This window comes from Salvia splendens, chromosome 9 (assembly GCF_004379255.2).
Source record: "Salvia splendens isolate huo1 chromosome 9, SspV2, whole genome shotgun sequence".
Classification (NCBI taxonomy): Eukaryota; Viridiplantae; Streptophyta; class Magnoliopsida; order Lamiales; family Lamiaceae; genus Salvia; species Salvia splendens.
Window position 1 is genome coordinate 16,995,430 of NC_056040.1, and position 50,616 is coordinate 17,046,045.

The 50,616-nt window shown below is 37.6% G+C and overlaps 8 protein-coding genes across 12 annotated transcripts; 4 read left to right on the forward strand and 4 right to left on the reverse strand.

Moving 5' to 3' along the window:
- Positions 1-13,594: 13,594 nt before the first annotated feature.
- LOC121748444 (protein DETOXIFICATION 45, chloroplastic-like) lies at positions 13,595-18,381 on the forward strand. Of its 2 annotated transcripts, XR_006039473.1 has the most exons (15): positions 13,595-13,753; positions 13,900-14,230; positions 14,495-14,667; positions 14,908-15,182; positions 15,265-15,400; positions 15,549-15,645; positions 15,736-15,836; positions 16,133-16,296; positions 16,384-16,455; positions 16,550-16,666; positions 16,741-16,836; positions 16,926-17,047; positions 17,173-17,230; positions 17,369-17,537; positions 17,648-18,381. XR_006039473.1 is itself a non-coding variant. In XM_042142810.1 (14 exons), exons 2-14 carry the CDS (start codon positions 13,938-13,940, stop codon positions 17,375-17,377), a joined length of 1,713 nt encoding a protein of 570 aa, XP_041998744.1. In that variant the 5' UTR covers positions 13,595-13,753; positions 13,900-13,937; the 3' UTR covers positions 17,378-18,381. The 2 variants fall into 2 exon arrangements, 1 of the variants encoding a protein (XP_041998744.1); XM_042142810.1 differs by having other exon boundaries at positions 17,369-18,381.
- A 78-nt stretch (positions 18,382-18,459) lies between these two features.
- On the reverse strand, positions 18,460-20,637 carry LOC121748445 (isocitrate dehydrogenase [NAD] regulatory subunit 1, mitochondrial-like). The gene is made up of 4 exons (XM_042142811.1): positions 20,057-20,637; positions 19,286-19,525; positions 19,078-19,156; positions 18,460-18,920 (listed from the first exon to the last, which is right to left on the reverse strand). The coding sequence occupies exons 1-4, from the start codon at positions 20,552-20,554 to the stop codon at positions 18,646-18,648; spliced, it is 1,092 nt and encodes a 363-aa protein (XP_041998745.1). The 5' UTR covers positions 20,555-20,637; the 3' UTR covers positions 18,460-18,645.
- A 5,232-nt stretch (positions 20,638-25,869) lies between these two features.
- Positions 25,870-28,429, reverse strand: LOC121748951 (SEC1 family transport protein SLY1-like). The gene is made up of 3 exons (XM_042143540.1): positions 28,272-28,429; positions 27,853-28,194; positions 25,870-27,540 (listed from the first exon to the last, which is right to left on the reverse strand). The coding sequence occupies exons 1-3, from the start codon at positions 28,300-28,302 to the stop codon at positions 26,042-26,044; spliced, it is 1,872 nt and encodes a 623-aa protein (XP_041999474.1). The 5' UTR covers positions 28,303-28,429; the 3' UTR covers positions 25,870-26,041.
- A 125-nt stretch (positions 28,430-28,554) lies between these two features.
- LOC121748952 lies at positions 28,555-30,932 on the forward strand. Of its 2 annotated transcripts, XM_042143542.1 has the most exons (6): positions 28,555-28,783; positions 28,832-28,912; positions 29,452-29,580; positions 30,110-30,172; positions 30,314-30,438; positions 30,566-30,932. In XM_042143542.1, exons 1-6 carry the CDS (start codon positions 28,685-28,687, stop codon positions 30,756-30,758), a joined length of 690 nt encoding a protein of 229 aa, XP_041999476.1. In that variant the 5' UTR covers positions 28,555-28,684; the 3' UTR covers positions 30,759-30,932. The 2 variants fall into 2 exon arrangements, with proteins under 2 accessions (XP_041999476.1, XP_041999475.1); XM_042143541.1 differs by having other exon boundaries at positions 28,558-28,912.
- On the reverse strand, positions 30,904-33,459 carry LOC121748950 (U-box domain-containing protein 15-like). The gene is made up of 4 exons (XM_042143538.1): positions 32,902-33,459; positions 32,709-32,825; positions 32,203-32,595; positions 30,904-32,118 (listed from the first exon to the last, which is right to left on the reverse strand). Exons 1-4 carry the CDS (start codon positions 33,235-33,237, stop codon positions 31,048-31,050), a joined length of 1,917 nt encoding a protein of 638 aa, XP_041999472.1. The 5' UTR covers positions 33,238-33,459; the 3' UTR covers positions 30,904-31,047.
- Positions 33,460-34,020: 561 nt separating this feature from the next.
- LOC121748953 (sorcin-like) lies at positions 34,021-36,733 on the reverse strand. Its single transcript, XM_042143543.1, has 10 exons — positions 36,491-36,733; positions 36,330-36,388; positions 36,217-36,257; positions 36,067-36,098; positions 35,616-35,644; positions 35,014-35,050; positions 34,852-34,908; positions 34,683-34,759; positions 34,329-34,402; positions 34,021-34,223 (listed from the first exon to the last, which is right to left on the reverse strand). The coding sequence occupies exons 1-10, from the start codon at positions 36,692-36,694 to the stop codon at positions 34,204-34,206; spliced, it is 630 nt and encodes a 209-aa protein (XP_041999477.1). The 5' UTR covers positions 36,695-36,733; the 3' UTR covers positions 34,021-34,203.
- Positions 36,734-37,330: 597 nt separating this feature from the next.
- LOC121747889 (ubiquitin domain-containing protein DSK2b-like) lies at positions 37,331-41,921 on the forward strand. Of its 2 annotated transcripts, none has more exons than XM_042142035.1 (8): positions 37,331-37,707; positions 38,454-39,221; positions 39,632-39,834; positions 39,914-40,027; positions 40,782-40,828; positions 41,108-41,136; positions 41,261-41,350; positions 41,439-41,921. In XM_042142035.1, the coding sequence occupies exons 1-8, from the start codon at positions 37,482-37,484 to the stop codon at positions 41,585-41,587; spliced, it is 1,626 nt and encodes a 541-aa protein (XP_041997969.1). In that variant the 5' UTR covers positions 37,331-37,481; the 3' UTR covers positions 41,588-41,921. The 2 variants fall into 2 exon arrangements, with proteins under 2 accessions (XP_041997969.1, XP_041997968.1); XM_042142034.1 differs by having other exon boundaries at positions 37,336-37,707; positions 39,629-39,834.
- Positions 41,922-42,164: 243 nt separating this feature from the next.
- LOC121747890 lies at positions 42,165-45,407 on the forward strand. Of its 2 annotated transcripts, none has more exons than XM_042142037.1 (4): positions 42,165-42,473; positions 43,312-44,036; positions 44,120-44,203; positions 44,467-44,776. In XM_042142037.1, the coding sequence occupies exons 2-4, from the start codon at positions 43,349-43,351 to the stop codon at positions 44,493-44,495; spliced, it is 801 nt and encodes a 266-aa protein (XP_041997971.1). In that variant the 5' UTR covers positions 42,165-42,473; positions 43,312-43,348; the 3' UTR covers positions 44,496-44,776. The 2 variants fall into 2 exon arrangements, with proteins under 2 accessions (XP_041997971.1, XP_041997970.1); XM_042142036.1 differs by lacking the exon at positions 44,467-44,776 and adding an exon at positions 44,994-45,407 and having other exon boundaries at positions 42,171-42,473.
- Positions 45,408-50,616: the final 5,209 nt, after the last annotated feature.

Here is a 50,616-nt window from a genome sequence, read left to right on the forward strand (position 1 = left end):
AGGTTGTAGCTTAGGCCCCCCTCCCCCACAAAAAACTATCTGGATTTATTGTAAATTAGGTTTTGTTGACTAGATGTTTGATAAGCTGTCATTATAGTTGATTAAATCATAATTAGAATTTAAAAATGATTCTTTGTTGGGTTCAAACTTCAAATTTAATGGATTAGTTAGTTGAGAAAAATGGTGGGATTATAAATTGATTAGATTAATATAATCATGTCAGAAATCTAAGGGTTACGTTGAGCTACTTGCAGAAAATGTCTCGCTTACAAAGAAGCAGTCGTTTTTGATCCAATCACGCCATTTTTAATAAGTGAATAAATATTAACATTGATTTAGGTAACAATATTTTTTTACAAAATTATTGATATACGCATAGCGTGGACCATTCGTAGCATAGATTTGTTTAATCCTCGAATTAAGGTATATTTAATGTATTTGAAATTTTGAAATGCTCAAACAGAAAGTTACATTCTACTATAAAAATACTTTTGGTGTAGTATGGTTTTGGTATTGACAAAATTGGATAGAACTATTCCACGATAAATGAAGTGATAAACATGGTTGGTTTTCAATGTACAAAGAAATTATATTTATTTGCTATTTTGAGACTCTTACATTCTTGAATTTTTAACTCTCTTCTTATCTGCTATTATGAAGAGATAAAAAATGTAATCCCTTCGTCGTAATTTCATTGGGAGTATTAATTTTTGTTGAATTTATTCTTGTAGATAAGAATTCAGTCATAGTTTATCATGTGCGAAATTTTTGAGAAATATATTGGCTGCTCAAAAAATAAAAAAATATATGGTGGAAAGCTATAGAAATCTTGAAAGTTAAATTAGGTCCAAAACTTAAAACGATATTTTATAGGCGACAAAATTCATTCTTCAAACCTACGTTGTTTTAGTTTTTTTTTTCTATACGATTGAATATTTTATAAACGTTATGTGTGTATAAAATGAGTAATACTTATTTTATTTTCGAAATATATGGAATCATTAAATTCGGGGAGCTCGCATTTCACTCAAATGATTTGTTTATTTGAATCTACCGTTAGATGTCATTAACTATATTCTCATGGTCAGACATCATGGGAATAGTACATGTCTCTTAATTTTATTTACATTAAGTATTATTCAAAGTTCCGAGTTGTTAATATAAATTCCAGTGTTTTTATGGCGATCCAAAGGGAATCGAGCTTCACACATAATTTAATTACTTTCAATAATTTTGTCGAACTGTCGATAAGAATGTATTATGTAAATTGTAATCTCAGTAGTTGGAATCGATTGATAAAACTGATTTGCAAGGCAGACAAACTTCACTTGTAAATGAAACACTTATATACACGATTTTTAAATTACTAGGTGAAATCATTTCTCAAGATGAATGTTGCATAAATATTAGTCTCAGAATCTCAAAATTATTAAGGATATACATTCGTATTTGGATCCTATTTTGTGTAATCTCAGAACTGATCTGAAAATTCAAATTTAAGAGAACATAAATATGAACTAATCAATAATATTCAAAATTTGAATCTACAAAGCCAAAACTTGGTTTTTATTATAACCTAACAGAAATTTTTCAGAACTTATAAATAAATAAAAAACAATGACAAGAAAATTTTATTTTTATTACTACATCCGTCACACAATAATAATCCACTTTTTGCCATGTTAGTCCTTCGCACATTAAGAGTCCACTTTCACCTTACTATAAATGATAAGTATGCCTCACTTTCCACTAACTCATCCCACTCATATTTCATTATAAAACTAATACTCCTTCTGGCCTTGAAAGTATGAACTATTTTCTTATTAGTCCATCCCTGAAATGTATGAACTTTTTAATTTTGAAATAGTTATACAACACATTATCCCTACACATTATTTTATTTACAACTTATACAATTACACTACACTACTAATAATGTGGAGCCCACCATCACCTAACACTACTTACTTGAGATGCTCAAGGTTTAGTGAACCAGCGGTTAACTGTGAAACCGGAACCACCGGTTACGGTTCCAAACCGGATTTGTGAAATTAAAATGGAACCAAAACCGTGACATTTTGAACCGCGGGCCGATTCAAGTTCAAAAAATCTGGAACCAAAACCGTGAAACCGAACTGAAACTGCTGGAAGATCGGTGGTTTTCAAACTGGAACCGTGACCGCGAAATACGTTCAAGGTTCGGTTCCAGTTAGAGATTTTTCTGGAACAGTAACCGGCGGTTCCTGAACCTTGAGCATGCCTAACTTACTCTACCAATTATACATTTAAACCCGTACCGAACCAAATGTTCATACTTTGAATGGAAGTAGTATATAAAAGTTGGACCCATACTGCATTAACTTTTTCAATTCACTTTCTTTTACATTTCTTAAAACTCACGTCAAGTCAAGCGTGGACTCCTATTGTGGGAAGATAGTATCATTTTTCTAAAACAAGTGCAGAAATAAATGTATCGCTTATAGTGGGATGAAGAGAGTATTAAATACACTGATACACATGCATGTCAGTTTTTTTTAATATAATAATAGATACATAAATAAATAATAAGGTCAAATTCATTATAAGAAATATTTCAATTTCTAAAATATGTTTTTAAATTTCTCAAAATATATTTATAATTTTATTTATCTATACAAATCTTAAATTAGAATTTAATCATGTTTGAGTTTAACAATCACAAAATTATCCTATAAATATGACTAATTTTCATGTTATGTATTAGATTGTTTATATGTTAATTTTATCCCGATTAGCCTTTAGGCTAGCCCGAAATCCTAATCTTTAGGGTTAGGGTTGAATATTTACAACCCGATAAAAATACAATCAGCTTAGCTTGCGCTCGATTAACACGTAACCAACCGGTTGGGCTAACCCGATTGACATCGTTACTTGGTGAGTTGTGGCTCTTCAACTTTACTGTGGATGTATGAGAAATGATATGCTACATACCTTATGTGAGCTCCTTATGTGAGCACCACTCCCGTTTGACGCACGTTTAACGTTGTTCGTTTCGATTTATATATTTAGTTTGATTCTAATACATTAAAAAATGTTATTGAAGTTTTTAATTTCACAAAGTTCATAAAAATCAAAGCTCGATTTAGTCGTTTATTAATTTATTTGAAATTATAGAGAAAACGAGCAAATCGAGCTTTGATTTTTATGAATTTTGTGATATTAAAAACTTCAATAACATTTTTCAATGTATTAGAATCAAACTAAATATATAAACCGAAACGAACAACGTTAAACATGCGTCAAACGGGAGTAGTGCTCACATAAGGTATGTAGCAAATCATTCACACGAGCCCCGATATTGCACTTAGACTAGGTCACTGGCGGAGGTCCTCTTTCCAGAGGGCTCCCGCCATGCATATTAGTTTTCTTGTTCCTTGTTTGATTGCTTGGTTTCTTTGGACGGAGAGGAACGGCTGCAAGCATGGCGGTCGTCCTTTTCTTCATTCACATGTTATTTGGCAGGTCACTCATCATCTGCATGTGCTAGTTCTGGCCGGCAGGATCACCTCGACTCATTGGAGGGGATGCTCGCCGTCGGTTGAATTCATGTCTCTCTCCCCCAGACAGCGTGTTCTGCGGTCGCTCATGGTCCTATGGCATCCCCCTGAGGCACCTTGAGTGAAGCTGAACACAGACGGTGCCTTCTCTACATCGATACTGGCGGCGGGGGATGGAGGATTGGTTCGTGGTTCTGATGGAGGCCTTCTGCGGGCTTTTTGTGCTCTGATAACTGCATCATCGAGCTTTGAAGCGGAGCTTTTGGCTCTGATTCGGGGTTTGGAGATGGCTATGGAGCTTTCTACTCACATTTGGATAGAGCTGGACTCAGAGGCTCTGGTTAGGTTGTTGTCATCTAGACACTTTGGCTCCGCGGATTTTAGACACCATATGGCTTTGATCCGGAGCATGACAGCTCAGCGGCATATTCGATTCTCACACATCTACAGAGAAGGAAACCGGACTGCTGATTTTCTGGCAGGTAGGGGGGTCCAGACCCCTACCCTTACATATTTTGATCCAATCTCTGCGCCTCGGTACCTGAAGGCGTTAGTTCGGATGGACCAGCTGGGATATCCTAACTTACGCTTCCGACGTAGAGATGTGGGTTGATCTAGCTCTTCTGGTGGTTGGCTTTGGTCTTTTTTCGTTTCCCCTTTAGTGTTTTTAGTCCTTTTTTTCCCACTTGATAGAATGGAGGATCCCGGCTTGTGGGACCTCTACTCTGCTTCTTCATGTTCTTGTTTAGATCTTTGTCACTTTTGGGCTAAGATCATGTTTTTGGAACATTACTTTTTGATTTTATTTACTGGTTGGGGGTCTGCCTAACCCCGCCCACAAAGGGCGGTTTTATTAAAAAAATGTATATGTTCCCTTTGTTGGTGGTTTTTTGGTTTAACAAGTGTTCCTTTTGAACTTGCTTTTTCTATTTGTGGTTTTTAGGTTGTACTTGGTGTGTTGGTTTTCAGATTTGCAAGCTCTAATATCCCAGTGGACATGTCTGGAGAAAATTTATGAAATTGCTGATCATCTGCTTAAATTCTTTGTGGAATTTCAATTGCACCTTAGTTATGCTTTTGTTAAGTCCAACACGCTTTCTAGCTTCATGGGATTAACTGAAGCTATGTTCAATAGCGATTTCAAGATTCAGCACAGTTTATCACTCGTTGCTTCATTATATAGTTGCATTTCGTGTATTAGGTATACACAAGTATACAACTTGTTGCTAAGCAACATCATCCTTTGGTGCAGCTCCTCTTTGCCTGCAATGAGCTTAATGATTGGAGACTTTGTGATTTTCATTTACGCTTTGTTGTTTGTGTATTTTTTTTTATAATAAGTTGTTGCAATTATTGCTTTATGTATCCAAAATTTAATTGAAAAAAAAAGAATTGGAATAAATTCAATGTGTATTGTTGTAATGTGAGGTTAATTCTTTTATATATGAATACTACTAGTAGTGATATTTTATGCTTCTCTTTTCATGAGAAAATGTGGTTTTTTCTACTTTTTTTTATGTGGAAAAGATGTTGTAAGAAATACTCCCTCCGTATTAAAAAAATCGAAACATTTCAAACGGCACGAGTTTTAATGCACAATTGGTAAAGTAAGTGTAACATCCCTGTCCAGAATCATATAATATTTTTTTACATATTTGAATATAAATTGTTAATGTGTAGATATTTTAAATGGGGTATGAAATATTTTATAATGTTGATAATGATTGAATATAGCTAAGCATATAGGTATATATATACAAACACATTACACATACAATATATATTTAAACTTATATATTAATTAAACTAATAACATATTTCACATTTATTTACGTATATATATTGTGTGTGTGTGTGTGTGTGTTTGGTGATTTAAAGATATTAGAACATAATGTGTAAAAATAAAAGGAATCGAAACTGTTATGGAAATAAGTTAAACATTTATATACCTTGCTTTGAAAATCAATAGCATGTATATCTAATAGAGAGGAAATGAGGGTGCTAAATAGAGAGGAAATGAGGGTGCTATAAAAATATTATTATTAATGAATGGATAATTTTAAACTATAGCATAATATTTTCCATGCAATGACATTATACTATATAGTGGTGCTACGGACACGTATTAAAATCAAGCAGTTAAAGTGTCAATCTTATAAATATTTTGGTAAAAAATAATAGAAGTTTTTCACACTAAGTAGGTTGACTTCTTACTCCAATTGATAGCCATATCTTGTGAATAAACTATATGTTGCAAATTGGAGAATCTGGAGGATAGATTAAAAATATCAGAAGAGAAAACGAGAGCAAAAATAAATCAGGAAGAGAGAGAGGAACATTATTTTGGATTAAAGATTGTAGATGAGCTTAAGGAATCAAGGAATTGGATTAGATCACCCTGTCATAATTAGGTAGGTATAAATCACACTTTTAATTTTACATATCTAATGTAATTGATTGCTATGTGTTAAATTGAAGTGAATATTTGAATTATATGATGTGAGCCTGAAATGGTTGCGTGTTACTTGATATTGATGGTGTAATATGATGTGTATATGTGATTGGTGCAATGGATATGTTTATCTATAGTATTAGAGTTATTGATGGAATATATGGATATGTAATTGGTGCAATGGATATATTTGATGTATAGTATTTGAATTATTCGAATCATGGAATTAAAGAGGATATGTGATTGTCTTGCTCTGGATCTGAGATATACAATGACAATAGACTTACGGGTCATATACAATGATAATAGACCTTGGGTCAAAGCAAAAAAGCAAAGAGGGACCTTCGTGGAAAGGTCAATATAAAGAGCAAAGAGGGGCCTTCGTGGAAAGGTCAAATAAATATAAGGGACCTACGGATCGTATACAATGAAAATCCCGGGCAGATACCAGGCTTGATTAGTCACATAATATTAAAAATGATCATAAAGGCATATGGATGTGAAATTGTTTATGATATTTATTGTTTCTAATTATATATATATATATATATATATATATATATATATATATATATAGAGTAGTGATCTATGGCAAATGCCCCTTAACCAAATAACTAGAGAACAAATCATAGCCACAAGATCAAGAAAATCAAGGGCTAGTATTAATTTTCGAATTTAAGAGGAAATTAGTTCCCTCAATCACAAATTTACTCCATAATAACAAGGCAGGGGTATAATGGTCATTGCATATCCAAAAATAGGATACGTCGGCAAATTAGAATTCATCTCCTCTTCTTCTCTTCTCCATCCTCATCACCGCCTTGTACCCGCCGTTGTCGCAGCGGCGGCAGGAGATTCAACCTCATTGTGCGATTCAACCTTTTCTTCTCTCTTCTGCAAAATTCGCGCGATTCAACCTTCTCGTCGATGTTGGCGTCGCCGTCGTCACGTTCTGCAGGAATCGGACGCTGAATTGGAGGAAAAAGGCGTCGCTGATGGTGGAATTGGATGCTAGAGATGAGCGAATCCAGGTTTTGGAAAGGATTGTGGAGAAATTAGAATCGGAAGATTTGGCGGAGTAGGAAATGCAGATGTGCTTTGATGAGAAGGAGATGGTGATTAGGGAGATCGGCGGTGGAAGGAGGTGGATGGTCACAGCCATTGCCACTGCTGCTGCTGTCATATTCTACTTCCATGCTCACAGAAATCATTGATTTTTGTTGATTAGAGTTTCAGTTTTGGATAATTGTTGCTAAATAATGCACTTAATTTGCTTCAATTTTGTGTTTGCTGCACTGGCATATATTTTTGATCACTACTATTATGAGAATTTGATTTCTTGAATCTTGATGGTGCTTGAGTTTGGAATTAGATCACTTCATATTTATGTGTTGTTCTTTGTGTTTTGTAAACAAGAGTGAAGTAAAATAAGAATAAGAGTGATGTAATTTGTAAACAAGAGTGAAATAAATCAGAATAACAGTGATGTGTTTTGTAAACAAGAGTGAAGTAAAATTAGAATAAGAGTGATGTGTTTTGTAAACAAAAGTGAAGTAAAATCACAATAAGAGTGACGTGTTTTGTAAACAAGAGTGAAGTAAATTAACAATAAGAGTGATGTGTTTTGTAAATAAGAGTGAAGTAAAAGAGTGATTTGTTTTGTAAACAATAGTGAAGTAAAATCGGAATAAGAGTGATGTGTTTTGTAAACAAGAGTGAAGTGTTTTCTGAACAAGAGTGAAGTGTTTTGTGAACAAGAGTGAAGTAAAATCAGAATAAGAGTGATGTGTTTTGTGAACAAGAGTGAAGTAAAATCAGAATAAGAGTGATGTGTTTTGTGAACAAGAGTGAAGTAAAATCAGAATAAGAGTGATGTGTTTTGTGAACAAGAGTGAAGTGTTTTCTGAACAAGAGTGAAGTGTTTTGTGAACAAGAGTGAAGTAAAATCAGAATAAGAGTGATGTGTTTTGTGAACAAGAGTGAAGTGTTTTCTGAACAAGAGTGAAGTGTTTTGTGAACAAGAGTGAAGTGTTTTCTGAACAAGAGTGAAGTGTTTTGTGAACAAGAGTGAAGTAAAATCAGAATAAGAGTGATGTGTTTTGTAAACAAGAGTGAAGTAAAATCATGCTAAGAGTGATGTGTTTTGTAAACAACAGTGAAGTAAAATCATGCTCAGAGTGATGTGTTTTGTAAATAACAATTATTAGTATTTCCTTCTTTACAATTAAAAAATAATAAACCAAGAAAGTCTACTAATTTAAGAGAATTGCAAAGTTCGGCCGATTGATTGCTAAACACTATTTTCCACAATTATAAATAATTTAAAAATGTTCGGCCTATTGATTGCTCAATAGACAAATAGTTGTGGATTTAATATTTAAAGGAGAAAATAAGACCAGAACTTCGAAACTTCAGGTTGAAAACTAGGCATGTGGAAATAAATGATTTGCCCCTTGTTTTAACTTCTTGCCTTAGCATGATTGCAACGGCAGAATTAGAAGCGGAAAGCCTACAGAAAAATCACTAATCCCAAACTATAATCCGCCATTAAATCAGAAAACGTTGAAGACAGTCAGAATCAAGTCCCCATCCACATTACTCACTCTCTCACTACCAGCTTCGAATTCATAAATCAGACGCTGCTGAGCTAGCTCATTTTCTTCCACATGTCCTTCGTAGCTGGTTTGGTGATCGGATTGGTTGTCGGCTTAGCCCAATCGCAAACGCGCCGCGCTGGATCCTCAGAGATTTCCCGCCGACGCTGATCCCGGTGAGTCCGACGTAGAGGTACAGCCACCGACGGACGATGCATACAGCGCCGGAGCCAAAGAAGTCGACGAGATCACCACCGACGGCGGAGGTGCAGCCACCGGAGCCGTCTAAGAAGGCGTCGGAGTGGGCGGAGCCTGCGGCAGCTCCGCCACAGAGACAGCTAGCGCGGCGCATGGATTTCACGATGATTATATGTTATTCATGAATTCACATTGATGTATTGAATTCCCAAAATGCCCTTGGACAAGTTTTTTTTCATAAAAATCTGAAAGTTTATTTAAGCCATAGGATTAATTTGGAGTATTAAGATGTGTGGCTGAGATTTGTTCTCTAGTTATACACTTAAGATTAGTTATATCTTGATTACTAACCTATATATATATATATAGTTTTAATCTATGAAAAGCTCATTCTTAATACAAAAATGCAGAATCAAGCATATAAAGGTCATTTTTAAGCCATCATAAACTTATTTTTACGTCATTGTAGTAATGATGACATAAAATGATCTTAACATGACCTCAAACCCGAATTTTATAATATTACCTAAAACTACTTTATACTGACCCTCTGTGTTTTTATTAAATTATTGATCATTAGATTGACAAATCTCATGGTCAGGATTTGGTCTCGATTTTGTATTGAAATCAATTTTTGTATTGATCATTTTCAGGGTTTAGGGTTTAGGGTTTAGGGATAATTAATAACTAATATCAATTTTATATGTTACAAATATCAAGACAAAGACATAAATTTATCAATCTTCTTGTGTTGATAAACCTATGTCTTTGTGTTGATATTTAAATTTACATGTTGTATTGATATATTTATATCTTTGTGTTGATAATCTTAATATACAGAATTGAAAGTTATTAGTTATTACTGTAAATTAGTTAGCACACTAACGCAACCATATATATATATATATATATATATATTAGTTAAAGAATATGCTTGATATTTTTGTGACGTGAAATTAAAGGTGAAATTTATATACACTAAGTTGTGGCTCATATAAACCACTAATATTTTTCAGGCAAAGATATCGCTGATGTTTTGGTTGATATGAGTTTTAGAAACTCCACGTGTTATCAGGGTTGGCGGCTGGCGCATTATAGCAACCTTCTTCTCCTCGTCATTTTGCATGTAGACCAATGCATAACATATAGAGTGGTGAGAGAGTCTTGGTACAATTCAAAATGTTTTGAAATATGAAACAGATAAATGTTGATTTCTGAGTTTATTTTATATGGGTGTTTTACCAATTTTATGTTGGAACATATATGCTAAAAAACATTTTTCGAGTTTATTATAGATTTGATAAATTGCTTGTATATTGTAAACTCTCCTTATTTAATGAGAATAATAAATGTTTTCTTCATGTTGTGTAATGCTGTGTATTTTACTTTAATGGGTATTGACCGTCTTTAATTATATGTATTTAATTATATAATTAGAACATCGGAAAGTAAAATCAGTCTAAGTCTTCTACATTGAAGGCTAGGTCGTGGAACAGGTCATCACAGTAGGTGGCCCAGCCGGAACCTTGTAGAAGTAAAATTTTTTCACAACCTAGATAGGCTTTGGCTAGCTATCGCGAAAGGTTGCAGTGTCCATCCGAAAGTCGTCCTTTACCTTGAGAATGACTAGTGACACTGGTGTGGTATAGCATTGAAATGATCTAAAGTATAGACACGTCTTTATTGCTATCTACTGAAAGACGATATATTGGAGATTTAATATTCCTTAATCTTTGTAATAATATATGACACACGTTATTTAATCATATGTTGCTTTGACTTATCAAATGGTGCGGGTTTTTCGCAACCCAATATTCTTGATATCTTGGATAGTAGTAATTAATAACTAGTATGGTGTGAGTTTTATTATTACATTGAATCGTGTGCCTGCGCGGTTTGACTATATCCCAAAGAGGTGTTCGAGAGAAGTTCTATTATTCGGAAACCCGACCGGTTTGAATTTAATCCAAGAATAATTAGAAAAGCAAAGTATATTATTTTAATAAATACATCTCGTACTAGACAAACTCTTGGAAATAAAATAGTATTAATTAATTTAAAGTCCATAGCAGACTACAAAATAATTAATGGATATAGAAAGTTTTAGACACGGGAAATAATATATTAAAGAGGTTAACCCGGATTGCTTGTAATCACGGATTGGATGGGCGGTCAGTATTTCTTCTATAGTGGCACAAGAAATATTCCATTGGCCTTATATTGAATCATGAGTTATAATTTAATTAGTAAAGAAGGTCCAATAGGGGAGGCCCAATTCAAGCCCCATAGATCTCTAACCTAGCCCATCACAAACTCTATAAATAGGGATGAAGAAGGTGTGACAAATACACACAACATAAGAAGTGAAACCCTAGCCTCCATACTTGGAATTTTCGGCCCTCTCTCTCTAATAGAGGAATTCGAAATTCCTCTTTTTATGTTCTTGGCATTCTTGTCTTCCCCTTCAAGATCCTTATTATTTCTAAGAGATTCATCCCACAATGAATTTAGATCTAGAGTTGGGTCATAGGTTAGAAGATCCTTGGTCTTGCAATCACAATCAAGCTTCCAGATCTACACGTGGAGAAGTAGCAAGCCACTTCGATTCTTTGGAGAATCATAATTGTAAGTATTCAACATCATAATTTAATTCTAAATTATGTGATTAATTGCGCAATAGCATGTCTCTATATGTTGTAGCATGAAATTGAATCGATCCACATAATCTCCTAAATAGATTCTTTTGTGGATTTATTTAATTTGCAATTTTCGATGTGCAAACCCCAACAATTGGTATTAGAGCGGAGAAATCAAACATTTCTTGAAATGGTTCGATCAATGATGTGTTATGCTCAGTTTCCAAAATTCCTTTGGGGCTTTGCGCTAGAAACAACGTGTTATACCTACAATAACTTACCTACAAAATCAGCACCTAAGACACCTCATGAGTTGTGGACTGGACGTAAGTCCAACCTAGAACATCTTAAGATATGGGGTTGTCCAGCGCATGTGCTAGTTAAAGATCCAAGTAAATTGGATCCTCGTACTGAGGTATGCTTATTTGTGGGATATGCCAAAGGAACAAAAGGCTATGAATTCTATAGTCCTCAAGACAACAAAGTGTTTGTGATCACAAATGCAAAGTTCTTAGAAGAGAAATATATAAAGAATCAGAAACCCCGAAGTATAATCACTCTTGATGAAATGAGAGATGATAACGTTCCAATTACACAAGAGAAAACTCCACAAGAAAATATTGCACCAAGTGTTACGACTTCTACTTCTGTGATTGTAGAGTCTCGTCGTAGTGGGAGGGTTTCAAAAGAACCTAAAAGGTGGATTGGACTGGGAGAGTCCTCAGACTCAGTTTCCGGCCATCCAGAACTTGATCCCTGGAACTACAAAGAAGCAATAAATAATTTGGATGGTCTCAACTGGATTGAGGCGATGGATTCCGAACTACAATCAACGGAGGATAAAGACGTTTATGACCTTGAGAACCTACCCGAAGGCTGCATTGCCATTGGAAGCAAGTGGGTATTCAAACGTAAACGAGGTCCTGATGGGAAGGTGAAATTGTGTAAAGCTAGATTAGTGGTAAAGGGTTATACCCAAAGAGAGGGTATCGATTATGGGCATCGATTATGATGAGACCTTCTCACCTGTTGCTATGCTTAAATCAATTCGAATCCTACTATCCATCGCAACCTACATGGATTGGGAAGTATGACAAATGAATGTCAAGAGGGGCCTTCGTGGAAAGGTCAATACAAAGAGGGGTCTTCGTAGAAATGTCAAATAAATAAAAGGGACCTACGGGTCGTATACAATGGAAAATCCTGGGCAGATACCAGGCTTGACCCGTCACATAATAAAAAAAACATAGAGGCATATGCATATGAATATGAAATTATTTATGATTAATGTTGGTTTTTGAATTTATGTGATATGTGTGGTTCACGTATTTGACGCATAGCTTCATTGTTTCAAATTTTGGTTTTGGATATATAAGAATATACGTCATAGGAGTTGGGGTGCGACAGTAAGTGAGAAAAATTGGTAAAGTAAGAGAGAAGAAAAGAAAAATGAGTAAAGTAAGAGAGGGGAAGAGAAAAAGTAAGAGAGAGGGAGAGAAAAAGTAGTGAAAGTTGAGTTAGAGCATCCGCAATGGTGCGGATGTCCTAGTGGACTTCCCAAAAACACTTCCTCCCACGTCATAAGGACTTTCCACTGCACTGCCACGTCATAAGGACATCCCGACGGACGTCCACAAGAATAAAAATTCACAAATATGTAGTTTACGGAATTAAAATTTCGACACGAATACGGGGAAAATGCAACGCTTTTATTTAAATAGTAAAAAAATACATAATTATTTAAAAAAATACATAGTTAAAAAAAATAAAAAAATCGGGACGTCCGTCGTGGCACAGCAATGGCGGACGTCCCGACGGACATCGTCGGAAAGCCGTGGATCAGCGGACGTCCGCATCCGTCCCTCCCATGCCTAATTGCAGACGTCCCACGCGGACATCCGGCACGCCGGTCGGACGTTCCACGGGAAATCCGCTATTGCGGATGCTCTTAGTGGATTGTGAGCTACATGTTCTAAAATAGAAATATTCTAAAGTTTCTATTTTTAAGAAAAAAAGTTTAAAATTGAAATAGTTGCTATTTTAAAAAAACTGAGGGAGTAAATTAAAAGGATAGTACTACGGATAGTAAGAAAAAAAAAAGGTATTGAGAAAAATCAAGATAGAATTTTTGCATTCTAATCGAAAGCAAATGGCGGTGATATGGACAAAAATGGCTCGTATTCGATAGACGATAGCCCATCAAAACTATAATTGTCGGCGTGGTTTCGATTCGATATACTACCTCGGACTCAATCGAATAATTTAAGCCACCTCAAAAATTTCTTGGCTTGCTAAAAAACATTTATTTTCTTGACACTGCAGTTACCGATAGCAAAGGTGAGAGAAGAACCGCCTTTTATTGTTTCATTATCTTTCCATTTGTCACCTCCCTTTGATTTTGGAAATATCGCAAACTCGGGATACATATGGGATTAGTTGTTTCTCATGTCGTCTCTCACTCCGCCGTTTTCCCTTTTTGTCAGAATCGATTGCATTGTGAGAGGAGTGTAGAGGCCCGGATATGGCGGCCGCGCAGCTCGCTGCTGGCACTGCGTTTTCTTGCGGCTTACCGAAGGAAACCAACAAATTGTATTCTTTGGCGGTAAGCTCGAAAGGGTTTCGGTGTTGGGTGGGAAAAAGAAGAAGCTTTGGGTCAAAATTGTTGCTGCCATCTCCAATTGTTCGACGAAGGGAGATTTTCCCAAGACTGAATTGTCAGTTGAGGCCGGATTGCAATGTGGAGTCTGATGACGTGGAGGAGACTGTTGCTCTTAAACAAGAATCCCACTCCCTAGACTCAAATGGAGGGCCTAGGTATGACTATCTTTTTGTTTAATGCTTCATGCTTGTTTGGAAAAAGATGAGCTTTTTGCAATGTGTTTGATGCTTTTGAGCTAAAATTGTGATGGAGAGGAGAATTAGTGTTTTTTATGCCATAGGAGTGCTTTCTTGATGATCTTTGTTTGCTGCTGTGTTATGTGTGTTTCTTGTAGTTCAGATGGCATGTCTGATGTATGCGTTGGTGAGGTAGCTTCTGGTGCTAAATAGTCAGTTTATATAGATTCTTTTTGTTTGCAGTGACTTGAATGGGGCTGTCTCTTCTCAAATAAGTGAGAAGAGAGAAGCTCCTACTGATAACGCTGCAAGCAATGTTAGGCGCGAGCTTGTGATGTTGTCGTTACCAGCAATTGGTGGGCAGGCGATTGATCCAATTGTGCAACTGTTGGAGACTGCCTATATTGGCCGTTTGGGTAAGATGGACTAGTTTTCTTTTGGAATTGGTTTCTTTGCACCTTACTCCGTTGCTAGTTATTGCTATAGTTGCTCGAATTTTTCTTCATGTAACGAAGAGAAGTTTAACAAATTACTTTTGGAAAAACAGATTTCTTCTTTCCCTTTTCTTTCCTATTTGTCAAACTGTTAATGCCTTTACTCTTTTAAGGATATGATGAAAATTATCGTTTTTCCCCTCACACATAGCTTGTCTTCAGGTGCTGTGGAGTTGGGTTCTGCTGGAGTCTCCATCTCACTCTTCAACATAATCTCGAAGCTTTTCAATATTCCCCTCCTCAGTGTTTCTACTTCTTTCGTGGCTGAAGACATTGCAAAGAATGCAGGCAAACCCTCTACCAATAATGCAGTAGAAAAGCTGCAGCTATCTTCAGTGTCAACTGCTCTGTTTTTAGCTGTTGGCATTGGTATCTTTGAAGCTACGGCACTTGTTTTGGGATCTGGACCTCTTCTCAGTTTGATGGGCATATCACCGGTAGGCTTCTTTTTCTGTTTGCCTTATTGTGAACCATTTCCGTTCATGGCAGCTCCAAAGTTGCTCTTTATTGTCGCTGCAGGCTTCTTCAATGCGTGCTCATGCACAGCGGTTTCTTATCCTGAGGGCCCTAGGTGCTCCTGCCTTTGTTGTTTCTTTGGCCCTTCAAGGCATTTTTCGCGGCTTCAAGGATACAACGACACCTGTATATTGTTTAGGTAAGTTTTCGGTTTTATTAATTTTGTTGAATTTCTGACCAAGCAATTCAATGACCCGTTTATGTTATCTAATTCACGTCTGATATATCATACTTAGACACGGTTATGTTTTTTTTCCTGAAAAACGATGCAACTTTGGCCTGTGCAGGATTTGGAAATTTTACAGCTATACTCCTCTTTCCTCTGTTTATGTATTATTTTCAGTTAGGTGTCAATGGAGCTGCAATTTCCACCGTTATCTCTCAGTATGCTTCTCCCTGGATTTCATTAAACTTAGATAGTAGGTTCTACTTTTTCTCAATTGTTCTGTTTTAATGACCCATTCATTGTGGCAGATACATTGTCACCTTCTCGATGGTATGGTGTCTTAACAAGAGGGCGGTATTATTGCCTCCAAAGCTTGGCGAACTGCAGTTTGGTAATTATCTGAAATCGGGTAAGCTTGTTTTTCTTCTGCTACTCTTACTTTCATGTTTCTTATTGACATAGGGTGTTCGGTTTGCAAGATTGTATCCGGGATTAAATTTGTAGTGTGTTTGGTTCATGAGATTCAACCCCACAACTCAATCCTAGATGGATAATCATGGGATAATTAGTCATAGCTAACCCCCTATGACTAAAATAATCTCACAACTCAATCCTAGATTGTATCTTGGTATTATTTTATTTGGAAATCGAACACCACCATAGTGTATTGGAGTTTATTGGTATCTGACAAGTTTAGGGGGCTAGGTGGTTTTCTAATTGGGAGGACTCTTGCTGTTCTTCTCACGATGACACTGGGTACATCCATGGCGGCTCGCCTGGGGCCCGTAGCTATGTCTGCCCATCAAATTTGCACCCAAGTTTGGCTTGCTGTATCACTACTTACTGATGCACTTGGAGCAGCAGCTCAGGTGATCCTCTCTTTCCATTTTCCTGCATTTTCTTTTCATGGGCTTATGTTGATTACTTCGTTAGTCACAAATTTTGGCTTTCGACAGGCCTTGGTCGCCAGTTACATATCCAAAAAAGATTATGCTAACGTGAAGGATGTCACTCAGTTCGTATTAAAGGTAGGTACTTACAGCTAATGTATTCTGCTGCATTCTATTCTGAATGAGGTTATTGTTTAATTTTGTTTTGTGACATTGGCTTTTTGTGTTCCAGATTGGTCTTGTTACTGGCATTTCCTTGGCTTTGATACTAGGTTTTTCTTTTAGTTCATTGGCTCCGATATTTACCAATGATGCTGAGGTCTTGAGGATCGTTAGAACTGGTGTCCTGGTGAGTATGCACTACGAGTTGGTTTTGTTTTATTACCGATAATATTCCTAACTTGGTTTCATGTAATGATGCAGTTTGTCTGTGCCAGCCAACCTGTAAATGCTCTAGCTTTTATACTTGATGGTCTCTACTATGGTGTCTCGGATTTCCGTTTCGCTGCAATCTCAATGGTAACTTTATAAGGTGTTCTGTTACATGATTGATCATCTTAGTAACAACATAAAGCATTGATTTGATATGATCAAATATTCAATCATAGATGGGGTCTGGTGCAATATCTTGTGTGGTTTTGCTATATGCTCCTAAGCTTGTTGGTCTTCCCGGTGTTTGGTTTGGTCTGACTCTCTTAATGGCACTAAGAACAGCAGCTGGATTCATCAGGTAAAGTAGACACTCATCTTGCGTCTTCTCTTGTCAATCGAACCAAGTATAACGGTACTACCTTTCTCTCCCATCGCAACACTCATTTTGTTGAATTTGATTCATTTGTATATCCTTCTTTTCAGATTGTCACAACGTAGTGGCCCGTGGTGGTTCCTCCACAGCGATCTTAACAAAGTCAAGGTAGGTTTTGGCTAGTGAATTTTCACTTGTGGTGGTGTAGCTTGATGAATCAGTATGCAAGTGTGGTTGGTTCAAAATTTTCAATGGAATGGCTGTGGCTGTTGGTTGCAAATTTTTGAAATTTTGTTCAACTTTCAGCTTGTTTGATGAGAATTCAAGAAGTGGAGGATGTTTGAGAAATCTGTAGCCCTTTGGAGCCATGGAAGAACAATCTGCAGGAGCTTTGTTTGGAGGGTGGTGCAACACTGAAATTTACAATTTATTAATCAAGTGGATGCAATTTAGGTTTTCTGCTTTCTTCTTAATGGTCAAAAGATCACACAGTGTCTCAGATTTAAAATCAACACAACTTGTCTAAGGGCATCGGCAACGCAGGCTTGCTCGCTCGTCCTGACATAGCCATGAGCTGCGTTGCAGGGGATAGCGGAATGGAACATTATCTCGTGGGGGAGAGGGAAAGCTAGCGGGCCGCTTGCCACAGCCAGCTAGAATGGAGTGTGCAGCCCACATGTGGACGTCCGAGTGAGCTTCATTTCAGTCTATTAATATTAGTAATTTTTAAATTTTTTTTATAAAATCGATTTTTCCTTTTTTTCTCCAACTTTCTCGCCCACAAATAAGATAATCCAATCCCATTCGAATGAGTCAACTTGAAAATGTTAAATTTTTTTTTGCATCTACAACACTTGAGGAAAGAATGGCGAATTAGTTGAGAAGAAGAAGGCAAACTGATTTGCCATGTCCATCTATGACGAAGATAGCTACAAGCTTTTTAAGTGTGTCAAGACTTGAGAGAAGTTCTCCATTCGAAATATTGGTCGGTGGCGAAGAAGAAGCCCAACCAAACACATCGTCGGAGACCAATACTCCACCAACAACGGGGAGGTGGCTCTACTTCGATTGGATAAAAGACGGTGAAACACAAATGGGAATAAATGAGAGCGATTCCGGTCAACACTTGAGATGGCACACGAAGGGGGGTTGTATAATGTGTTGTTGAAGTCTACACCAAAGTCACGCCCCCATAAGTTGGTTATGATTTTTAATTATGTAATTTTTTTGCCTTTAATGATGTAAATATTTTATTTTAATGATATTTGTATTATTAATTACAATTTAATTAGAACATACAATTTGGATGTTGAGATGAAGTGGTGTGTGATCAAGTTAGAGATGAGGGTTGTGATTTGTGGATAGAGCAACTACCAATTGTGGGCTACATTCACCAGTTAGCATCAAAGGAACACAAAAGCAAATGATAATTTCATTATTGGGATATCAAACAGCTCTACCAAATGCAAAATTTCTACTTTTGCCCTATCAATTGAGAAGATCCTCTTATCATTATTAGCCTTGGAACAATGAAACTCTAACTATGAAATATGTAAATCAAAATCACTATAAGAAATCTGGAGTCACTCCAGATTTGCAAGGACAGCATCCACAACTTCCTGGGTGGTACAGTTTCCTCCAAGATCTTTGGTTCGACATTTACCTTCTTCTATTACGCGCTTCACTGCAGTCTCCAATCGGTCCGCAAATGAAGGAAACTGCAGGTGTCTCAGCATCATAGCCGATGAAAGAAGTAGAGCCACCGGATTAGCCTTCTTTTGCACCAGTAATTTGTCATTACCCACATTACCTGCAGAAGCACCTTGCTCGAAAATCGCATGATCCGCACCCACATTCCCTGAAATCACAGCCAGATTTGTCATATGTTAAACAGCATGGAAAGACACAATGACTCCACTATAATAGCTGCATTCTCATCAGAAAAAAAGTGAATTCTCAGTGAATAAAGTCCTTCGTTGGGAAAAGAGTGTCTCGAGTTTATTTACGACACATACCTCCAGGCATGAAACCAGTACCACCTGCTATACCAGCAGCTGTATTTGCAACCAGATTCCCATAAAGGTTTGGAGTTACCTGAAAATGTAAATTTTCTCAGTAATGAGTTCAAGGCGGTATATGTTTTAAGGCCAACAGAGATAACTCACATGCACCTCATATTGAAAGGGAAGAGGAACATAACCTAATTACTTTACCCTCACTTACCATCACATCAAATTGCTCTGGCTTGGAAACAAGTTGCATTGAGCAGTTATCCACGATCATCTCATTGTAATGAATACTAGGATATTTGCTAGCAACTTCGCGACAAGATTCTAAAAATAGACCATCAGCAAGCTTCATGATATTAGCTTTGTGCACAGCTGTCACTTTCTTCCGGTTGTTGAGATAGGCATACTCGAAAGCATATTTTGCAATCCGTTCTGAACAGAACTTTGTTATCACCTAGTTACCAACAATTATGCTTGCTCTTGATCCAATTTTATAAAATACTACTGTAATAATGCACAAGGAAAATAAATATTTTGGAAAAATTCAAGAGGACAGATAAGATTAAGCTCTAAACAACATAATCCAAGCTCTGTGGTTAAATACTTTATTCAAGTCTCAAACCACAACTTCATATCTGGTATAGTTCACTTTCAATTCTCAAAAATCAACATCGATCCTAAGACTATATGATCAGTTAGATGACTGCCTTTTTACATTATTCTAATTCCTACCCTGAAACTCAGTCGTCTAGTACATATAAGAACATCCAGTTACTCAACCTTTTTCTCTTTGGAGAGTTGCATAATAATGATTAATATCGGGGCTAACTACACGATTCACAAACTAAAAAATTAGGTCCTCTAATTTCACAATTATTCCATGCATTCCGTTAGCTAAATGAACTTCCCCAAACTCTACACAATAATTCCACAGTGAAAAGGTGCACAGAGCCAACACACACAAAAATGCGAAGGACATAAATACCTTAAGGCTTTCAACCACACCGGGAATAACCTCATGCTCAAGACCGGCGTACTCGCCCTCAGTGTTCTCCCGGATCACGACAATATCTACATTATCGTGGCGCGTGGGGAGCCCGGGCAGATTAAAGCAGTGGACGAGCGAGGCATAGAGATCGAGCTCCTTCCTCAAAATCATATTCAGAGAGCTCACTCCTCCGCCCACGGGAGTCCTCAATCCTCCTTTCAGGCACACCTTATTCTTCTTAATCGATTCGAGCACCTCCGGAGGCACGTTCTTCATGTCGCCTCGCACGTCATACCTCTCGAAATAGACGGGAGCGTGCATCGCCTCCATGACCTGTTCGACCGCGTCGGTCACGAGCGGGCCGATGCCGTCTCCGGGGATCAGAGTGACGGGGCGGGGAGATCCGTCGCCGGGGCTGGGCATGTAGGTGATGGATCGCGTGGGGAATCGGGCGGAGAGGAGATTCCTGACGATCAGGAGCGTGCGGCGAGACATGGTGATCGATCGGAGATGGAGAGAGGAATTAGGGTGGGATGGTTAGTTTTTTTTCGGAAATGAGATGTGATTCAATTTCAGGTGGTGATGGAGTTTCATGGAAAAGTGAAGTATGAATAGCGGGTAAACGTAAAAGGAATAAAGCCATCCACAACGTTGTTCCTATACCGTTCCTTAAACTACTATTTGCGGGCTCCACTGTACTTTTTTACTCCATTCCTTAACTAAGGAACGGAACCTGCAATCCTCTGTTCCTTAACCGTTCCTTAAATTACTATTCATTCAATTTCATTTTTTATTTTTATTTCCAACCCAATTCAATTAAAACAAACACATTTTAATAAAAAACAAACACACTTTATTAAAAAACACACAACATTAAAACAAAGTTACAACTTAAACTTAAAAAAATAAAAAGCATACAATTAAAATCCTAAAAAAATAAAAGTACACAATTTTAATAATTTCATCCGCCAAAGTTTGCCCAAATGTGCTCAATTAGATCATGTTGGAGTTGGGTGTGTGCGCTAGAGTCGCGTGTCCTTGCACGAATAGATAACCGTTCTTGTATAGACGGATGCGCTCCACTTCGAGGCGGACTACTTGCGGTTGAGCTTCCGGGGGATTCAGGGTCGAACCAAATGAGTATGAAATATGAGTATTTATAGAGTAAATAAATTAAAAAAATAAATAAATAAATAACGGCAAAAAAAAACGGTAACAATACCGTTGCAAAATTTTTTTTTTTTATTAAATTCGAATTTTTTTTAAAAAAAATGAATTATTGCGTCACCGTGACGACGCCCACTCGCGGGGCAGCGAGTGGGCGTCACGCGTCGAATGGGAGGCCGCCACGTCTCCTCGGCGCGTGGCGGCACAGACCGTGCAGCGTCTCGTGCCGACGGCACCCGGGACGGCATGGGAACGGAACCGCGACGAAACGCAGCGCTGTAACGCGTTCCGCTACGGTTTCGTTCCGAATGAATGAAACGGGAATGCCCGCGTTGCGGGTGCTCTAACGCATCGAAACGCAGACTATTCTCGCTTTTTGCAATCTACCCCTGAAGTTTTCTATTATATTTGTTGGGCCCCTTTTGAATTTAAGGTAGTAAAGTTATTAGAGACATTTTAATTCTAATACTACTAGGTGGTGTTCGGTTTGCACGATAAAATAATACCAAGATATAATCTAGGATTGAGTTGTGAGATTATTTTAGTCATATGGGGTTAGCTATGACTAATTATCCCATAATTATCCATCTAGGATTGAATTGTGGAGTTGAATCTCATGAACTAACACACAACAAATTTAATCTCTGATACAATCTTGCAAACCAAACACCCTCTATTGTATTGGTCCAATCGATCATACTTAAAGGGCAATAGAAGGTATTCTATTATAAGTGGCGATGTTTGGTGCTTCACTATGTTTTAATAGAATTCTACCATTGATAAGTTCAATTGCATCTATAACTCAAATGATTTTTGATGCGAATCAAATTGAACATTTTTATTTCCCTAACTTTACATGATTTATATAGTTTGTTGCTTGCAAAAGTATGTTTTTTGGTGTAGGAATGAAGCCCGGATGGACTGCCCAGAAAGCTCTCAAAAGGAGGCACCCGATCGGGTGTATTTTTAAGCCTACTAATTCCACCCGGCCGGGTGCAATTTTTATTGCATGCGGAGTCCAGAGCATATCACCCGACCGGGTGAGTTGTGCACCAATAAATCACCCGGTCGGGTGTTTTCCGCGAGGCATCCAGAATCAGTTTGCCCGGTCGGGCGATTTTCTCTTCTAATTTCGCCCGGTCGGGCGTTTTGGAATTCAAATTGCAATTTGGCAGTTTCTTCTCGGCAGTTGAAGAATTAAAAAAATGAAGAGAAATTGGGGAGAAAGGGGACAACACGGTGCTGGACAGACGAAAAACAGAGAGAGGAAAAGAGAGAAAGAGAGGAGGAAGAAGAGAAGGAAGAAATTCCGGCCAATATTCCAACGATCCGACTCCGAATCCCAATTCCACTCAAAGAGAGCATGATTCTTACGGTTTTTATTGCAAATTCCACCATGTGTTTAGGCTAAACTCTCTATGTCGCTCCAAGTTGTAATCTAGGCTTTGTATGGATGTTTCTACACCATTGAATTCATGTGATTTGTTACCAACAATGTGCTTAATGTTTATACACTATGTTTTTGGCTAATAATGTAGTGTTGTTATTTCCTTTGCTATTGTCTCTTTAACATAGTTTAGGAATGATTGATTGTTGGTATGCTATTGAATTAGAATTGTTCAAAGGATGGTTTAATAGTGGATTAAGTGGGTGATTATAGTAGATATTTATTTCTCCCGCGCTTCCGCAGGAGTTTATATACATTGAAAATTGGTTCATAGGTTATGTGTTCAGCTAATTGTGAACTACTTATCGTGTACATGTTCAGTGTATGTGATTAGGTTGATGTTTTGATCCTTTCATATGTTTCCCTGTTAAAGGTGTAGAACAATACAAATCTAGTGAGCAACTTGGAGTGGCATATTTTCCCGTTTGAAAAGACTTTCTCTAGTTAATTTATAGCTATATTTTGTCACAAACTTTCAAAATCAAAAATCAAATCTGTACATGTTTTTGTTTGCTTTTAAGTTTAAATAATCTTTACCTTCCCTGTGGTTCGACACATTAAGTTACTACACACGAAGTTGTAATCTTGCAATGAAGTGGTAATATTTGGGTTAATTAATTGAACTTGAGTGCTATATTATCTTATTGTAACAAACCTAAAATTACACATCAATTTTCTAAATCAATTTTCAACAATATGTAAAAGTATTTGGCTATTAGAAACAAGAATCACATCTTAGAGCATCCGCAATGGGCGGACGATGGCACGCCCGATGGCGCGCATCGTCCGCGCCATCCATCGTCCGCACCCATTGCGGGTGCGCGCCATAGGGCGCGGACGATAGTCGCGCCCTATACTTTGGTCGCGAAGGATAGCGCGGACGATGGCCATCGTCCGCGCCATCGTCCGCCCCATTGTGGAGGTCGCGGACGATCGACCGCGGACGATGGCACATGGTTTCATTTTTTTATAAATACCGTTCATTTGTAACATTTCATTTCACACGATTTCATTTTTGAAACTTACATTTACATAATTACTACGAAATGGATTCAAGCCCCAATAGTCCTACGTTTAGCGCAGGGGCGCATTGGCCGGGTACAGAACCCGACGATTATCGTTCGTTCGACACTAACACCCATTACGATCCCGATTTCAGTACGGAATCGTATGAGTTGTCTGACATGGAGCTGTCTCCGCACCGCCCAACCGCAGCGGCCGATCTCGACCCCACCACGACCGCTTCCGCCCCAGCCAGAAAGAAGCGGAACCGACAGTGGGCGCAGAAGTTGCCGCCTCCAGGTGATTGCGATGAGTACGCCCCCGGCCGTACGAACTACAACGACGACGAAACTCTCACTTTGGCCTGGTGTTGGGTAGATATATCGGAAGATCCGATATTCGCGAACAACCAGCGACAGATCGCGTACTGGGAATGCATCGCGGACCTCTACAATTCGGTCAAGCCGCCGACCGCGTACAAGCGCAAGCGTGAGCAACTCTGCAAGCACTGGGATCAAGTCAAGAAGCAAGTAAACTTATACGCGGCGGAGTTCGAGAAGTTCACGCGGTCACAGGTGAGCGGCGAGAGCGCGAGCGACGTGCGCACTAAAGCGATATTGTCGTACCGGTCGATGTTCGGCGATTTCAAGCACGAGGCCATCTGGGCGCTCTTGAGGGAGAAGCAGAAGTTCCAAGGTGGAATTCTGCACACTGGTGCGCCGAAGAGGACGAAGGTCACCGAAGTTGGTGACTACACGAGCAGCGGCAGCGGCAGTCACCCGGTTGACCTCAACCGGACGTACGTGGATGAAGGGAGTTTCGGCACACCGGTGTCCTTCTGGCGTCCTCCCAGCGTCAAGGCTGCGAAGGCCAAGGGGAAGGCGACCGCGACCTCATCGTCGACCGCTGCAACCCAAGCTCCGGTCCCGGTAGAGCTCCCGACCCAGACGGCCACCGCGTTTGAGTCGTTAGCAACAGCGTCGATGGCAAGGACGATGTTGCAGACGCACAGGGCCCTCAAGAAGTGTACCGACCCCGACGAAGCCGAATATCTCCGGGCGTTACTCGATGAGCTGCGTCGGAAGTTGGGAATTGGTCCGACTTAGTTTTTTTTTTATTAGTTCAATGATGTAACTTTTTTTTATTAAAACTTCGCCGTTTGTTATTTAGACCGTTTTTTATTTACTCGTTACTTGTTATTTGAAAACAGTTAAATTAATTAAACAAAACAATAAAATGATGATGTGGCGCGCCATAGGGCGCGCCTTAGGGCGCCCCACTGCAGGTGGGGAGGTAGGAGGATAAAACTGCTGACGTGGCGCGCCTTAGGGCACCCCATTGCTAATGCTCTTTAGTGTGTTTTGTCACTTGAGGGCCAATTTTTAAGCTCTTATCTCATCCGCGGTGAGGTTCTTTATTATATTGTGTTGTTTTTAAATCTTTAGAGCATCAACAACATCATTTATGGAGGAGGAGCCACGACATGGGCTCGAGCGAGGGAATTTGCCCGTTGCGCGCTCACTCCCACGATGCTGGAGGGTGTGGGGTGGGGTGGGTGGAGGTGTGCACCAGCATTACAAGAGGACACCATTGTAAGAGTTGTGGTCTAACACAAAAAAAAAGAGGTAAATGATGACGTAAGAACAATTGGCATGACGAAAGGGTATCAGTCATGGATGCTCTTGCAAGGAAAAATGATTAGACAGTGTAATGTCTGCCTTATTTTTATGGCCATTCAATCAATTTATTCTATATATTATTGTTCTCGTAATTTGTAATTTCATTTCATTAGCAAAAGTCAAAATTCAGTTGTAAATTTGTAATGAACAAAGTTTTCAATTCAATCAACTAATATGCCTACGTCTATATACTATATATATGCCTATATATCCATCATCCACATCCCCATCCCCATCCCCATCCCCTTTGCATTTACTATGCAATGATAATTGGAATTGCACGTCAGCACGAGTGATGAGACTTTTGATTCTCCTAAACAAAGTATGGATTTTATTGAAAAATAAAATACTGTCAGGCGCTAATTAGAAATTCGACATTTGGATTTTTAAACAAAAATGAGCAACACCGACGAGAAGCAACTGAGAGAGAAAAAAAAGAGAAATAATTTGATACAAGACGCAAGTCCATATGCAACAAACTATGAAGAGAATAAGGTAAAAGTAAAACAACATGATAACCTAATAACAAGAATTAAACATTGATACACAAGCTTAAACAACACAGCAGTATAGTCAAGTGTAAGCAATTTCCACAGATTCATCAATCAAGTCGAATGCATATCTTCAAGCATTATATATCCATTTAAAGAAACAATCGCTGCAAAAATGTATGGTGTTCATACACATTTACCTATTTGAGCTGCCAGCGCTAGGTGGAACACTTCCTAAACCCATTTTTCGCCCTAGCACTGCAAGCTGCTCCACAAACTCGTCTCCTGTGAGGATCTCGGTGGTCCCGTAGATGACATGCTTTGGAGGTTGCTGGCGATGAACGAGCTCTTGCAAGCTCATGTACTCCACATAATTTCCACCACCAACCATGAATGCTATAGCTTCTTTAAACGGTCCTTTCATCTGGCTGCCACTTGAGCCCATGGATGATTTCGGGGCGCGGGGATCAAAGATAAGATACGAGTCAATGTCAGGGTTGGGTTTTCCCTCCATTAATGCATCAACTGTTCGGGTTAGAGCCAATTGATGATCATTGGACAGCAAGTTTTTCATGCCAGCAGTTACAGCACCGATTGACTGCCCATAGAGTTTTTCTGCCCAATCAACAATGTTGCCCCTGCTTGCAGAATTAGCTGATGCCAGGGAGACATTCAATGATTTTATCTTCTTCACATACTGAAATGCGCTTGTATCAACCTCAGCCTCCCTAAGTGCCGTTTCCACTGCCTCAATTTCTGACGGAGGGATGGTTTCTGTTGAAATAAGAAACATGATAGCAAATCGTAACTTGTCCATTTTGTCCCCTTTTCCCTTGAGCACACCAAGAAGCTCGTTACGATCAATCCCACCCCTGACCATCATTTCGCTCTCCTTCTCTGCAAATTCATTAAGAGTCCTCCCCTTAATCTCACCCAACAATGCAGTAGCGATGTTAGTATGCTTATCAATTACTTGCTTCCTCTCAGTCAATTCAGGCAGAGAATTAACTGCATTCATGAGATGCTTTGTGTTGCCAACTAGATCTGTCCCATCAAACTGAGCTTCGTCACCGCCAGTCCTCCTATTCACCTCTTCGACATCTTTTTTGTACTTGTTCAACTGTGCATCAATTTCCTCAGCAACTCTAGGAAACTCCAGTGACCCATTTGATGTCCAAAATGGGTCAGTGCGATCCAATTCATACGATTTCATCCCACCTTTCTCTACTTTCACATTCAACCTATTTAACCTTAAACCAAGCACATCATGAACAAGTGGCTTATACCTAAAGTCGTGTTGTATAGCCACGGACAGCTCAAAATTCCTGTCAAAGAGACACAAAATCGGTCTCTGAAACGAGCTGGCAAAGTTGCCACCCTCGGTAAACAAATTGTTCTTTGCCAGCAAATGGTCACGCAATCTCTGATCCAGCAAGGATGCTACCATCTCAGCTGGGCCTCCACGAGGACACCTAATAACGGGCACAACTGCAAGGGTCGCCAAAACACAGAATAATCCTCCAACAATCTTTTCAATAATTTCCTCAATCTCTTTATCTCCAGCAGATGGATCGTTCAACTGAACATAGCAATTCTTATTGGCAAGTGAGAACAAGTTATCTTCCAGAGTCACGAATTCCAGATACTGATCATGCACCTTGGAGATCCTATGAATCGAATCGGAATTCATTGTTCCTTAAACCGCATAAAAAGAAAGGCAAATTAAATCAGCCCTTCCTTCGAATCCAAGCCAGATCAAGCAATGTGAACTAGGATTTCCACCCAACCAACTACCAAGATCTCTTAATGGAGATATAAAATGAAATTAACTGGCTACATTTATCACTATAAACAGAACGAGATCAGCTGCACTTAATCAGATCAACTAATTCATAGACCTACCACATCAAAGGACAAAATTCACATTTTCATAACAAAAAATTTCAAATAACCTAACAGTTAATACAGCTTAAAAATGAAATCGAATAGAAATGTGAAAGAAAATACCGGTTGCGAGGTCTTCGAGGAGCGGGCGGGGTATGGAGGAGGAGAAGTTAAGGTGGAAGGAGTCATAAAGCGCTCTGGATGCGTCGGCGACGATCCGCTGCACGTTCTGTGGTATCGGCTGGAGGAAGTAGACGGCGGGGACGTCGAGGACGGGATTCCGATCCTTATCGACGAGGAAATATAGCGTGATTCCGTGCTTCCGCAAATCCTTAACGTGGATTAATGGAGAGAGTATATCCTGGCAGAATCTGTCGTAGATCAGGATCTTGTAGACCTCCTCGTTCGCCGTTCCGCCGACGATGCCCACAGCCTGGTTCAGATTCAGCATCTTAATGATGCACTCTGCCAAAATTTAGCAAAGGAGATTAAGCAAATTGAAATCGGGAATTGGAGGACAGTTGAACGAACAGAAGATTTACCGGTCTGCTTCTGCCGGAGATTTAGCGCCATTTCTGCTGAGTAATTTTTGTGTATTTTCGCAGCTTGGAGAGAGAGATCTGAATTTTGTGTCAATGTTTTTGCTTAGGGAGTAAGTTGTACGTCTCACATCGGAAGTTGTACTGTGGGTTTAGCAGGCCCATCATATACTGGGCTTTGTCTCTCTTTCGCTAATACTCCCTAATTATTTATTCACATATTCTGGTACAAATTCAGTTTCACAATAAAAGTATTACTGATAAAACAAGTATTTAACCGAAATAAATAAATAATTCAATGCTCCAAAACTGCATCCACAATAAACTCAACCAAACTCCGGCAGCAATTATAGAGAGAGAGATAGGGAGAGAGGGAGAGAGAGAGAGAGAGAGAGAGAGAGAGAGAGAGAGCGCTGATGGGGAGTGGGTACCAATCGTTTCTAAGAAACAGCTATTGGATTCTTAGGCACGGCAAAAGCATTCCAAATCAAACCGGTGTCATTGTTTCATCTCTGGTTCGTGAATTAGTCGTGTATTTATCTGATTATGTGTGTGTGTGGCAGGAAAATGGAGTTCTCGAAGACTATCAACTGGCTTCCGATGGAGTTGAACAGGCTCGTGTAGCTGGAGAATTATTCCTCAAGGCATTACATCTTAATCTATTCATTCAGGAATCCTTTCCATTTTGTGTCGTTCAATTTTGTTTGATTTTGTGTTAATAATCACAGAATTATTCATTTCTATTTTGTTGCTGTAGTTGTCACTATTTTGTTACTTCTGTCTGGCTTAATCATTATGTGATGCACTATAATGTAAAATCAAGCTAGAATATTTATGTTCATCTCTACAACAGCATAATCTTCCTAGTAGGTGCATCCTCAATGTATTGAGATGTGTTCTAGGTGTGATTCTGTAATTTGTAGGTGTATTCCCGAACAAACAACTGGTAATTTACTAACTTAGTGACCTTGTCTTTAGTTTCTGGGCAGATGTTTTTATTTTGAATTCTGTCATCCTTTACTTGGCAAATTAGGGATAAAGTATCTCAGTTAACTTGAGCCTTTAGTTTGTTTTTAGCTGTGTATTAATTGGCGATAGTTATGATGTTTTTGATATGCAATATACTATCTCAAGAGGAATGATGGGTCCTTTTCCGGTTGTAACGCCTCTATTGTCGATGCAGGAACTGAGAGAAAACAATATCGGCCTGGAAAATGTCTGCATCTGCTATTCACCATTCTCTAGGACTACTCACACCGCAAAAGTGGCTGCTTCTGTTTTAGATATTCCACTTGAACCACCACAGTGCAAGGTGAGTTTATTGTTTCAACTGCTGGGAAGAACCTGATCCATGTGGAATTTGCCCCTGATTTCATGAGGGGAAATATTGTTGCAGAAATTCTTGAAATTGAAGTGTGTTTCACACAATGTGGATATATGCTTGCTTTGTGAAGTTGCTGATTGATTTTATTTGATTCTCAAGCTTTATCTTGATAATATAGTTTAAAGGTTTATTGTAGGAAAAAAGCCAATTTTTATGGAAACAATAGAAGAGGTTTAACAAAATCATTTTTTAGGGTTTGAATTTGCAGAATCACATGCCTCTATAGTGCTTTGCTTTCTTTGTATCTGTCTTCTTCTTTGCGGCCTTATGGTGTGAGGTTTTTAGTTTTTACTCTTGACTGATTATTAGCTTTAGAACGTTGATCTTATGCTGTAGGGTGTAACTTTGTTAGTATTCCCTTCTGGACATAGGAATTTTGTGGTAGGAATTCTTGTTTCTCTTTCATATATTTTCGCCCCTAAAGGTCCTACTGTTATTCAATCTATTTGTTGTACAGGTAGTACATGATTTACGAGAACGCTTCTTTGGTTCTTCATTCGAGCTGAAGTCTCATGATAAAGTAAGAAATTGTCTTGGTTAGTTGTAACACACATAAATACAATTTCAGAGCTGATTCCAGTACTAGTGTGTTTCTCTTCCAGTTTCCATGAAGCTAATGAGTTATATGAGTTAAACGAACAACTTTTTATTTGTTTTGCAGTACTCAGAAACTTGGGCCTTGGACGCCAAAGATCCCTTTTTGCAGCTGGAAGGTGGAGAAAGTGTTGCAGATGTTGCCACCAGGCTCACGAGCGCATTGGCACTGATGGAGTCAGAGTTCGAAGGGTATTCATCACTTTTTCTCATCTTACTGCACCTTCATAGTAGTTCTTTAAGAGTAAGAAAGTTTCTGATTACTTGTGTATAGTATCCTTGAATTGTTAACATGAGCATGGTTTTTTCTCTGTGGTAGGTGCACGGTGCTAATCGTCAGTCATGGTGATCCACTGCAGATTTTGCAGACGATCATGAATGCAGCTAAGGAAGATGGAAGGAGCGAGGGAAATGACTTAGTCTCAAGAGTAGAGGCTGTCCGACTCTCCTCTGTTCTCTCACAGCACCGACAGTTTGCTCTTGACACCGCAGAACTCCGTAGATTAGTATAGATGATGACTTCCATCTTCCATTATTGATCTTGAAATACTCCATTTAAGAGGAATTGGATTGGAACTTATTAGAATGTCAATTTGAGAACTACTCTCGTTTAAGTTAATAAAGCAATTTGCTATGAGTTGTATACATTATCAGTTATTGAAATGAAACATGAACCTTTTTTCTGAGTTTCATCTTCTTCTGAAAATAATTGTTTTGTATTCATCAATACTTCATTTTCAGAGGACACGTTTGTGTCAAAAAAACAAGGCATTTGCGACAGGATGAAACTAACAAGAACCTCTATTTTCTGGGAATGTGAGGTATGTGTTCATTCTTCTTCATCAGATGCAAAAGTGAATTTGCTTTTCTCTGTGCTCTTGTTGTTCCAGATCTTGTAATCTCTATCAAATGGTCGTAAACACCGTATTGCAGTGCTGCTAGAAGACAAGATGAGTTGTGGGATCCTAACTCGAGTATCACAGCTGTGGCACATTCCTTGTTTTTTGGAGTCCCATCTCGTACTATTTCCACCAGTGTCCGCACAAAGGACAGACGTCCAATCTCGTTCCTTCCTTCAGCTTGTGAAGCGATAAGCAATAAAATCGATAGGGCTTCATCAATCATATCCAAAGTCTTGTCCTCAAGCAGATGCAGCAATGGCGGTATGATACCTGCCTTGACTGCCCTTGATCTATTACCTTGATTTAGCACCAAGCTAAAAAGTGCAGTTGCAGCATCCTTTTTCCCTCTGTTCGTCCCAGTCCGAAGGAGATCTACGAGAGGCAGGATTCCATTGGAGCAGCCGACTAGAACTTTGTTCTCTTCAAGGATCGACAAACTGAACAATGCTGCTGCGGAATTCTCCTTAGCCTCTTCTGTTCCATTTCTCAAGATTTTGATAATCGCAGGTATGGCTCCTTCTCTAGATATAAGCCGTTTGTTCGCCTCATCCAGTGATAGGTTCAACAGAGCAGTGACGATGTGTTGCTGTGTTTCAGAATCCGCGCATGATAAGAGACAAACCAATGGGGGAATCCCACCACTATTGGCAATCAAGATCCTACTGTCTGGAGACTCTTTAGACAGCATGCGTATCCTGATAATTGCATCTCTCTGCACGTCTACATATGACGAATACAGATTCTGGATCAACGAAGATATCTCCTCAGCAAGTGGAGATGACGCTATATCAGGGTCATCACAGACTTCCTTCTTGGGCAAGTCGTAGTTGTTCTTCTTGCACCATTGTTGGATAAGATTACGGAGGGCAAAGTTGGGAGCAACTGTCGAGTGATTCAACTTCTGCCCCGTCTTTGGGCACGTTCTGTGACCCGAATTCAGCCACTTCTGTATGCTTTCTCGTTCATATGTCTGCACAAATGGCAGCAGGAAAATGAATCCGATATTTAAGTAAAAACATTGATATTCTTTCAAAGAAATTGAGCATGGGATTACCTGTCCAGTGGCAATTATTACAGGATCTGCCATGATTTCCAAACTGATTGGACAGAGAAATTCATGTGGTATTAACAAAGATTTGCTCGGCTCATCAAGAACACTGTTTTCATCAACTCCAGAAATCTGCTTGAATTTTTCCAGAAGCTCTACAACTTGATGAGTGGCATTCTTTCCTTTGGCCTTCACGAGCTTCTTCACAGCCACGCTTTCTGCTGCGAGCTCTGCAGCGGTGTGCAGCTCCAGCTTCTTTGCCAATCTTTCTATTATAGCATCATCTGCATTGCGCTCGTCGTTTCTTGTGAAAACGACCATCATGTCCATCGCCAGCTCCATATCTTGCGTCTCTGTCCTCCTTTTGGCTCTTTTGAGTTGCATATGCATTAGCTCTGCCTGAGATGAACAATATATTATTCTCCTTGCACCATAGATAACATATGGAACTGGTTTCTTGAGTTCAAGCGACGAGAAGGATTCATCGCAGACTAGATGGAAAAGAGAATTACCTGCTCTTTAACCTCTTCAGAGATGCCAAGCTTCTCATAAGGTACGCCGTTGAGCGCCTGGTTAATCTTGTCGTATACTTGATGAAATCTGCTCATCACCGCCTCGCTCTCCAGGGCCTAGAAAGCAACACAGATCAAATTCAGAGAAGAGAGAGAAAGATAGTAAGAGAAGAAGAGATGGAGGGGTCTTAACAAGAAAAATCTTGCAGCCGGATTTGCAGGTCTTGAGCAACTTCTTTGAAGCCAACAACGCCTTGTTCAAATCAAGCAAGTGATCGAATGCCTCACCGGAAATGGAGGTATGAAGCTCCCTTATCTCTTCGAGCAGCGGCGTCAGCAGCTTCAACCTCCTCACCAGGTTGACACACTCTTTCCCCTGTGTTTTTCTGAAGTCAGTATATGTCCCAACTTTCTGTATCATCTCCACCATTTCTGTCACTAGCTCAACACCATTTCCACCCTCCAAGATAACGCCGTTTTTGTCCTCATTCTTGCTTCCTTCTCCCTCCATCACCGCCCGCCACTCCATGGCCTCTCTCTCTCTCTCTCTAAAGAAAGAAAGAATGAAGGAATATTTAGCACCAACCACTTGCTCTTGCTAGTAGAATTTCCAATGCAAAAAAGCCATGATTGTCCACTTTATTAGTGCAGGGCAGTGCTTCAAGATTTTTTGTTTCTTTATTTACTTTATTTGATTGCGGAATTTAAGGGGGAAGTTTGGGGTTATTTCTCTCTTTGTTTTTTTCGCGGGTAAAAAAAATAAATAACTACAAAAAAAGGGAAGAGAAGGGGCATGTAGTAAAGTAGTAATGGATGGAATTGAAGGCAGTTGGGCCACGCGTTTTGGGGAGTGGACAAAGATGACGCGTCTTCACATGCACTCTCACTTCCTTGTCTCTCCTCTCCCCATGTTTTTTCTTTTTTTTTACATTTTTCCTGGTGACGAGTCATGTCGTCGTCACAAGGGTGCGTTTTGAATAAACCAACAACGATGAGGTTCAAGCTCAATTACAAGCTCAACCACTCTACTGTACCAACCAGTTAGGGTAGGCCCACATTGTTTTCTTTATCCATTTTCGATCTGATATTGCCGAAAATTACAACCTTGAAGATGGACTTTTGTGGATAAGCAAGGAGGAAGAAAGGCCCCATCTTAGCTCTTCATTCATTATTCAATAATATTTTAGAATTAGTTAGTTGTGTGGATCCATTTAGTTCCATATGCCGGTGTTGCTGCAGATTTTATTCAGACGTCGTCAGCATGCACAGTGCAAATACATTCCCCCTGACCAGCCAACTAAAGGCGTTAGTGTGATTCAAATTGAACTCTTTGTTGCAGATGAACTCCAAGGTTTGTTACTAAGATTCGAATCTTTCTATGAATATACATCGAGTCCGTGCAAGGCATTTCATACAAAAATAAACATGGGATATGTTTACAGCACACGATTCAATTAAAATAACCTTACTCATCAGATAAGATTGAGGGGTCTCATCATATTCTGCAATTTGAAGCTGTGACAGAAACAAAAGGGACAAGATATGAGCACGTTGATTATCAAAGCTATCTTAGGGCAGACAGTTCTCGAGAGGTAGCAAATATAGAGTTTCAATACTTACTGCAGTAAACGAATTGGTTGAAATCGAGAGTCACCCTCCCTTGCTTGCTCGTATCAAACGAATTAAACAGGTTCCTGAAAACACATAAAAAAAACATCTCAATGATGCTCTGAGTGTTACCACAAACAGCACTTGCTGTTTTCAAACTCGGCCTAACAGATAAAAACTGGAAATTTTAACGACTTCTTCAACTTAAGAGGGAGTGAAAGTGAAACAGCATGAATCAATGGCACAGATAATAGATACTAATACTCAACTGAGTCATTCATACGGCACAGATACTAGTAGGTAGTTGTTAATAATAATGATCAAAATGATGAAAAACTATGACCGGTGCTTCTCAGCTCTGTTTACCTGGCTGACTGTACAAATATACAAAGAGATATGAAATCGTCAAGTTTGAGTTTGCCACTCTTCGTTTGATCAAAACTCTGAAATAATTAAAAAAGAATAAGTAATCTCTATCAACTTATTGTAAGTTATGTAAACTGCAGCATATGTTTAATCTACTTCGCATCTTTACCTCACAAACAGTGTAAAAAGCAGGGGAGTCGAGAGAAAAACCAATTTTCACCAATGCCTGGAGTTATAAGAGAGTATAACAAAATGTATCAACAGAAGTCCCTAAGTGAGCGTCTTGAAACAGCAATAGCTAAAAGTTCACAACTAATTGATGTTTACATACCTCGTAGGCTTCATCCGGAACAAGAAATCCACGCCCCCTACTCCAACAAAAAGAGAAAATAGCATAAATTACCTAGTTTTTGCCCGCTATAACCACAGTAATCACAACCAACAACAGAGGCAAACAATTAAACGGAGGATTATATGATTCTCCTTAGTCAGACACATACTTTTAGGTGCTGACTCACAGTGAAGTGTTTTATAAGTGCTGCTTAAAACATACAGAAAACAGAAAATGTCGCATGAAGTGTATCAAAACCTCCTCAAATAATCTGATACAAAAATCAATATATCACTATGAGACTATTTCAATCATAGCCAGCAACAGCAGGTCAGTGAAAAATTAAAATTTAATCATAGCTCTGTACATCTACAAGAAATGCAGAAGGGTATCAATCAATTTTGAAGGTTTCACTCAGAAGCATACAAAGTTAATATTGATCGCACATACATCTAAAGCTATTTACTTCTCTTCAGGATATCAAGCAAACTAAACCAAGTGGAATCTATGCAAGAGCTACTATTCCAAATCAATACTCATAAAACAATGTCATTCTACTAGAAAAAACTGCACAGTCTAAATTAAATGTAACAACAACTCACCTTTCTAAACTTGAAAATTCCTGTTGAACCTGCAAGAAAAGCAAACACGAGCTAGTTACATAATGAGCATAAGATTAATCTTTTTTCTTGGTAAAAGCTTTCTTTGCATATTTAAAATGAACAGAAGGCCTCATTATTCCTCTATCTCAACATTGATGTAATAACGATGTGATTCCACATCTTTTTAACATAAATCATCACTAAGAAGCATGAATACGGGTAAATGACTTCATGACACGCGTTGTTGAAGATTCACAGCAACAAAAAGATCCTACTTCTCTAGTTCCCTAATGTCTTCAACTAGTCTCTCCAGACCAAATGCCTTAATCAAGTTGCAAATAAAGTTGCAGTTTTTCCTTATTCTTTAGCATAAAATATAATCACACAAATGATTGAGGGCTCTAAAAACTTGGAAGAAAAAAGAGGAACTTGTTATGTAGAATGCACTGACCTTCAGAAGGAACTTGTTGAGTTCAAAAAATTCTGGAAAACCAACAGTGTAATGTTAGACACTGTCCATTCTCACAAAATGTGAATACAATTTTACAATCTTGCAAAACAAATGCAATAACTATGTGATGATTAAGGGAGAAGAACAAACCTTCAAAGCTCATAGTTCCATTACTGTCGAAATCATACATCCTAAATTGCACAGCACACAATGTCAAAATTTCCAATTCATTTTAGACCTGCCTAAATAAGCTAACATCACACCTGATCATTTGCTGAACAACTGATAGAGAGAATTGAAGGTTTCCGACGGCCAAAGCGCTCTGATCATCAACAAAATGTAAGAAAAAATCAATACCCCAAAATTTCTCCAAATATTACTGCTTCCGCCTCATTATAGCTAATTACTTGAATTAGAACTAAACCTTTAGCTTAGCAGCAGTTATATTTCCTGTTTTCTGCGAGTCAACTCGATCGAACCACTCTCGCAGAATTGCCCGATTCTCCATTCCTGCTTTTGGTTCTTCTCCCTCAATAATCCTAAAATTGATTCTCGGAAAAGGCCTTTTCCCTTTTTCCAAAAAAAAATAATTTCTTTCTTTTTTTAACAATTCATTGTGGATTTTCATGCAAATAAAATAATCTGAAAGAAGCAAATCAAGCTAAGAACAAATCTCTAATGTGATTTGCAAATAATGTACAGTATTTAAGATTAATTAGTTTTTATATATTCATTTGAATTTTAATAGTTTAAAAATTTATAATTAGTACAATCAAATTATAAATTACATTGCATAAGACTTAATTTATTTATTCTTAGATTTAAGTCTGTAAAATAATATTTGTATAAATAATTCTCATATAAAATATGTAGTATGTATAAAATAACAAAATGATTTAAAGATGCATTCCCTTGTATTCAAGTTGTTCCATATCCAGTTGACAATTTTTCAATCAATGGTAAATTTGAATAAAAAAATTTTTAATCGTTTCTTGGGCGAAAATCAAAGTATATGCTTGAAAAACTATTTACAAATCAGCACTTTTCATGTTTTTTCTTTGCATTATTGGGCTGGTCTAAATTACCGAGTGCAATTGCACAACGTTTTAATACTTAGCAGAAACGCGCTTTCGTTCACCAAACCAAAGCGGTAATAAAAACGCTCCATCAAATCTCAATTTGATCCCTGTACTTCTGTTATCTCGATTTTCACCCCATTTCCGCAACTTGTCCTTTTCTCGTAATCTGTTTATTTTATTTTATATATTCTCCAAATCCTATTTACTTCGCTTTCTCTATTAATTACTTCCTGCATTTCAACACAAGAGACGACTCCAGGCTCCGATTGGTTTCGATTTAGTGTTAGGGTTTTTGATTGATTTCATCGACGACGAGAATAAATTTCACCGCAGAAAATGGCTGCTGAGGCGGACTCCAGCACGGGGGTTGCGGCGATTGAGGAGGTGAACGTAAACATCCGATGCTCAAACGGCTCTAAATTTTCGGTGAAAACGAACCTCGAATCGACGGTGGCGGAATTCAAAGGTGTTTTGGCGCAGAATTGCGATGTGCCAGCTGATCAACAGCGGTTGATCTACAAGGGCCGGATCTTGAAGGATGACCAAACCCTAGTCAGCTATGGTATACTACTCCCCGTTGAATTCTGCTAGCTTTAATTTTAATATTTTTGGGCGGTCTGATGTGTTTGTTGTTTGAATAAACAACTATATGGATGATTGGTTTTGTGTGATATATTTGCTTGTGGTGCGGTTGGCTATGTTGATTCAGTTTCTGAGCTATTGTTTATGTTCAATCTGGGTAAATTCTGTCAATTGAATGCTGAATGCATCTGTAGAAAATGAAACTCTGTCTGGTAGAGTAATTAAGGAAACGACAACTACAATTATTGAAAAAAATTAGCTCAAAGGAAAAATCAGTATATTGGGTAAGATAATAATGGAAAATAATAAGGTATTGCTGGCTTAGTTGATGGTAAACTAACACGTGGAAGCAATGGAAGGGGTTACTGTGAATTGCGGTTAGCACGAATGTCAGAGGCACCTGAAAATAGGATATTGTTAGTTAAACTTAAACGCGAATGTCAGGAGGATTGCATTGGCATGAGGAGCTCTATTATACCCAGATTAATTATAGCATATTTTTTGTGTTTCACCTAACTGTCCTTAAGGAATATACCCTCTCAATAATGTCTATATTTGCACTCAGATCCTATAGTCTTTTTAGGACCATTGCATCTACTGCTTAACATTCTTTATAGAGGCACCTGTTAGACTTCTAAATGATACCACATTTTCACATGGCATATTATTACTTGATGAAGCTTTTCACCTGCCTTCTAAGTATGGGATGTTCCTACTCTTGAATAGGTTTGCAGGCAGATCACACTATTCACATGGTTCGTGGTTCTGCACCAGCTGCTGCACCTTCTCCTGCTCCGGTTCCTACTGGTCCTGGGAACACCACCACTACTCCTGCTGCCACACAAGGTGGTGGTCCGAATCCTGGGGGTACTGGGTTGGCTGGTACGGGTGCATCCTTATTTCCAGGGCTTGGCTTAGGTGGACTAGGTGGTACTGGAGGGGCATCTGGTGGATTATTTGGAGCTGGACTTCCAGAATTTGAACAGGTGCAGCAACAACTAACTCAGAATCCTAACATGATGAGGGACATAATGAACATGCCTGCCATTCAGAGCTTGATGAACAACCCTGAGATTATGCGCAGCCTAATTATGAGTAACCCTCAAATGCGTGAGATAATTGATCGGAACCCCGAACTTGCTCACATTCTGAATGATCCTAGTGTCCTTCGGCAAACATTAGAAGCAGCAAGGAACCCTGAGCTAATGCGCGAAATGATGAGAAACACTGACAGGGCAATGAGCAACATTGAATCATCTCCTGAGGGATTCAACATGCTTAGGCGCATGTATGAAAATGTACAAGAACCCTTCCTGAATGCTACAACCATAGGTGGTAATGCTGCGACTGATGCTGGATCGAATCCATTTGCTGCACTCCTGGGGAACCAAGGGGGCATACAAACTAGAGATGGAGCTAATTCAACAACTGCAACTGAAACAGGAACAGCTGTTCCAAATGCTAACCCACTTCCTAATCCATGGAGCAATACTGGTAAGATAGACTTCGATAATTTGTTAAGGCCTTGGTTGATTACTTGACAGTATTTTGTAAGCAATATCTAAAACTTCAATCTATCTGCAAAAGGATTCATGCTTCAAGATGACACTTGATAAGAATAGGAGGGAGTAATTTATTTCTGCATTTTATCTCAATCCCTTACTCCTTGAATTCCTTAGGTTCTTAGTTTTCTTATTAGTCTATTTGGACACCACCACCTTGCCAGAAAAAAAAGTCTCATTTGCTACTTTTTGGCTTGATTAGTTTAACTAATCATATCTTCTTCCGGTATCAAATCCCTTTACATATGTATCTTGATATTCTTGTACTGGTTAGTATCTACATATATAAATATGTATTACTGATGGCGTCTACCTGAGTTTCTGAATCTTTTGTTTTAGGAGGTTCTCAAACATTGAATGCTACCAGAACTAATCCAACTGGCGATGCGAGGCCACCTCCAACTACCGGACTGGGAGGACTTGGACTTCCTGATTTAGGGAGTACAGGCTTGGGTGATCCTGCTGCATACAGTCAGTTGTTGCAAAATCCGGCTGTGTCACAGATGATGCAGAGCTTGCTTTCCAACCCTCAGTACATGGAACAAGTACTACAACAGTTGCAGAACACTGATTAAGCAATCTTATCATGGGTATATTTTGACTGGAATTACAATTTTATTGCAGATTATGGGCATGAACCCTCAACTACGCAGCATGCTTGACATGAACCCTCAATTGAGAGAAATGATGCAAAACCCAGAACTTCTTCGACAGTTGACTTCGTCTGATATGATGCAGGTATGTCCATGATCCGTATTATTTTTGCACTCAAGTTCTTTGTAGTATGGTATGGCCTTTTCTTGGCTAGTTTATCGTTATAATATGGGGAGTGGGTGTGTTAGTACTTGACGGTACCATGGGACCATGAAAATTCAGGAGTATCTGCTCTTATGAATTTCTTGTTTTTGGTATAGTTGATCGAAAATGATAAGTGTGGGAGCATTATGATCTAATTATGCTTATATTAAAATAAGATAATGGTAAACTTTATATGCAGCAAGGGATTCAGACTTCGGATATGTCTTCTTGCATAATGACACATGCATGCATATATGCACACAAAATTTGGTATCTGATATTCGAATCATTAATGTAAAAAATATGTTTGCTTATTATATATCTAATAAGTCAATGGGTTGCATTATGTAAAATATTATGGCTAATCAATTATACTTGCCATGTGATTGATGTACAGTCCGCACGACCCAAGTACCTTAAAATGCTATTAACTACTCTGGTTGTGAATATATTAAGTAATAAACCTGGTTGTTTCATTTGTAAATTTTACTCAATTTAAGCGGATGGCTAACCTCCATTTCTCCTTGATATTGATTGTTTATGGTTGCTAAAGTGTTAGTTCATTGTTCAATTTCAATCCCTACACTTGGCTTGTGGAACATTACTTTTTGGATTAGTTATAGTATAAATTTTGATTATATACTTCCTTCTTTTAACTATGATGATAATCTATGCTCTTGTTCGTTATTTTCAGCAAATGATGGCTTTGCAGCAACAACTTACTCGGCAGCAGTCAACTCCGTGAGTCAGAAAAAACTTTTTCCCTTTGATGCAAGACATCCACATTTAAGAAGTTAGCTTGAATTTTGTTGGGAATGTGGTTACATTGCATTCTTGCCCTCTTATAATTTTGAACTGTTCTTGTTCTTACTGAAGAAAGTCAAATTAATCAGCTAGTGAAAGTTGTCTAAAAATATGTCACAACCCAACTACTGAACACCATCTATAATATGCTTGGTTATTAGCTCTACTCATGCGTTTATAAGGTATTATTATAACCTATTGAATTCCCTTTTGCAGGGAAGGAGACCAGACTAATCAAAATAGAGGTATGAAAGCAAGCTAATCCTTTAATTGGATCTAAACTCAGTTATCACTTCTGTATCACTCTGTGTGTAGAATTAAAGCATTCCAATGCCACAACCTTGTTTGTCTCTTTATTTATGGATGCAGGACCACAAAACAATATGGGTTTGGACATGCTGATGAATATGTTTGGTGGACTAGGAGCTGGAGGCTTCACTGTTCCTAATGCCCCTGACGGTTGAACTCTCTGAACTTTGATCTGATACGTCACATTCTTCTTCCCTGACCTCTGTGATAATAATGTAAAATGTTTCTTGTTCCACAGTGCCCCCAGAAGAACTGTATGCAACTCAGCTATCACAACTCCAAGAGATGGGTTTCTTCGACACTCAAGAGAACATCAGAGCACTCCGCGCCACCTCAGGAAACGTTCACGCAGCTGTTGAACGACTTCTAGGAAACCTCGGGCAATAGTGTGGCGAATTGTGTACAATTTTTTGGACGCAAAGGAAAGTGAAAAAAAAAACTAGTCGAGTTTGGTTACAGGCATATTTACATGAGACCACATGAGCAATTGAGCGTGAGAATAAAATACAACTCAGTTTGTGTTGGGGCTTTAATGCTCTCTCGCCATGGGAATGGGATGGGAGATTTCTACCATCATAGTAGTATATTGATTTGTGCCTGTGTACATACTTAAAGAATTATGTTCGTCTTGACATCTTGTATTACTTCCCCTTCCCCATCACTGTCTAAACACTTCCTTTCCCTTATTTTATTTATAACATTGAAGTTTATGTTTGTAGAAGTCTTGTGTGCTATATTTCTTTATTTCCTATCTCCTGCATTTGATTTTGTTTGGAGCATGAAGGTCCAAACAACGTCGTTTAGATCACTTTGTACCCAATTTTTTTCTTATTTAACACAAATTTTTACTCTACCAATTTACGAATGATTTCTAAGTGGTAGATGTATTCAATTTTGATGTAAATTAACAATGTAATCACTCGATATTATGAATAAAACGTGCTAGAGTTCAATTAAAACGAGAATGAAACCTGAAAACTGATGCAGTGATTTCGCTCATTCAACACTTGTCCTCGAACCTGCTTTATTTATTTAATATTTTTTTAGTATTTTTTATTTCTAAAACTACCTGCGCTGGATTTCTCTCTCTTCTCTCTATTTTTGTGTGTGTGAAGATGAATCTGTGGCTACGCAGGGGCTATGCCGTCAGCCTGAAGTAGTACGATTAGTATTTGCAATCTTATTATCGGCTTCGCATCTTCAAATTTCTCAATAACTTGCGCAACGCAGCTCTTACGCTCCTTGTGATCGGCAGCTGAATTTTCGTTTGGGTGTAAGAATTTCATCGCCTCCCTTCCGAATTAAGTTTTATTTCTTTTGCATTTTGTTATATGTGCTTCGAACCCTTGTTTTTCTGCTGGGATTGACGTTTAATTTGCTACGATTTTAAAGTTGGAGGAGTGGTTGGTGGTGCCGTAGTGGTGTTGTTGCTATTCCTTTCCTGTAGTTTGATTCTCTTCAAATTGTGTTTTATTGGGGGTAAAATTAGGTTTGATCGAATTGATTGCCTCGTGTAATGTCTTCCATTTTAGGTTAAGCTATTGATGCAATGTGCTACAAATGCTTTGGAATGGTTATGGAGTTTCAGTTCAATTGGGTGTATATGTTAAGCATGAATGGTAGTACTCGTATTTTATTTCGTGGAAGAAGAAAGATGGAATATTTTGTAATGAATTTCAGAAAAGAAGGCCCGAATGCTTTTTTCCATTATCACGTTGTGTTTTTCACTGAGCCTTTTCAACTTAGGTGCTATATGGTAGATATGATTTGTGGAAAGACTAACTTCGATTGCTTCTATGCTTAATATTTATTTCAGTACTTGAAGGTATATCGCTATTCTATGTTGAATTTTATTGGTTTAACTATTTGGGTATTGAGAATAATAAGTAGTTGTATCCAACCTTACTCCTTTAGCTAGAGTATCCACAAACTTTTCTTCCTTGTGAATCTTCACTATAATGCACTGAGGGGAGGCGAACCAACGTTCTGTTTCTGGTTCCAACTTCTGATGACCTGCATACTATATGTCTAGCTGGTGGTTTGTATCATTTCCTTTTCTAATAGACGAGTTCTTTATTCCTAATTCTTTCCAATGTGACTTCATGTATCAGGATTTCATTTAATATACTGTATAAGATTGGGATTCTGATGGTTCAACAAACAAAAGATTCTACATTTACTGAATACGGGCTTGCTCACGCTGAATCTGGTCTGTCAAATTCTGATAAGCAACTCTCCATCTCAACAGCCGCAAAGAGGACAGAATTGCTGGGTTCCCGTAATGAGAGCCCCATGGCCGTGTCTAAATCTATTGGAAGCCAGTTCCCTGTGGAGACCAGTGAAAGTGTTGATGAAGCTGTTAAGATTTCTGGAACCAAAAGGCCTATACCAAGCCCTCTGAAAAGTAATGGTGGAGGCGCGCACATTGTCTATGTTCGCAGAAAACCTGAACTAGAAATAGCAAAGAGCAATCTTTGTGATACTCAACTTAATGCTGACAATTGTTCTGATACTAAGAAATCTGTTAACCAGGATGATGCAACTCAACAGTTCACAGGGAAGAATGAGCCCATGATATGTGTATCAGATGCTGCACCACTTCCTAGGGCTTCTTCCCCAAGTTTCTCATCTACAAGACGTTCAGTTTCTCCTTCTCTTGGAGTATCTGGTAATATATCATCACCAGAGATTATTAAACACGTTGATTTTAACTGTGAAAAACCTTCTCCAAAAGAACCTGCAATGGTGAGTGTCAATCTCTGGGAAGAACAATATAACCGCTTGCAGAGTTTTTTGAAAATGTTGGATCAATCAGATCAGTATGAATATGTTCAGAGTATGTCCCTGCGTATTGTAATATCTGCAATCTATACATTACTTAATATTTTGAGTACTGACTTCCTAGTCCAAATTTTCCAGTGCTTCGATCGCTTTCTTATGTTGAGCTTAGCAGACATGCGTTGGAACTTGAGAAACGATCAATTAAGCTTTCGTTGGAGGAAGGTAACCATATGTTGCATGGAAAATTCTTACTTTGCTTTTAGTATAACTTGATAGTACTTTGTTTTGATTCTGAGGGAAATGTGTTCTATGATATATCTCTTGCTTTCATCTTTAACCAGCAACACTGCATGCAGCCAGATTCTGTATTCAACAAATATTAGTGTAGGATCCCCTACATGCAATGGTGCTAATTTTTTTTTCAATAAATGAATTTGATATTCTTCTTTATCTGCTAAAGATATGTCTCTGGCTTTCATCTTTAGTCAGGAGGCAGCGGCCTTGCATGGGATGACAGTTAGCTTAAGGATTCTCCTGAGGGAAATGTGTTCTATGATATCTCTTGCTTCCATCTTTAACCAGTAACACTGCATGCAGCCAGATTCTGTATTAAAAAAATATTAGTATAGGATCCCCTACCTGCAATGGGGTTATTTTTTTCAATAAATGAATTTGATATTTGTGAAACATCAGAATAACGTGGATCCATATTACCAGATCTATAAGGATCTATGATATTGTATAATATAATATGCTACTGATACCAAAATCATGAAAGACAGCAAATTACTTTAACATCTTCCTGCCCGACCTAGAATCTCATGGATGTTTTCTGCATCACTGTATCTGTATTTGAAGTGCAGATTCCTTATGCTTGTGCTTTCTTATCTATGTCATCCAATTGGATGCAATATGAAAATTTTAGTTGTGGGTTCTCTTTGTCTTCAGAACCACAATTAGGTGGAAGGTAAAGAGTACTGACATACAATTTATTTACTTTTTTGTGCTTCAGCAAAAGAGATGCAACGAGTTCAGTTCGCTGATGTCTTTGGTAAATATAGAAAGAATGTCTGTACACCCTCTAATCTACCAGAGCAGTTACACAAGTGAAAATTTGCCAACCAAAGCAAGGTCTGCTCTCTTTTACTAATACCGATACAAAATGATGTGGTTGTAGATCTGTAGTATGTATATATCTTAGTACAGAAAGTGCAATGAGGAGCACTCTTGCATTTGGAGGTGCTTCATATAGATTTAGCTACTTGCTACATGAATAGCACTCTCCTAGTTCCCATTGTCTATTATGCTTACAAATAAACAAATTTTGTGTATTTAGCTGTCTAAATGCTCCAAATTCCTGGGACCAAAATTGTACCTACTGTGAAATGTTCATCTCATAAAAAAGAAGATTGGAACTTGTCAATAATATGTGATGTCAACATCCACCCAAAATCAAATTCCTATAATATACTTATACTAAGTATTATATATCTTTATGTGTGTGTTTTCTTTGCTTCTTATTTTTGGAAGTATAATTACTAGCTGACTTATTGCCTAGCACATCGTTTAATTGTTTTTATTATTCAATTGACAATTTGACATAGCTTAGCTAGGCATGAGGAGGCCACAAGTCCTATTTATTAAAGTCGCATTAATATTTATAAAAAATAGTTAATAATTTTGGTATGCAAAGGAATCAAGTTGTAGGGCTCGTTCAACAGCATTTTATATTTTTTAATATTATATTATATATATGTGTTTGTGATTTGGATGATACTTGTAACCACATCAGATAAGCTTGAATGGCTCTGTTTAATTGGTGGTCAATTTTGTGATATAAAATGTGGGCAAGAATCTTCAATGTATATACCAAAGCAATTATTCCAGATATTCATATCAATATTGGATCTCTATCCACGAAAGTATCTAATAATTGACTTTACATGTGGGAATATTAGTTTAATAGTGAAGATTATCATTATCATCGTCATCATCTCCACCGTCTAAATATTTGATTTTTGACTTTATTAAATTGACATATACGTCCAGATTATCACCTAAAACGTTTACTATCCTTGGATTTTAGTTTAATCCAATTGCTAGTGACGATGATCACCATCATCTTGCATCAATGACATATACATTTAGTATTTATATTCAACATATAATCACTTGGAATCCGGTCATATACACTGATTCTCTCTCACAAATTATCAGAAAGCCTAATTCAATAATGACTAAACAAATATATTCATAAAATGGTTATATATTGACAAAGTTGGAATGTCAAAGATGTACGGCTTATCATGCTTTATTTTCTCAAATATCAGACACAAAAGTTTGGTTTGGTTTGGTTTAGTTTGTTTGTTTCATTTTTGTGTTATATGACATGTTCCAATTTTATTAACAAGTATGGTATTCGTATGTCAGTGATAGCGAATATTAGCACTAGATTGTATAGTAATACAGAACTAGTACGTTCCTTGTTTTGTTTTATTTTATTATTAACAGTTTTAATTAGTAAGTAGAGTAAAAACTTTTTTTTTTGTATTTTATTTTAGTGGATATGTTTGTTTTTAATTGTACGGTTGAATTTTGATTTAGGTTCATTCTGTATTTGCAATGAGTATATAAAAATCATGATTTGACTTGTTTTTCCTTAAATTAAATTCGCAAGTTACTCATTTTGTTTGAATTATACTTGTAGCTTCTTACTATTTGTCAATGAATCATAGTATTATTTTATTTTTGCAAGATGGAGTATATGCTTTAATATATTGATGTCGTGTTATATTTTCGAAGAGCATTTAATTATATGGAATATGATTAATAGGTGTATAATGGAGTTTGAAATTGTTTCTTCCACTCTTGTCCTTCACTCACCTTGGGTTCAGATCAATGTTAATAAAGGCTACGAAACGATGAACTATCAATAAAAATTTAAATATGGATTACAATATAATTAACCAATTTCTTCACATTCAGACAATAGTTGCTGTGATGCTTTCATCCAGAAAATCTTGATAGTGAATTATGCATATTGAATAGTTTGTTAGTTTGATATTGCATATTGAATACAATAGTCAAACTATCCTATGTTTAGAAATAAAGAGAAAGAGAAATAAGAAATTAAAAATAGATAGAAAATGGTGAATGTGAATAATTAAATGGATTATGGAGGAAAGAGAAAAGCAACTGTTAAGTTTTCGGTCAGATTAGCTGATCAAAAAGAAACTAAATTTAAAATATTAGTGTAAAACTTTGACATATCACTATTCACTAATGCACGTTATGTGCTTTGATATACTGTAAATACACACACAAAAATACATAATAAAGAAAATTAAATTAATAAAAAGATGAACACGTACGATGAGAAAAGGACTAGCTAGTATAAAACAGATATTCCACACACGCCTTAGTCCTCTGCTTATATTAATTTAGTGCAGAAGAAGTGATCAATTATGTAAAGTCTACGTTACATACAATACCCCAAAATGGTACTCCCTTCATCCCATAGTAGATGTCATATTTGGGGATTGACGCATGATTTTCGGATGTGTTGTTTTACATGTTAAGTGAAAAGAGAAAATAATATATTTATATTAATGTGAGAGAGAATTTTTTCTAAAAAAAATATATGACATTTTTTGTGGGACAAATTAAAAAGGAAATGTGACATTTAGCATGTACATAAAATCAAAATAAAAATTAAAATAGTAGGATGATGATGACATCAGAAAGCAGATACAATTGGGTGATTGTTGTTGACAAGGATCCAATACCAGATACCAAGTGGAAGTACAACTTGGGTTTCAATTTCAAATCTAATAAGTGGAATCTAATATATATCCACAAAATATATACAGAACATATATTCATATGCATATATATATATATATACCATGTTTGTCACATAAAAAAGTCTATTTTTATCATTTTGATTCTTCCACAAAAATTGATACTATTTTCTGATTTGGCCTTTTGGGTACTCCACATTTTTTGTCTCATTCTTCACTAATAATATTTTAATTATTTTTTTCTTCTATTTCTTCTATTTTATTAATTACACATTAAAATTAGTGTGACATTAAAATGTGCTATTTTAATTTTTATGAGAGTATAAATATATGTATATAGCTGAACTCTGACATAAGCACATGAAAGAGAGTGGCAAACTAACCCTAACCAAGATGAGGTCAAACAATGACAAACTTAAAAAATGGGTTGGCCTTAATAGTAATTAGTAATGGTGTGCATCATTATCAATGACTAATCCAACTTGTTTTAATATTGCTAACCTTCCAATTATATAAGCTTACTTTTCTCTCTTGTCTTGTACTTTCCATTACCACTCCATTTTTATTTTTTTAGTACCCATGCCCTCTTGCTTTTACTTTTATCACTCCTTTCATTATTTTAATCAATAATTTGCTCAAAAGAGCTGTTCGCCTATTATTTTTTTTCTAAGGTTGCAGATATCTAAAATACTCGTATATCATTAAAATATGTAGAAATTTAACTTTTATAGAAATACTCCTAGCAAATTATTGTTTTTATATAGTACTCCATTATTTAGCGTAATAGGGTGGGTGGATGTATTAAATATAAAAAGGTGGTGACGAAATGGTGAGAGTGAAGGTGGGGTGGATTAGTGATTAAATATTGTTAATTAGTGATTAATGACGTATTAGGGTTTGGTGTTTCCCCTTAGGCAACATGTGTGGGCCTGCTTGATTGGGCACAACCACTGCAGAACCCTCTCTCTCTTTTCCATCTAATTAATCTCGATCTAAGTGTGTTTAATTTGATTTTGTTGGTGAATTAATGGAATCATGGACTGGACTCACTAGGATCCCACTACGCCACATTAATTACTCATTTTTAAATACATAATCTTTGTTTAACCAAAGCTATTAGAATATATACAATGCAGTGATAGAAAAATGGATTAATTAAGTGTAGGGGCAAGTTAAAGATGAGATGCGGCGAGTTGATCAAGATTTTCAAGAATGTGAATAAAGGCCTTGGCCCTCCACGATTTTGAGAGCCAATTTAAACCCAAGAGATTCCATATGATTGGTGGAACTCAACAAAATGGTGAATTCAGATTCATGGGTGTGTTTATATCATAATTTAAAATCATGTTTTTGCGTCATGTTTTTTAGTTTAGTCATATAATACAATTGATTAGTGATGGAAGGGCCGAGATTAGTGGAAGGTTAGGGTTGCGTACAACTAATTAACAACGTAAGCGCATAAGCGGATATGCATCCGACCCTCCCGGATTTACAGAGGACCATCTCGAAAAACTAGTTTTTGCATATGCAAGTATGTTAATTTTAAACAGTTTAAATATGGCACGTTTGTTGGTCTAACCAATAATAATATGTCTAATGCGTGAGGCCGGTTCGAGTTCATTGTCACTTGATAAGGAGTCCAAGAAAATGTATAGTTGGACTTATGAATTACTAATATTGTAAAAAAAGGAAAAAGAAAGGAATACATTTTCTCAATTTGCTTATCTAACTAAAGTGATATACTATTCTTATGTTCTATAATATGCCTATAAAATACATGCAGATGAATCTTATACTTGTGGTTATACAATACTCCATTTTGCAAGTAGAATTAGATTAGATGACCAAGAGGAATTGAGGGGACCACAAATGTGGATGGTCGATGGATCAACAAATATAAACAAATAAATAAAAAAATAGTAGAATCTTTTCATATGTGTGGTGTAAGATGATGATATGTTGATACATATTTAAAGAATAACAAGTTGCAGGCTTACATCACTACTGTAAACTTTTGTAGCAGAACTAAAATAGTGCTAGTATGAAAATTAAATTTAGAAAAAAGATAAATAGTGTTGTGTATGTGGATGAATACCAAATCATGAGTTCAAACTTCAAATTTGGATTGAGAATCTGAAAGTCAATGCAAGTGACTTGGTCATGATTATAAGCTGAGGGTAAGAATATTCCTTTTTCACTGTTCCATTCACTCTGGAGAAATTCCTTTTCATTTTTTACAAATATTTCAAGATGTAAAATGAACTAATTCTTGGTGCAACTGACATTTTAATTCTTGGTGCAACTGACTCCAACAAATATTATTTTGCCATAATATTCTTGGTCCTTTTAGAGCAACATTAAATGTTCCTTGCCCACTTTTATGAATAAAGTCGAGAAAATCTCACAATGTTTGATCCTTTTTAACAATTTATGTCACACTTTTTTAATACTTTTATCAAATAATTATTGAGTAATTTATAAATTTTAAACACTGTGACATTGAAAAGAAGTCATCAAATCATAGAAAAAAATGATAAATTAGACATATAGTACTTAGTAAATGAGGAGAGGAGAAGAGCTCAGTTCTGTGTCAATGGTGGTTAGTGTTGCCCACGGTTCTAAAACCGGCGGTTCCGATTCGGAACCGCCGGTTCCGGTTTATAGGAATTCGGAACCGGAACCGGACCGTGAGGCTATTTCACGGTTCCGGTTCCGGTTCGAAAACCAGCGGTTCCGGTTCCGGTTTGGAACCGCCGATTTTCGGACGGTTTACACGGTTCCGGTTTAAAAACCGGCGGTTTCACGGTTCGATTTTTTTTGCTACGTAATTTGAAA

What these genes read in the sequence shown, in the direction of transcription:
- LOC121748951 (XM_042143540.1), bottom strand. Translation starts at nt 28,302, where the DNA reads ATGGCGCTAAATCTCCGGCAGAAGCAGACCG. An exon ending in TCTCCGGCAGAAGCAGACCG is followed by an intron (nt 28,195 to 28,271) that starts GTAAATCTTCTG and finishes AAATTTTGGCAG; the next exon opens with AGTGCATCATTAAGATGCTG. An exon ending in CCTCGAAGACCTCGCAACCG is followed by an intron (nt 27,541 to 27,852) that starts GTATTTTCTTTC and finishes ATGCGGTTTAAG; the next exon opens with GAACAATGAATTCCGATTCG.
- LOC121748445 (XM_042142811.1), bottom strand. Translation starts at nt 20,554, where the DNA reads ATGTCTCGCCGCACGCTCCTGATCGTCAGGAATCTCCTCTCCGCCCGA. An exon ending in GTGTGGTTGAAAGCCTTAAG is followed by an intron (nt 19,526 to 20,056) that starts GTATTTATGTCC and finishes GTTGGTAACTAG; the next exon opens with GTGATAACAAAGTTCTGTTC. An exon ending in CAGAGCAATTTGATGTGATG is followed by an intron (nt 19,157 to 19,285) that starts GTAAGTGAGGGT and finishes TTACATTTTCAG; the next exon opens with GTAACTCCAAACCTTTATGG.
- LOC121748444 (XM_042142810.1), top strand. Translation starts at nt 13,938, where the DNA reads ATGGCGGCCGCGCAGCTCGCTGCTGGCACTGCGTTTTCTTGCGGCTTA. An exon ending in CACTTGGAGCAGCAGCTCAG is followed by an intron (nt 16,297 to 16,383) that starts GTGATCCTCTCT and finishes GGCTTTCGACAG; the next exon opens with GCCTTGGTCGCCAGTTACAT. An exon ending in TCGTTAGAACTGGTGTCCTG is followed by an intron (nt 16,667 to 16,740) that starts GTGAGTATGCAC and finishes GTAATGATGCAG; the next exon opens with TTTGTCTGTGCCAGCCAACC.
- LOC121748952 (XM_042143541.1), top strand. Translation starts at nt 28,685, where the DNA reads ATGGGGAGTGGGTACCAATCGTTTCTAAGAAACAGCTATTGGATTCTT. An exon ending in TTGAACCACCACAGTGCAAG is followed by an intron (nt 29,581 to 30,109) that starts GTGAGTTTATTG and finishes TTTGTTGTACAG; the next exon opens with GTAGTACATGATTTACGAGA. An exon ending in AGCTGAAGTCTCATGATAAA is followed by an intron (nt 30,173 to 30,313) that starts GTAAGAAATTGT and finishes TTTGTTTTGCAG; the next exon opens with TACTCAGAAACTTGGGCCTT.
- LOC121747889 (XM_042142034.1), top strand. Translation starts at nt 37,482, where the DNA reads ATGGCTGCTGAGGCGGACTCCAGCACGGGGGTTGCGGCGATTGAGGAG. An exon ending in CCAAACCCTAGTCAGCTATG is followed by an intron (nt 37,708 to 38,453) that starts GTATACTACTCC and finishes ACTCTTGAATAG; the next exon opens with GTTTGCAGGCAGATCACACT. An exon ending in ACTCGGCAGCAGTCAACTCC is followed by an intron (nt 40,829 to 41,107) that starts GTGAGTCAGAAA and finishes TCCCTTTTGCAG; the next exon opens with GGAAGGAGACCAGACTAATC.
- LOC121747890 (XM_042142036.1), top strand. Translation starts at nt 43,349, where the DNA reads ATGGTTCAACAAACAAAAGATTCTACATTTACTGAATACGGGCTTGCT. An exon ending in TCAGTATGAATATGTTCAGA is followed by an intron (nt 44,037 to 44,119) that starts GTATGTCCCTGC and finishes CAAATTTTCCAG; the next exon opens with TGCTTCGATCGCTTTCTTAT. An exon ending in TAAGCTTTCGTTGGAGGAAG is followed by an intron (nt 44,204 to 44,993) that starts GTAACCATATGT and finishes TTTGTGCTTCAG; the next exon opens with CAAAAGAGATGCAACGAGTT.
- LOC121748953 (XM_042143543.1), bottom strand. Translation starts at nt 36,694, where the DNA reads ATGAAAATCCACAATGAATTGTTAAAAAAAGAAAGAAATTATTTTTTT. An exon ending in TGGAACTATGAGCTTTGAAG is followed by an intron (nt 36,099 to 36,216) that starts GTTTGTTCTTCT and finishes TTGGTTTTCCAG; the next exon opens with AATTTTTTGAACTCAACAAG. An exon ending in ATATTTGTACAGTCAGCCAG is followed by an intron (nt 34,403 to 34,682) that starts GTAAACAGAGCT and finishes ATGTGTTTTCAG; the next exon opens with GAACCTGTTTAATTCGTTTG.
- LOC121748950 (XM_042143538.1), bottom strand. Translation starts at nt 33,237, where the DNA reads ATGGAGTGGCGGGCGGTGATGGAGGGAGAAGGAAGCAAGAATGAGGAC. An exon ending in CCGGCTGCAAGATTTTTCTT is followed by an intron (nt 32,826 to 32,901) that starts GTTAAGACCCCT and finishes GTTGCTTTCTAG; the next exon opens with GCCCTGGAGAGCGAGGCGGT. An exon ending in CTGAAGAGGTTAAAGAGCAG is followed by an intron (nt 32,596 to 32,708) that starts GTAATTCTCTTT and finishes TGTTCATCTCAG; the next exon opens with GCAGAGCTAATGCATATGCA.